General features: G+C 40.0%; 3 protein-coding genes across 3 annotated transcripts; 1 reads left to right on the top strand and 2 right to left on the bottom strand.

Moving 5' to 3' along the window:
* Positions 1–3,748: 3,748 nt before the first annotated feature.
* On the top strand, positions 3,749–8,043 carry LOC121956826 (tetratricopeptide repeat protein 39C-like). Its single transcript, XM_042505223.1, has 5 exons — positions 3,749–4,191; positions 4,874–5,042; positions 6,112–6,205; positions 6,289–6,508; positions 6,694–8,043. Exons 1-5 carry the CDS (start codon positions 3,749–3,751, stop codon positions 6,884–6,886), a joined length of 1,119 nt encoding a protein of 372 aa, XP_042361157.1. The 3' UTR covers positions 6,887–8,043.
* An 11,593-nt stretch (positions 8,044–19,636) lies between these two features.
* Positions 19,637–23,984, bottom strand: LOC121956901. Its single transcript, XM_042505335.1, has 5 exons — positions 23,809–23,984; positions 23,440–23,511; positions 22,259–22,289; positions 20,908–21,152; positions 19,637–20,253 (listed from the first exon to the last, which is right to left on the bottom strand). Exons 1-5 carry the CDS (start codon positions 23,977–23,979, stop codon positions 19,939–19,941), a joined length of 834 nt encoding a protein of 277 aa, XP_042361269.1. The 5' UTR covers positions 23,980–23,984; the 3' UTR covers positions 19,637–19,938.
* Positions 23,985–30,506: 6,522 nt separating this feature from the next.
* Positions 30,507–60,140, bottom strand: col1a1a (collagen, type I, alpha 1a). Its single transcript, XM_042505296.1, is given in 50 exon segments — positions 30,507–31,219; positions 32,170–32,412; positions 32,509–32,699; positions 32,796–33,075; positions 33,212–33,319; positions 33,854–33,907; positions 34,005–34,112; positions 34,208–34,261; positions 34,363–34,470; positions 35,671–35,724; positions 35,819–35,926; positions 36,617–36,724; positions 36,907–37,068; positions 37,164–37,217; positions 37,336–37,389; positions 37,503–37,610; positions 37,705–37,758; positions 37,839–38,000; positions 38,877–38,984; positions 39,077–39,175; positions 40,852–40,896; positions 40,989–41,096; positions 42,029–42,082; positions 42,172–42,225; positions 42,324–42,422; positions 43,248–43,301; positions 43,388–43,486; positions 43,580–43,633; positions 45,125–45,232; positions 45,364–45,417; positions 46,125–46,223; positions 46,359–46,403; positions 46,515–46,613; positions 48,189–48,205; positions 48,208–48,241; positions 48,374–48,418; positions 48,549–48,602; positions 48,694–48,738; positions 49,813–49,866; positions 49,952–50,005; positions 50,092–50,145; positions 50,233–50,286; positions 50,378–50,431; positions 52,080–52,124; positions 52,234–52,302; positions 55,367–55,459; positions 56,775–56,810; positions 57,166–57,188; positions 57,698–57,889; positions 59,889–60,140. Coding segments are annotated over 50 exon segments (4,341 nt in total). The 5' UTR covers positions 59,971–60,140; the 3' UTR covers positions 30,507–31,072.
* Positions 60,141–66,644: the final 6,504 nt, after the last annotated feature.

Below are 66,644 nucleotides of genomic sequence, written 5' to 3' on the forward strand. Positions count from 1 at the left end.
TAATAATTCAGATTTTTCTCCTAAATTGCAATTTTTACTAAAAAACAAACAAATAAATAAATTGACATGAATAAACATGCCTGTGGGTTTGGAAGACATTTTATTTTATTATTTTTGGCAGTTGATATTTATTTTAAAATTTGTGGCAAGTTGTTTTTCCATTAAAATGTTTAAATGTTTAGTGATTTGGATTTAAAAAAAAAAAAAAGAAACAAAGAAACTTTTTTTTTCTTTAAACACACACACACACACACACACACACACACACACACACACATATATATCTTTTTGTATGATTTAAAAAATATCGATTTTTATTTAAATCACAATTCTTGGTGATATTTTTTATTTTAAAATGTTTTGGGTATCTTTCTAAGATAACATGCTCTCCAGACCTGCGGACCCGCCAAAATGTTTTTACTCGCCAAAATTAAACCAGTTATAAAGCCAGAGACTGTAAAAACAAGAAATTATTGTTGAATTTTTACATTTCAGACGGTCCTTGAACATATCATGTGGGACGAACCGTTGTTGCATTTTCTCCGAGTCTCTCCGAGTCTGACTGAACACACCTGACCGCTTATAGTTAAATATCTTACAGTTTGAGTCTTGATTTAACAAAATAAAGAAAAAGTATGTCGGCGCTCTCCGCAGTGAAGGGCGCCTTAACTGTCGAGGGGGTTCCCCCCCTCAGCAGCAGCAGCGGGGCGCTGCAGCCTGTTTGTGCTGTCGTTGATTCCGGCCCATTTAAGGGCGGGGCCTTAAATGGGCCCCGCCCTTTGTGACGTCACGACGCGGGAAACGGAAGTTTTCAAATCTCACAGACAGAGCTGACTCTGTTTGTCCGTTTGCTTCGCTGCTGCTACTCGGTAAAAACGCCAAAAATAACGTCCAAAGTCGATTTAAAATCAAACGGAGGCAGAATTACCGTCCCCGCCGTCAGTCCGGATCGTGCCCGCGGAACTTGGAGCGCGGTCGGATGTGTGTTATGTAGCGGCTAAGCTAGCTAATGTTAGCCGTGTGTTAGCTAACATGATGGAACAAGTTCAAGTCGGAGCTTTAAAGTCCGCTAAAGCAGAGAGGAGAGGACATCCGGGGACAGGTGTGGGGACATTTTCGAGCTTTCGTGTTCAAACATTGGACATTGTGGACATTTCACACGGGCTCCGGTGGACTCCGTGTCCTTTTTGCTGGATTGGACTGAAGCTAACAGCCGCCGGGTGAAAACATCGTTGGTAAGTTATTTGTGTTGATTATTTGTCTCCTAAAGCCTGATATAGATGCTGTGTTACATGTTATAGATGCTGTGCTACATGTTATAGATGCTGTGCTACATGTTATAGATGCTGTGTTACATGTTACAGATGCTGTGCAACATGTTATAGATGCTGTGCTACATGTTATAGATGCTGTGCTACATGTTATAGATGCTGTGTTACATGTTACAGATGCTGTGCTACATGTTATAGATACTGTGCTACATGTTATAGATGCTGTGCTACATGTTATAGATACTGTGCTACATGTTACAGATGCTGTGTTACATGTTACAGATGCTGCGTTACATGTTATAGATGCTGTGCTACATGTTATAGATACTGTGCTACATGTTATAGATGCTGTGCTACATGTTATAGATGCTGGTTATCTCCTGTCAGAAATGCAGTTGTTTGTTGGTGTTTGTGTTTCAGACCGCTGTGTCTGCTTGGTTATTGTGTTAACCCCTTAGGGACTGCTCAGTGCATGTAATGCGCTTTTCATTCTTCATTCTTTGGTAATTTTGGCAGCGTTTATGCATTTTGGGAAGATTATGTACATTTGTATAATCTTGGTATTTCCAGCTCAGCTCCACACAATACATTTAAAATACACGGTGTAAACAAAATGATTAAATGTATACCATTAAGTGCAAAACAAACAAACAATTGAAACCCATTCAAACTGCAAGTTTTGATCCCACAACCATTAAAGCATAAAACATGGTATTGTATTATTTCTGGGTGTCATTCTGGGCTTTTGCCTTGAAATTTGTCTGTTTTACTATTTTCCACCTAATGATGTCTTTTTAATCATATTTTGCGCATGGATAAAATACATGCTGTTTCCACTAGGTGTACTGTCAGAATAAATGTTGCTGCAAATCACTGACATATTCCAGACTGTGATAAAAACAACAACAAAAAACTACTTTGCATGTAGGATATTTAAAAATAATAACAGCAGTTGTAGGTTGGATATTTGACAGACATTTGCTCCGAACACAATAATACAATGCAATGTTTTTATGCTTTAATGGCTGTGGGATCAAAAATTGACCTGACATTTCATGGGTTAAAATTATGAAAAGTAATGAATATTTTATATTTATGATTAGGACTGATGTTGGTAAAAAAAAAAAAAGTCAATGGAAGTAGAAAATAACATTAATGTGTAATACTTTTTAAAGCTTGATTTTGAAAAGCGCCCTTTAGTGCTCAGAGCGATATAAGTGTGTGTGATATTTAAGCGGTCCCTAAGGGTTAATGACGCTTTCACAGCTGGTTGTTGTTGATGTTGTTGTTGTGTGTTTTGATTTTTGAGCTTTATGGCTGTATGGTTAGAATAATATTATAATAATATGAAACTGTATACTTATTTGACTTCTGTCCTTGGTTGCAAGCCCTGCTAGTTGCAGCTCTTATTTTTTTAATCCTTTATCTCACTGAGGTTTTGAGTAATTTGGTAAAACCCAAAACACTTGCCATGATTAAAAAATAGCCTGTCAGCAATTGTGCTGCTTAAATATCAGCAGGTATCTGTTTCTGGACAGAACTAAGCTGATATGAGCTGTTTCCTCCTGTTTCAGTCTCTGACAGGGGTGCCCAAACTTTTTTTAAATGGGGGCCATATTAGATATGAAGAGAATCCCTGAGGGTCAGCTGCCTCTCGCATTAAATGGGTTATATGCGATTCAACTTGATTTTTGCCCCGCTGTTATGTTCTTGTGTGTTGACTGAATATGCAGCTTTTTGTTTTGGGGTTTTTAGTTTTTTTTTGCATTGTTTTTGTTTTTGCTATGTGTTTGCTGAGAAAAAATACTTGATACACACAATATTAAAGCAGGAAATAACAACAGTTAACAACATTAAAACAGAAAAAAAAAAATTAAACCATGTACCCTCAAGAAAAAATGACAAAATCTGCAAGCCCTCAAAATGAGCCAAGCAAAGCACTGAAACATTCCTGTTGTGGTGTGACCTAAGGCAGGGATGCATTTGTGGGATTTTAGGAAATTTCCAGGACTTAAGGACATTTTTAGGATTTTAGGACGTTTCTAGGATTTTAGGACGTTTCTAGGTTTCTGGGATTTTAGGACAGTTTCTAGGATTTGTGGACATATCTAGGATTTTCGATTATTTCTAGGATTTTAGGATGTTTCGGGGACTTTAGGACATTCCTAAAATCCTAGAAACATCCAAAAATCCTTGACATGTTTAAAATCCAAATGAAACGTCCTCAAATCCTAGAAATTTAAAAAAATCCGAAAAATATCCTAAAATCCCAGAAACATCCTAAAGTCTTAGAAATTTCCTAAAATCCTAGAAATATCCTAAAATCCTACAGCTGTATATGGGGCTGTCGAGCTGGCCCCTGGCCTCCTGTCATTCTGCAAAGGGGTCCCTAAGCAAAGCAAGCTGAGTGTCCCTGATCTCTGAAGTTATCACTACATTTCATCCTGAGGGGAACATGAACATCTGTAACAAATTTCATGGAAATCAATCCAACCGTGTGCTTCGAGTTGAGTATCTTCATGGAAATCCTCAGCAAAAGTGTCTTGTTTCCACTAACAGCGTATATCAAAGGCGGCTGGATTCTACGCAAGGCGTGGAAAATGTACAACAAGTGCCACAGTGACATCAGCCAGCTGCAGGAGGCCTGTCAGCGGAGGTCCTCTGTCCACCAGGAGTCCCTCTCGACGGACAACGCCAACCACAATGCTCCGGTGGAGAACTGCGTGACGGCTGAGGCCCTGGACCGCCTCAAGGGCTCCGTCAGCTTCGGCTACGGCCTCTTTCACCTGTGCATCTCCATGGTCCCCCCGCACCTGCTCAAGATCATCAACCTGCTGGGTTTTCCCGGTGACCGTCTCCAGGGCCTGTCCTCCCTCATGTATGCGAGTGAGAGCAAGGACATGAAGGCACCACTAGCTACGTGAGTATCTTATTTTTACAGAGAGAGACGGCATTAGAGAGGGGGGGGGCGTGACAGCCATCTGGATGGACCTGTCACGTCTGCATGATTCGCTGATAGGCTGAAACGCCGCCGGTAATGACAATATATAAGGAGCATGAAGGTCTGTTTAGACAGATCCTCAGGCAGGGTTTTTTGTAGCTTTTCCACTGTCTTGGCTCAAAAGTAGAAGTGTCCAGGCTTGTGCAGTCTATGCCTCTCAGCGGAGGCAGTGACATCTGTGAAAGCACTTCTTAAAACGTATCTGTACTGTACAAAAAAGCCTTTAAATTCTAGTACACTCTTCATCTCAAACGTGTCTTATTTTGTAATCCTTTATTGTTACCTTTATACTTTCATTGGGTATTTGTTTTTATTTTTTATTTATTATAACAGGAATGGATAAAGAAATTTGAAAAAAAATGGTCAAAATCTCTAACTAATGTTACATCTCACCCAGTTCTGTCCATCAGACATGTTCTGGACAAGGAAGACATCTCATTTTGACTTTTTCTTTCCTCTAGGATAAGCTCTTTATATGTTTTGTGTGTAAAATCTTGATTTGTAAAGTATCTAGATTTGGCATACTTACTCGATAAGTGCACTCAGTGGGACGTGCACTTGCAGAATGACTGAAGTGATGCTGCTGTCGTGTGTCGCTCAGGTTGGCCCTCCTGTGGTACCACACGGTGGTGCTGCCTTTCTTTGCTCTGGATGGCTCTGATACGCATGAGGGGCTGCTGGAAGCCAAAGCTATTCTGCAGAGGAAGTCCGTGGTTTACCCCAACTCCTCGCTCTTCATGTTCTTTAAAGGACGAGTTCACAGGTTAGAGGTACGTACAGCAGGCAATCCGTGACACATAAACCAAATTTTTACAGTGTGTAAGAGGTTTATTTGTGTTTTAATGCTGAATAAAGACATTCGGTGTGCAAAATATAAACTAGACAAACCTTTTAGTTTTTACTGTAGAATCTAAGACGCATGCTGTGTCTCAAATTAAATACTTTGGCACGTATGCCTGCTATATTTTGAGTGCTTGAGCACAAGTATGATAAAAATGAAGGGCGCTATGAGTCGCATACATTCAGCACATCCTCTACCAGGTTGCCAGAGGAAGAAATGTTGCAAGATCTTGTGATTGTCATTTCGCAATGGCCGTGCTTGTCTTGAGACAAAACTAGCCTGTCACTCTGCATGTAAATACACAATGTACAACAGTGATACTCAGCATAAGGCCCATGGACAAAATCTGCCCCCCCCCCCAACCATTTTTCTAATTTACAATAACAACAAACACACAAACACTGGGCACTGGGAGTTATTTTTGTCCTTTTAGTCTCCATAAGGTGTCAGAGTGCATAAAACATGTCCCTGGAGGATCCCCCACACCCCCCCACAGAGGTCCTAGTCCTAAAAAAAACACCCTAAAATCCTTGAAACTTCCCCAAATTCTTTAAATGTCCTAAAATCCTACAAATGCCATAAATCTTAGAAATGCTCTAAAATCCTCAAAATGTCTTAGAATCCTAAAGTCCGAGAAAGGTCCTGAAATCTTAGAAATATTTTAAAATCCTACAAACATCCTAAAACCATAGAAATGTCCTGAAATTCTCGTCTTGTCATTTTGCAAAAGTGGCCTCCAAGCAAAGCAAGTTGAGTGTCGCTGATATACACAGTGTAGTAGATGGGAAAGTACTAGCGAAAGTATTCAATTTGAGACACACCACTAAAGTCTCTGTCCAAGCAAATGTAATAAGAAATCATGTCAGACGGTTCATTAACTCACCAACATCTGATCCACCATCTGTTTATCTAACTCTGCCATTCAACACATTGCATGTAGTGTGTCTAACAGAACTACTGTTACCTGTTGGTGTGTGTGCTCTCTCCTCTGTCCTCAGTGCCATATCAACAGTGCTTTGGCCTGTTTCCATGATGCATTAGAGCTTGCATCAGACCAAAGAGAGATCCAGCATGTGTGTCTCTATGAGATCGGTACGTGTTTGCTCATCGGGTTGACATACCAGCACTTTGCGTGCATCACAGAGAAAGATTAATTTAGCTCTTTTTTCTTTCAGGTTGGTGTAGCATGATAGAGATGAATTTTGAAGATGCATACAGGTCGTTTGTCTTTCCTCAGTGGGTGATGGGTTTGCTGTTCTTCCTGTTTCCTGTTGCGTCGTCATGGTTACGAGCCTCGTACCTGCCCGTTCACGTGTTCTGTGGTTTGGTTCTGCTGGTTATGGCCATCGGGAGCAGCCTGCTCGGCATCACGGAGAAACTCCTCTTCAGCATCATGTATGTCTCTATACATGTGTCCTTCATGCTCACTGTTGTGAATAAAAAAAATAATTTGTCTCCTAAAGCGTTCACACAGCGGGGTCATTTAACCGTTTGATTAACTCCTCGTCATTTTATTTATTAAACTACACAGTGGAGGTGAATGGATTTCACTCACTGTCTCTCTGTCTTTCTCGGTCCAGGCCAACCTACTCTCAGTTGGTCCCAGAGGGGGTGCTGGCCAACATTTTGGGGATCCTGCTGATTTGTTTTGGGGTGCTGCTGGGCTTTCTGATCACCAGAGACGAGTACAGACGTCCGCCAAACCCAGAAGAAGAGTCTCTGTCTGTCCATTTCAAGACCCTGACTGAGGGGGGGTCTCCCACCATGCCCTGAGCTCCGTGTTATGTCTGACACCTCCCCCTCACCTGGACACAATCTGTCAGTACGTTTACATGCACAGTTTACATGCGCTGTTAAAGCTGGATTAGATCATTTAATGTGACTCCTGTCCTTTTCAGAGTATACAACAGCGAGGGAGAATCCATTTTTTGATATAATTATGTCCGACTTCTGTGGCCGGTGAAGATACGCCCCCTTTCAGCTAGTTGCTATTGGACCTTTTTCCGTTTGACCTCTTACGTCTCAAACCAAACAAGCTAGCAAACGGCAAATGGTTGCATATCAGCGCTGTATATTTCATACACACTCTAAGCATTACTTGGTACCGTCGTCTTGTTTTGTTTTCTTCTCCTCTTCCTCTTCTTCTTTTGTTTGTCCCAGCTCTCTTCTACAAATTTATGCTTTTCAGCATCTGGGTCAAAGCCTGGCGTAGCAACTATGGTGCATGTACAGGAGAGGTATACATGGAAGACTAAATCGACCCCCAATCTCATTATCTGGGTGTGTTAGTCTGACTTTGAGAATTTTGATTTAGTCCAAATTCATTCACACCAACATGTTAACATGTATTTGAAAAGTCCCGTTTTAATCGGACTATAATTTGACTTTTTGTAACATGTAAACGTACTGAGAGTCCTTAGCTCTACTACAGTTTCTGTTCATACCTGAAGTCTAAACACACATGGACATAAACGTGGTCCGAAAAGACGGATTTCAAAATTTCACTGGCCACATGATGTCACTAGAAGTTGGTGTCTGGCACCATCTTGGCATATTTTAATAGAACTGTATTAACAAAAAAAGAAATAATCAAATTCCACTCCTTTCTTATGACAAAGCAGCATACTCTGGGACTAAAAAATGAAGCAAACTCTGAAGTGCCAAAAACTGCAGTTCCCCTAATGTCCACTAGAGGCTCGCTCCACGAGAGAGTCAATCCCCCATGTTAGCATTACCAAATACTCCGTGATGATGTTCGTAAAACAAGCTTTTGTGAAAGTTTTTTTCCATCACCCAATTTTTTAGGTGACAATAGTATTTATTCCCTTTCCTTCTCATTCTTCACTCCTCTCTTTGGAATCTGAGCAAACTGGCTGGATTTCTTTCAAAAACATGGGCAGAAGGCAATGAGTAATAAAAAGAAATGACCAAAAAATGTGTTAATAGTACAAGAAAATTATCTGAAAATTAGTTTTTAAAAAAGAAAAAGAAATAAAAGAATGTAAAAACAACATAACAATGAAAGAAATGACCTGAAAAAAATTGCCTAAATTAATTATTTAACATGATTTTAAATATGTTATCATAATAATTATTAACATAGCTTTTTCCAACTTTTTTTCCACAAGATGTTTTCCCCTTTCTTTTTAAAAATAATAACTAATAAATAATAGTAATAAATAACTCCAGTGTCTTTAAATTTGTGAAACATTTATTACCAAGTTGCTCATTGTCATATTTTTGAAAGAAATCGCACCAATTAGGTCAGAGTTCAAAGCTTTAAAGTCTTTTTATTTGATGTCCAGCAGTATACCTGTCCACTCAGCACAGTTCATCCACAACATGTCAGACATAAACACGATCTAGTAGCTATTTATATTTCAATGGACTGTCATGTTATAAATATTTGTTCTGAAGTGTGTGTTTGGTTACTTGATGCACTAAAATATATTGAATTCATACCTTTGAATGTGTTTGGCCAAATTCTATGTGTATGTATAACATGTAGCGAGTTTTTTTGTCTTGACTTCAGGACTCAGCTCTAGTGCCTAATACAAAGCTTTTATTGAAAATAACTGGATGTTGTTTGTCTGATGCACTTCTTTATAATTTTATCTTTGAAAGAGGAGTCTTAATCTGTAAATAAAGATATGTGAAACGGCAGAGTGTTCTGGTCCATTTGTGTTTTTTCAGGTATAATTCTACATGTTAACCCTTTGAAAAATAAGCACAGTAAAACTGATGCACATGATGAAATTTTGATTGTGGTTATGTTTAATTTAATTTAATTTTCTGTCTGCGCACACACTCTTCACAAGATGGTAACAGTCTTTATGTAATATTAAAGTCAGTGAAACAGACAGTGGAGCAATGCCAAGACTGTTATTAAGAGGAATTGAGAGAGACGGAGACATGATGAAATCTACATCAGACAAGCTGCCAGAGTTTAGTGGATGAGAGGAAACATTTGGCGATCGGACGGGATTAGAGGATTACTGACACAGCTGACTCCATCAGCATCACCGCTCTGTCTTTGTGTCTCTCTGCGTCCATCAGCTCCCCGCCTGCATTCAGCCGTGATCCAGAGGAGCGAGACGACACACGCGAGTTTATGATCCAGTGTGGAGATGTTTGGGTTCTTCATCAGCACAGGAGGTGAGTTATTTGGGAGAGGGGGGCTCAAAGTCAAAGATGATATCTGTGTCATGTGGATGCTGATTTTTTTATTTTTGTGTTATTTGAATTGTGCTCATTTTTTTTCTTGAAAGTGTAAAAACACGTAATGCCTGTCAATGTTTTGTTTCTCTCTTCTTTCATTAAAAATAATTAATTAAAAAATAATTTAATGTTTCTAGACAATACTGTACGTTATTTAGAAAATGTGTTAATAGTGAACAAGTTATTAGGAAAAAAGATTATTGGTTAGCTTCTGTCCATTGACCATGAAATAAATGCTGAAGCTTTTAAACCACGTTGTTTATTTCAGACAGACTTTAATCCTTTCTTTCTGCTGCTGTGCTCTTAATGACTATGATTATGTAATTACATTTAGATGGGACAGGGAGGATAAATCGGATAAAAAAAACCCCCCTGTGTTAAAAGGAGCGTAACAATTATGAGAAAGATTTAAAATAAGTCAGTTATGCAATAATGAAATTAGTTTTTTTCATGCTGGTATTTGATTGTAGAAAGCATGTGCATAAAGCGGCAAAAAATGTTTTGTTGTTGTTACTGGATTTATTATCATTTGTTTATTTTTTTTAATATTTGTGTTTATTTATTTCATGAAGTTAATTTTTTTTTTTAGATTTTTTTACCATATATTTTAACTTTTACTTTAACTTTAACCCTAACCCTTTTTTTCAATATATTATACTAGGAAACTGTTGACTCATTTTGTTAACATATTCTGTGGTCTGTAATGTGCAATTTTTTAAAGGGTATTTCTTAGCATGACTGTTAAAGGGTTAAATGTGTGTATTTAGGGCAATAAGTTACTTCTGATATGAGGAGATTTTCTGAGGTTCTCTATCATAAAGTAACAGCTGTAAAAGTTGTGACAGGATGAAGAAGTTGTTTGATGTAAATATATTCATAAATTAGATATCTATTGAAACCACAACCCTTAAATGTACAGATTTAATTAAAACTTGCTCTCTTATTTACAGGCTGACTACAAGTTTTGGCAAAAAGGAGCTTCTTTCAACTTTCCAAACAATAACTCCTCGTCTTCACGAGCTGCCCTCCGTCCTCTCGCTGTCTGGGGAAATATGTGTCTCATTTTCCTGCCCCTTCCCTTCTTTCTTCTCGCCTTTTATTCCCCGCCATCCCTTTTTCTGACCGTCGAGGGCTCTCGCTTGTGTCCACACCGCTGCCTTTGTTACGAGCACGCTGACCTGGTGGACTGTCGCAGCCGGGGGTTCGAGCACGTTCCCCGAGGCCTCCCGCACGGCACATGGCTGCTGGAGCTGGGAGGAAACAATCTGAGCGAGATCGGCACCCGAGCCTTCACCGGACTGTGGTCCCTGCGGGTGCTGGTGCTGACCAACAGCCAGATAGAAGAAATACAACCACAGGTGGGAACGACGGGACGAAAGAACTTAAAAAAGAAAAAAATATCTGAGGAAAATTGAAAAAAATGTAGGGCCGTCAAAGTTAATGCAAATTCATTTTAACGCCACTAAAGTTTTTGACATGCGATAAAGGCATTGTGTTACTGTGACCCTCGGCCCAGCAGTGACGTTGTGGATGGCAGCAGAAACAAACCTCCATGCGCAGAAATGGATTAAGAAAGGTTTTTTAAAAATGTTTTATTAATGACAAGTTGTGCTATAAAGCCCGGCCAGATGTTTCTCTCAACATGACCAAAGGTATTTGCATTTACTGTCGATGTGAGGTGGGTACCACCAGAGTACGTCCAGTCCAATTACTGGCCAATCTCATTCCTCAGTACCATTTTCTGAATGTTGCCTTGAAAAAGTTCTTCCGTTGTTCTCATGTAACATTGTGGGAACGTTTTATATAAAAGCATTCTCTGATCTGTCAGCTCTCAACATCACCAAAACATCCTCAGAGTGGTGCAGCTCAAACGTTACGTCTCATTTAGCATTTAACCTTACAGGAAGATTATTTACAACGATAAACATCCGTAAAACGTTCTCTGAACTTTAGATTAAAATGTTTTCTTTAAAACATTGCAACTTGAAGGTAACGTTAACCAGTATTATGGGAACGTTTCCTGCTAGCTGCGGACCATGCTGCTTTATACCACCATGTGCATTTGTTGACATCACGGTAACGGCATCCCGGAGCGTAAACAGCTGACGCGGAAGGATTCCTAAAACATAAGTAGACGCAGAAGGTCACTGACAGAGCGGCACCATGTGACGAGCTGGGATGAAAACGTGTTGGGCCCATAGATCAGGTGTACTAGATACTTCCTGCGGCTGAGTCGACTACTTCCGGTTAAGCGCTCTGCTAACTTGACAAAATTACTTAATCTTGTGGCACTTCTAGACTTTCCAAATGTTGTCAGATTGCATGGATCAAATCCTAAAAGTGAAATGAGTCATTTCATGATTAATCCAAAGAATTACAGATGATTCTGTCACAATCCAAGCTTTGGAAAAAATGCCTTTATGAGCCATATGGTATCGAAAATTGCGATTTCACGGTTTGGCCACTACGAAAACTAGCTTAAAAGCCTAAAGGACTTCCTTGAGGGGCTGCTTTGTCCAGGTTGAAAGGAGTAATAGAGTTTGTTATCTTGATTTAGACTACAGAGTCTCTGTGTTGTTGTTTCATAATGTTCATTAGGTTTGTTGCTGCTTTTATTTAAAGGGCAAAAGCTCAGAAAAATCAACCTTGTTCTGAAGCTTTTTGGCTGCATAATATTGTCATTCTGTGTGAGAGTACAAAAACAGTCCAAAAAGATTTGCAGATGAGGGGTGGATAAAGTATGTTTGTGCCTGTAAAAGAGAAAAAAAGCGGCTAGTAGTAATATATATTCCTCTTTGTCTCTATTTTCTCTCCACAGGCATTTTTCTCTCTGTCGTTTTTGGAGAAACTGGATCTCAGCTGGAACCTTTTAACATCTCTACCTGTCGACTTCTCAGCCAGTCTGTCTGCTCTCCGAGAGCTGCGACTGGAGCACAACAACTTACACCACATATCTGGATACAGGTACCCATCTGGGCATTAAATCTGTCCTCCACCATCACACTCCATATTCCAGTAGAGCGCTCAAGTAATGAGTCCTAAAACCCTCTGTTGGCTGATAACGGCCAACGCTGCCACTAACAAACTCCACAAACCCATCGATAGATCCACCATCCACAGACACACACACGGCTGCTATTTTCGACTACAGACACAACTCATACCGACTCATACCTAATACCTACTCCATCATTTTGCAGACTCACGAAACATCCCCGTGCCAACTATTTCCTGGAGTTTACAGCCAGTCGGCGCTCCAAATATACTGCTGCTGGAATTAAACGGAATTAACGTTGCTGAGGGGTCTCCCATGACGATACAAAACTTTAACTTTCAGATCTGTTGTGATCTTAACCTCTGTGTCTCACCGTCTGTCCCCCTCCTGTCAGCTTGGAGTATTTGGACAACATGGAGAAGCTGGACCTGAGTTACAACCAGCTGGTGCTGGTGGGCCCCGGTGTGTTCAAGGGCCTCTCCAGGCTCAGACAGCTCTATCTGCATAACAACAGCCTGACCGCGGTGCAGCAGGGGAGTCTGGATATGCTGCCCGGACTGGAGGTGCATGCATGACTGCTGAAATAAATCTGTGTGGACACAACCCAGCTGAAAATGTTGGCATTGTACATTTATGCAAACTACAAATACGTTACAATGGCACATTTAATATTAATCATATCAAACCTAAGTGTTTTGAATCAAGCTGTCACTGAGTTTCCTGCAGCTATTTAGGCATCACGTCTCTGTCCTCAACTTTTTTTTTAGTCATAAAACGTGGATATTTTCTAGGAAACTATCAGGGTGTTTCCAGAAAATTTTAGGCATCAAATGTCTGCATTTTTCATCAACCTGTCAGTGTGTTTCCAGACACTTTTTAGACATCTAATGATGGTATTTTGTAGCAACCTGTCTCTTGATTTCCAGCTTGTTCTGAGGCATCAAATGTGGCTATTTTGTAGCGAACTGCCATTGTCTACAGCAAATTTTTAGGTATCAAATGGGGGTGTTTTGTAGCAATCTGAACACGTGTTTTCAGCATCTTTTTAGGTATCAAATGCTGGTGTTTTGTAGCAACCTGTCAGTGTGTTTCTAGTGGGAACTGTGCAACCAAAAATAAGTATTTAAACCAAAACATGATCTTTTCCTAATCATAACCAAGTGTTTTTTTTGCCCAAACATAACCACACATTAACCACGGCGTGTTTCAATGCTAATGCTTCAACATATCTGCTACATAATAACATACAAATGTATCTGTGGTTTGCAGAAATGCACAATACCCACAGGTTTCTGTTGACTGGTGTATACCACGTTGTTCGTATGTCTGTCTGATCACCTGTCTGTCTGCGCAGGTGCTCCAGCTGAGTAACAACAACATCTCTCAGATAGACAACGATGCTCTGGCGCCTCTCTACAGCCTGGCCGTCCTCGCTCTGGAGGGAAACAACCTGCATCACCTCAAGTTTAAGACCTTCATCAGTCTTCATACAACAGCGACACACATCCAGCTGTCAGGTTTACAATATCTACATACTGTTACCTCTCTGCTGCTCATCACCGCTGCTCACAACATGCATGAACGAATTCACTCCATGCACAGGAAGTCAACATAGTGGTAAAAGCTAATAAAATAATTATGTTAAAATGATGGCAGTGTATTGCTGCAACGAGAAAGAAATATTATTAGTTTCTCATTTAATGGGAAAAGTTTCTAGATAGTTTTTATGATATTATGACATATTCTGGCCATTCATAGATATAAGATTGTTCCACTGTTCCAGATTTTACCATTATCTTATAAACAGTAAAAAACCCTGTGTCAGAATAACCAGCCCATTCTCAGTGTGAACTTGTCAAATGCTGCCACTTGGTCAGTGATTTTGGCATCAGCTGCAAAAGCCACATTTTTGCCGTCTACAGTCACAACATTTAGCAGAGATTTTTACATGCTGCTGCTGCAGCGTGCAGGCGTGCAGGCGTGCAGGCAGGATGTTTAGGAAGCGACTGATTTGAAAAGCAGCAGACTTTTCTTTACGCGGGGTTCGCATTATAAACCTCAGCATCGCAGAGGATCGTTTAACGTTTAACTGTGGGATTACAGTTTGGATAATTCTGCAGCCCAACTTTAAATAAACATGCTTTAAAACAAAATGTACAGAAAACTTGTGTGTCAGGCCGAAATCTCGCACTCTGAGTGTGATCGTTAACCTTTCTTGTCGCTCCTCCAGGAAACCCGTGGAACTGCGACTGCGACCTGCACCGCGTCTTCAGCAAGATCCTGCGCGTTCGCCACCTCCACATCGACGACTACCGCAACGTGACGTGCCAGGACCCGCCGCAGTTGGCGGGGGCCTCGCTGGCTTGGGTGGACAGCCAGCTGTGCATCGCAGAGACCGCCACCGTGCTCGTCATCACCATCACCGTGCTGGTCACCGTGGTGGCGGCTTTGGTGATGGCGGAGAGGAACAGGAAGAGGAACCGAGGGAAGAACTGGGACACGGAGTCACAGAATCAGACTTAGAGCCACCTGAGGCTGGAAAAGAGCAATCAGGAAGGAGATCCTGAGAGGCTGAAGGAGGACTCTCCGGTGGCGAGGAGGCGCGCAGCGAACAAGATGGCTGCCACACGTGGACGACTGCTTGAACGCACATTTTTCTGCTGATATTCAGGCTGCGGAGCGTCCTGTCTGTCTTACCTAAAAGGACTAATACTGTGGTTTCACTTTACAGTATAATTTTGTCCCTTTGTGTAGAATTTCCTTTTAGGTTTCTTGCTTTTGGAGAAAAAAATGTTTAACCCTTTAGGGCCCGCTTTAATATCACACACACTCGTATCGCTCAACACACACACTTTTCAAAATCAAGCTTTAAAAAATATTTTACATTAATACGATTTTCTACTTTCATTTACTTTAATGTTTTTGACCCACATCAGTTCTAATCATTAATATCAAATATTCACTAATTTTCAGAATTTTTTCCTTAAAATGGCAGTTTTTTTGTCATGATGTGTTTTTAGTTGAATATATATATTAAAATTAAAAATAATATATATTATTTATATATTATATACATATAATATATTATATATATATATATATATATATATATATATATATATATTTATTATATATATTATTATTTTTTAATATACTACATGCAAAGTAGATTTGTGTATGTAAAGTACAACTAGAAAGCAGCAGAATATGGAAATACTCAAGTAAGGTACAAATACCTCAAAATTGTACGAGGGCCTACTTTAATATCACAACACTCGTATCACTCGGTGCACAAGATGCACTTTTCAAAATCAGGCTTTAAAAAATATTAAACATAAATACGATTTTCTACTTTCAGTGAGTTGTTTTTTTTGACCAACATCAGTCCTAATCATAAGTAATAAATATTCATTTATTTTTTCTGAATTTTAACCCTTTAAATGCCAGGTTTTTGTCATGTTTTACTGACTTTTAATTGACTGCTTTTCATTCTGTTAAGCATCTTTGAGTATTGTAAAAAGTGCTCTATAAATAAAATGTATTATTTTTAAATTTTATTATGATGCCACTATGTTTTAAAAAGAAAAACAAACACAAAAATGAATTATTTTCAATATACTACACGCAAAGTAAATTTTTTAAAATCATGACAGATAAACAGCTACATTGATTGTTATATATTATTATTTTTTCTGTAGTGTCAAATACTCACACTTTAACCACTCTGCACACAAAACACACTTTTCAAAATCAGGCTGGGCTGGGCAATATAGAATAGTCTTATCATGATATATTTTTTTTCAGTCGATATCGATATATATCATGATATACATCAAATCACTATTTCTGTCGAGCTTAAAGGTTCCCTTTGACTCCTAATGGAGATATGAAGATATCATAAGTTTAATTTTGGTTTAAATATTTATTTTCTGTCAGACATTGAACATGACAAATATACTGTAGAACAGCATCACCAGCTGGAGGACCTATTCTACTAAAACTCACAGAGAGCCAGTTACTAAAATTTCCTCCCAGCAAAGGTCACAGCCTCATACCTGAAATCAATCTATCTATTTTACTTTGATTATGATTGAAGAACGATTATTTTGCTTTTTTTTGTTTTGCTTTTTTGCCAACCTCTCCTGACTGCAGGACTCTGACTTCAACTTCTGTCAAACTTCTGTGCTGTTAATCATTTTACTCAGGAATTAAAAACTTTTGAGTCGGCCTACTTCTCCTATAGCTGCCAACAGCCTGCCGACATTCACAGTTAGAGAAAGGCTGAAAATAAGCTCATCTGCTTGTGGCCCCGGGCCCCCAAAACATTACATCTGCCCCTGGTAATAATAATGAGAGCTCAGCGCGAGCGGCCGGATGAGACACGGAGCGATGCGTCCTGGTGTTTCTAAATAATTCATCCAAAGTCTGATTAAAGCTGAAGCTAACACAAAGTCGTCTGTAGAGTCTAAAGAAGTCACTTTCACCTCTGCAGATGTGTCTGTTTCAGCGCTGTGGCTGTCAAACACTCAGCTGTTCGACAGTCAAAGTCCTTCACTGCCTTTGGTTCTCCGTGGCGCTATTCTTATTATCATTGGCTGTTCGTGTCTGTCAAAACATGTCTGAAATGAGTTCTATCGACTACGTGTCACATTTCAATCAAGGAAAAGTTATATTGCGATTGATGTTGTTGCTGTTTTATCGCCCAGCCCTAAATCAGGCTATAAAAAATATTGTACATTAATGTGATTTTCTACTTTCTTTGTTTTTTTAACCAACATCAGTTCAAATCATAAATATCAAATATTCTTTAATTTTCAGACAATTTTCAGTCCTTTATGAGGAGCGTATGTGTGAGGACACCACACAGAGGATTACTGCTGACTGATGGACAGACAGAGACAAACTGTCCTATTGAGGTCAGAGGCCAGATGTCAAGATGATTACTGCTGGAAGGGAATATATTTATTAATATGTGTGTGTGTGTGTGTGTGTGTGTGTGTGTCGGGGGGAATTAGAGAGAAACCAGACAGACAGCAGACTGATAGTCTTACGTCCTTGCTGGCTTTTTTTTACTTAAACTGAAAGTAGAAACAGAAATAAAGTGTTGTTGTTCTCTTCTTTTAATTTGTAGGAACTCAAACAGAGATGGGGTTTAACACGACGGTAGTCTGACGGTTTGGAGGGACTTACCGATCATTCAGCAGCTTGTTCAGTGTCCGCCGGGGGGACAACACACAGCTCTCAGTGGGCCTGTGGGTTTGGAAAACATGTTTTCATCAAATTTGATGGTGATTTTTCTTTTCTTTTTAAAAAATAATTCTGTTTTTGCATTTTTTCTGTAATTTGATAATTTTTTTTGCTTTTAAAATGTCTTTTCAATGTTTTTAAACAAGACCAAATGGTATTGTTTCTTTTAAAAACATTTTGGTGATTTTTAAGAGACAAGCTGGTTGGGAAGGCACGTTTTCTTTTAAATTTTTTGCGATTATTCTTTTTAAATTTAAAAAAAAAATATTTTTTTTTAATTTTTAAAAAACCTTTGGCATTTTTTTTTACCTCTAAAACTATTTTTTCTTTACTTTTGGTGATTGTTTTCTTTGAAAATCTTAATTTAATTAAAAAGATATTGTTGATTTAAAAAAAATCAATATCTTTACTTTAAAAAAGTTTTTCTTTTACAGTTTTTCAAAATTCATGTAAGCATCATTCAGTATTTTGTAGTCTTTGATTTGTAATTGTTTTCTATTTGTATTTCATGTAAAGCATCATTGAGTACTTTGAAAAGTGCTTGTAAGTCCAAAACAAGGTTTGATGATTTTTTAAAAACGTTTGGCATTTTTTTCTTGAATATTTTTTAAAGATATGTTTCTTTTTTTAAAATCTTAAATGAATATTAAAAAAACGAAAAATATTTTTTTGTTTTTAAAAACTTTTAGCTATTTGATTTTTTTGGGTAATTTATGACAGGCAGAAACTGTAAAAACACAATAATCATCGTTTTTGTTTTGTTTTTTAATTTCCAACAGTTCTCGAACATGATTCATGCATTTTCCCTCAATTTCCCTCAGTCACTCAATACAGCCTCTGATAAATAAAGAACAGTCCCTTAGGCCTGCTCCTACGTCTGAGAGTATACACACCTGTTTGCACCTGAGGCTGTTTTTTAAACATTCAGGTTGCTTTCTTCTGTTTAATTAGTGAAAAAATACAGAAAACAAAAGCCAGAAACACAAAGAAGACTCACGTGAACGTGGATGAAGTCTGCAGTCCAGGCATACCTGGAAATACCAAACAGATTTAAAAACTTCCTGGACAAACTACCTCACTAACAGCGGGGAGAAATTTAACCCACAGCTGAATCTGTAAGACGGTCGGCGCCATCACTGTTTCCATTAAGGTGTTAAGATGGACAACAACTCTGACAAACACTTTTCAGGCTCCACTTTTTATACTAAATCGTAAAAAAAAATAATACTAAAATAAAACTGACTTCCTTCTCCCCCATTACAAGGTCCCACTTGGTACAGTCCACACTGGGAACACCTGGGCTGCGTTCAGACCCGACAAATCGTTGCAGAATGTTTATTTGAAACCCGAGAAAATTTTGTTTAATTTCTTTTAAAAGCAAAGGAAAAGGCAACAGGCAACTTAGCAGGAATTTACAAAAAAACTTTAAAACTAACCGTGAAAAAGGGAGAAAGGTAAAATAATAAAAACAGGAAAAGACCAAAAATGATTGCAGAATAATATTTTACTGTAACCTAATTGTAAAAATATAATTTTAATAAAAATAGTTTTCTTTAATATTTTCCATATTTATTTACCTGTTTTCTAATGGTGCTCCACTCTGTTTCAGTGAAAGCTAAATTTCAGGTTACTTTCTTGTTACCTTTTACTTTTTAAAAAAAATGCATTTATTTATTTTATTTTTTGCAGTTTAGAGGACGTTTCATGCTCAGTTGATGGTTTCCTTTTTCCCCATTCTATTGAAACAAATTTAACCAAATTTGCTTATGTTTTAAAAGGGTTAAATGTTTGTGAAAGGCGTATAACAAAGCACACGAAAACTGACGTTGATCCAGGGTTGTTTTATTGTTATTTGTTTTTTCTTTTAAAATTTTTGCTGATTTTCAAAACAAAAAAAATCTGGATTTGTTTTTAAGTTTGATTATTTAAAAAAAATACTTTTAGTAATTGTTGGGGTTTTTTTCTTTTTAAATTTTTGGTGATTTTTTTTCTTTCAACTTTTTTGTTCTTTTTGTGATTTCTTTTAAAAAGGTTTGATGATTAAAATAAATGTTTCGGGGTATTTTTCTAAAATACTTTTTTTTATTGTTTTAAAAAAAATGACTTTTTTTTTCTTTAATTTTTTTTTTGGTGATTTATCAGAGCCAGAAACAGTATAATCAAACATTTTCGTTGAATTTGTTGGAGTCACGCCCCCTACTACATACAAGGGTTAAATGACAAAAAAAATCTGCGAAACTGTAACTTTTAATTTCAAACTTTTTAAAGGGAAGAAAAACATCGAGTCAAAACAAGTTACATCCAGAGCCACGAATAAATCAAACGGAACAAAATAAAAGCTTGTACAAAAAATAAAAGTTGGTATCTATGTTGAAGCGGCGAGGAGGCAGCGGAGCAGCAGAGCGGCGGCCACGCTGCACACGGACGCCCTCCGGCCTGCAGAGCTGGACATCACGTCCCTGCTGCGTCCCGGGCCGAGCAGAGGACAGCCCGAGCCGTACTTCGCTCCCAGCGTGGACACCCCCTCGCTGGCCAGCAGGACGCCGGAGAAGGTGATGGTCCTGGAGGTGGTGCTGGCCCAGGCGCAGCTCCCCACCTCCTGCTTCACCCACACCTGGTCGGCCCTCCTCAGCTCCTCCATGTAGAAGCAGGTGTTCAGGGTGGTGTCGGTGCCGGACACCTGCAGGACAGACAGCAGAGGGGGACACCGTTATTGGACACAATACCAGAGGAGATCCTCGTCATCTTCACCACAGACAAAAAAAATAAATATTTTTAGGTGTAAGTGTGTGTGCATAGGTACACAGGCACATGGTGTACTGAGGAAACACTATTATAAATACAATTAAACCTATAGATAAAATGATAAAAGTAAATAAATATAATATTATACATAAATAAATAATTTACTCTATATAGTAGATAAAAGTTAAATGAAAGGATTCACAAACAATAATAGATATAAATATTAAAAAAATAAATAAATAAAAATAAAAATAGCAAATAAAATAATAAAAAAAATCTAGTGGAACAGACTAAAATGTATAAATAAACTGTAGATAAATAAACAGGTAAAGTTCAATTTAAAGCCAAACTTAAAGGTTTGGTCTCGAGTTTACGTCTAAAACGCTCTCGTCTCCTTGTAGCTTCCACGTTGTTCCCACTTTTGGGCCTCAAAGCTCACGAACACATGAAGTCGGAAGAACGACTTCCAGACTCGGAAGCTTTGACCTTCTGACGTCACATGAACGCAGCGAATCTCCTCGACTGTCCTCAGGTTTCTGTTGACTTTTGATCACCTTTTTTTTTTTGAGTCTGGTTGAGGCTGGCGTACCTGAGCGTGGCACGCCATCCTCTTGTTCCCGTTGACCATGAAGTGCCACACGTTGTTGTGGTCTCCGCGGCAGAGCTGCGCCGCGAACACAAACTGGTAGACACCGGCCGCCGGCGCGATGAACACGCCCGTGTTGTTGTCGTAGCCCGCGCCCTGGTTCACCACCACCTGGTTGAAGACGATGGGGTTGTACAGGATGTCTCTCAGAGAGCCCTGGAAGGACACGTAGAAAAGGACGGCGCCCCCTGGGACACAGAGTCACGTCTCAACCATGTGTTTGTCCACATCACGTCCAACGACAAATTCAATATTCATTTCAGGGCTGTCGCCATTAATCATGATTGTTTAAAGTCCGTACATAACACATTTTTAAAAAAAAAAACGACATTAATCGCTGCCTGACATTTTCATCTTTAAGACGTCGACTGTACCGGCCTGCATTTTAACCCTTTGAAACCCGGATCGACATCAGTTTTATGTGTTGAACTCTTTTCAAAAGCATTTAAACCTTTGAAACTTGAACAAATTGGTTTGATTTCTTATTAAAAAAAAAAAGTAATCAGCATTTTGCCAAGAGATGCCAGAAAACTGCATAAAATTATGAAAAAGTGACAAGAAAATAAGCTAAATATTGGTTTAAAATTAGTTTAGATAAACAGGGAGAGAATGATTAGAAAATTATTTTCAAAAAAAGAAGAAACATCTCCAGAAAACTTTATTTATAATTATTAATATGACATATTTTAAATTATTTAATTATGATCATATATTATACTATACATTATTTCATTATTATTATATAATTTATTATTATATATTATTGTAATATGTCTGCACATGCTTGTTTTTTTTCCTTATTACTCATGTTAGTTATCATTGCCATTTGTAATATGTTAATTTTTTAAAATTATTATTATTTATTTTTTTGTTTAAGGGGGTGAAATAGCGCTCCGAAGTTTAATTTTGGCGATGGAAAAACAGCATGGTCATTTCAGGGGCCCCTTGACCTCTGACCTCCAGATATCTGAATGAAAGCGGGTTCAGTGGGGACCCATGAGTCTCAGCTGTACAGACGTGGACACTTTATGACCGTCCTTTGTGGTTTTTTGTTGTTTTCTTTTCATTCCCAATCAAGACAATCTGGTGAAAATCACTTTAAATTGACAAACTGGAATTAAATTGAATTGAAGAAGTCATTATAAAATGTGATTAATGGTGAAAACATTATAGAAAATACCGGAGATTTAAAACAATGAATTGTTTGACAGCCCTGGTTAACGTTAATGTCTGCACAGAAACACATGTAACTAAATAACAAATAAATAAAGACGACAGTCAGTTTTTAACTCACCCTGCTGCCTGGCTGCTCTCTGACGGCGGATCTGTGGAGAATCAGCACACAGGCCGTTATTTTAAATCTGAAAAATATAAACTCACAGAAACACGTGAGACGACCACGACCTCTTAACACGCTGAGCTGAAATTATGTGGCGACACCACGGAAACAACGCCCGCTGAGAGTCAACCAGGATCCTTTGTTGTGGTGGAAAAAGTCTCTGGTTCAACGTCACGCAGTGGGTGCTGGTCCAAAAAAAAAATCAACGTAAGAAAATGTTAGAAGAAAAAAAAAATGCCAAAAATGCCAAAAGTTTTGCCGATCATTTTTAAAAGAGAGAAATATTGCCAATTTTTTTTTTTTTTAAAGAAAAACAAAGCTGCAGGCCTGCTTGTCTTAAAAAAACTTTATATTACCAAAAATGTCAAGAGAAAAGAAATCAAACATTTTTTAAAAAAACACCCCCAAAAAAAGGAAATATCTTGGGCCCACTTGTCTTTTAAAATCACCAAAAATTTGAAAGAAAAAAATTTGTGATTTAGTTAAAAAAATACCATCTTAAAGAACATTTTGGGACAAAAATGGAAATACGTTGGTTTATTCTGCATTTGTTCTCATCTTTATTTTTAAATAAAGATTAAATTAAAGGGTTTTTTTTTGGCTCATACTGACTGCAAGTTTGAACAACTTAAGTCCAACGAAACTCAAAATTTGAGAGTTCATAAATACTTTGTTTGTTTGTTCCTGATAACTGGCTCTGTTTACTCACCTTATATTTTTGCAGCATAAAAATTTGATTTGTGATTGTATGAAACTATAAAAAAGGATTCGGTGTATGTGAAGAGTTTAGATTGAGAATGTCTTTTTTTGTGCAATGTTGCAAACTTTGACATTTTTTTAAAAGTGAAAGTGGACTTCTTTTGTCTTAACATCTTTTCTGTAGTTTTGTCACGCTGCATGACATAATTTTGTAACTTTATAACGTACTTCCGTCTGTCCGTCCGTAACCAAAAACACATCTTTTTCTAAACATGAAGTTGTTTTGGTGTCTAAACCCGACGTGATGCCACCACCTAACTTAAAAACAGCATGTGCCGCCACCGCGTAATGCGGTCTCAAGGGGTCATGGACATTTCACATATGTGTGAGAGATCATGTTGGGATGTCGGTCAAAGGTCAAAAGTCAATTTACTTACTGGTTCCACTGGGCCGTCTACAACCAAACTGGTTACACACAACGCTGTCAGAAGAACAAAAACACAACATATCTGCAAGAGAAAGAAACCGAAAAAACTGAGACCAAAAAACAATTGACACACTGAGAACCAGACAGGACAGAGGGACAGACAGAGGGACAGACAGAGGGACAGACAGAGAGACAGACAGAGGGACAGACAGAGAGACAGACAGAGGGACAGACAGGACAGAGGGACAGACAGAGGGACAGACAGAGATACAGACAGAGGGACAGACAGAGGGACAGACAGAGAGACAGACAGAGGGACAGACAGAGGGACAGACAGGACAGAGGGACAGACAGACAGGACAGAGGGACAGACAGACACCTTGGCGGAGCTCATCTTCCTGCTGAGATCGCTGCAGCGCTGACTCGCTCTGTCAGGATCCTGCCGAAATATTTTTGTGCCCAACAGCCAAAGTTCAACTGCTGCTGCTTCATTACAAAATCTGTTTGAATAACTCTGCACACAAACACACACATTAACCCACACACACATACACATTTAATTTCACACACATAAATGCACACGCACCTGCCAACACACTGACAACACACACACACACACACACACACACACACACACACTGACACCACACACACACACAGACGAACTTAATTTACAATTTTCATGCTTCAGGAAAAACGGACAAATAATAAAAGAAAGAAGCCCTGCGATAGTCTGGCGACCTGTCCAGGGTAAACCCCGCCTCTCGCCAATGACAGCTGGGACAGGCTCCAGCCCCCCGCGACCCTTACGAGGACAATGAATAAATAAGTGCAAGAAAGACCCCCCCAACAAAGTTTTTATGCTCCCATGAGGTGATATTTCAGGTGCTTTAAAAAAGCCATATTTGTCCAAACTGCAGTGGAAACCCTGTTTAGTCTTTTCTAGGTCACATGACGCCGTGAGGTCACATGACGCTGTGAGGTCACATGACGCTGTGAGGTCACATGACGCTGTGAGGTCACATGACGCCGTGAGGTCACATGACGCCATGAGGTCACATGACGCCTTGAGGTCACATGATGCTGTGAGGTCACATGACGCTGTGAGGTCACATGACGCCTTGAGGTCACATGATGCTGTGAGGTCACATGACGCTGTGAGGTCACATGACGCCTTGAGGTCACATGACGCTGTGAGGTCACATGACGCCTTGAGGTCACATGACGCTGTGAGGTCACAGGAACTGGCTCCCTCATGATGCAGCAGCAGCTACAAGAGCTGTTATTGCATCACATAAGTCTGAGAAAGTTTTTAACCCACAATTCCTCTGTGAAATCGTGGACTACATCTCCCAGAAATCCCTCATACGTGGTCGCTCCCACGTATAAGGGGCTCGCCTTTCCATCACAGCTCCATAACACGCCTACGTGGCCTCGGATTGAAATAATGACGGCTAGTGCGGCGGCTGCAATAGAAATAAAGCTGACAGAGAGCGTCGACTCTGCGAGGCTCAGCGGCTGCAGGGGACCGGACTTTGACCTCACGTTGGAACCACAAAAACAGTCCTGTATTGCTGTCTGCCAGGGTCAGACCAGTACACGTCAATTTCAGGTCAAGTCAGTTTTATGAATAAAGTCCGTTATCACAAAGTTTGACTCAGAGGGCTTTACAGCATATGATATTCCTCTGTGCTTAGACACTCACATTGACTCAGGAAAAACTAAAAAAAAAATATTAGAAATCTCAGTAAGAGCGACTTAGGAGGGACCCCTCTTCAGGATGGACAGAGGTGCCTGAGACATCATTAAAAACAATTAAATTACAGAATATAATTTATGATAGCATGTGATTTTACATGCAGATATTACAATTTATGTAAGTGGTGATAACAGTCACAGGTGCATATTAATAGTGGAGGCATGACTGATAGTAATGACGGTAGAAGTTGGCATCAAGCAGGACTACAACATCAGTGCAACCTCGACACAGGCACAGCCACAGACAGGACCACAGCAACAGCACAACAATGACCACGATCCAAGCTGAGCTGCAGGCAGAAATACAACATCAGCACAACCATGACTGTGATCCAGGCCAAACCAAAAGCAGGATCACAGCATCAGCACAACCATGACTGTGATCCAGGCGCAGCCAAAGGCAGGATCACAGCATCAGCACAACAATGACCACGATCCAAGAAGCCGAGTTAGTGTTTTGCAGTAACAGGACCATGAGTGTAAGCAGATAAAGAACATCCACTCACTCCCTCAAGTGTCAGCTAAAAAGCTGCTTTATCCATATGTGCCCATATATTTTACAAAGTTTATGGATATATGTATATATATATATGGATACACAAGGAGGAAAGTTAAGCTACCTCAACTGACCTGTTGTATCATAAAAATAAAAAAAAAGCCTCCAAAATAAGAAAGAGGGATCGATTAATGGTAGATGGTAGATTTATCTATTTACAAAGAAAAAAAGGGAAAAGATTGCACGCACATTTTTATTCATTTTTGAATCAGATGGGAAAGTTATTAGCAAGTGAGTTTTTAAAATCATTGTTCTGTTGTTGTAATACTCATTTTGACCACAAGAGGTTGACGTACGCTGCACGTTATTATCTGGTTTCAGTCGCTGTATTCTCGTTGCATCTGTGCATTTGTTGTTCAGATCTTGATGAAATAAAGTTAAATGTGATTTTGATGTCTGACATGTTTGTTTTGGGGTTTGTGTTCATTTAATGTGCAGAAAAGCTCAGTGCAGGAATTTAACTGCTGAGTTTTAGATTAAAGGTCAGTGCTGTAAAAGAAGTCTCTGTCCAGCAGATGGAGACACTGGACTGATAATGTCCATTTATCCCGAGACAGGACGTGGGACTTCATTCATGTGCTGCATGCTCTGAGGACAAATATTAACATAATTTTATGAAAAATAAGTAAAATGTACCTGTTAAGGTGGGAATATTATTTATGTAATGTTGTCAATAAGCCTGTTTTTTTTACTTTGTAAAAGGAGATACACACATTTCTGTATTTAAATAAGTTCAGACACATAACTTTATAAATGTGAAGGCCTGATATGCATGTCTTTTTATGTGTGTATAAATATGTTTGTTTATATGTGTATATGCTGTATATGTCTTTACCAGCTGAGCTACATAGACTCTATCACTTAAGTTTTCAGCTAAGTTTCAAATACTGCTGTTTTGTCCACATTTGTCTCTGCGGGATAAAAAGGAAACACTGACTCACCTGATGGGGACAGACTGAGGAACTCAGCTGCTGATTCGATGTCGTTGATCACATCTCATCACAGCTGCGTTGCCCCTAAATAAAAAAAACACTCAGAAACTGTTGTGTTGTGGCTTTTAGCTGTTCCTCTCTTTCCTATTAAGGGTTTTATTGGATTATCTGCAGATTAAAGGGAAAAATTAAAGACATTTGTCTGAGGACAGAGGCATGTGGTACGCTGTAACGCTGTGATTTGTGATAACGGGCTTTAGAAATAACATTGACTTGACTTGTACTTGTGGGTGATTTTTGCTTTCAGAATTCATGACCATCCGAACAGACGGAAAAAAACCCCACAAAGTATCCTAATCAAACATTTAGATTTGTGCTAATTATTTTTATGTTCATTTAGAGTAGAAATAAATCAGTGCATTGTGTTTTGTGTGTGTGGGTGTGTGTGTTTGGAATATATTTGATCTAATTATTACTAACGAAAAAAAATAGTTGCATTTGAGAGAAATGCAAAAGAGAAGCATCTCGGCTTGTGTTGGAAGATTTTTTAACCCCACTGAATATGAACCACCGCAGGCTGAATTTAAAGGATGTCGACCTGCCTGCTGCCCCGCCGCTCGGTCCGCTTGCTCTCTGCGGTCCGACACCGCTCAGCGTCGGCGCTCCACTGACGGCTCGAAGTGAAAACTTCATTGTGAAAAGGGAGAACCTCCACAGTCAGTCTGCTGCAGAAACATCTCTCATCTCCTGCAGGCCCACACCTGCGCCACATCACCTCCCTGCTCACTTCAACACGCCTCCTTTCAAGCAGGTTAATCCCGCCCCCTCCTTATCCTAAAAATTAAAGAGGACATCAGTCCATGCACCCTAAAAAACGCAACAATCTGCACTTTAGGCATGCACATTAGCCACAATAGTTAAAAATAAAGAATATTTTACACGAAGGCTGAGCTGTTTGTGACAGTTTTTAGGTTATTTGCCAAGTTTGAACATTTGTGACGCTTCAGTTTCATTTGGCGTCTCTGTTTTTGAGGTCATCTTTGCAAATTTGTAAACTGCTCCAGACTGTATGCAAGTGTATTTTTAAAAGCTGCAAAATGCATGTAAGGATCTGAAACCTGAAACTGGCTTGATGATGAACATGGAGAAAAGGCAATGAGAAATTATTTCAGCGTTACAAGAAAATGCCCCAAAATTAGCCAAACAAAAATAAAAATAAAAGTAAAAGAACCAAAGCAGGAAATGACCTGAAAAGTGCTTAAATAAAAGAATAATTTCTGATAGTTATATTTAATATAAATATAGTTTTTTTGTTATTTTTCCTCGGTAATTTGAAAATTTAATAATGATTCTCTCTCTCGTTTTTAGCTCATCTTTAAGGTAATTTTCTTGTCACCTTTTACATATTTTTTTGTAAAAAAACATTGTGTTTTGAAAGAAATCACACAAATTTACTGAATGTGTCAAAGGCTAAAAGGCTTTTAAAGCTCTTTATGTCTGTGTGCTGTTACCTGGCCTCACCTCTGATATTAACCATCTGTGTGCCGCTCTCTCCTGCAGAGCTTCCTCTCAGCACACAGAGCCTCCTCTGTGTGTGTGTGTGTGTGTGTGTGTGTGTGTGTGTGTGTGTGTTTGTGTGTGTGTGAAACTGGAGAGGTCAGCATTCCTCGGCCCAGGCCTCAAATAAAGACCCAGATTCTTGCAGAAATAATCCAGATTCCCGCTGGGACTGCAAACCTATCCGGGCTCCTGGGCAGCTGCCTCTCTCAAGGTGGACAATCGGTGTCTTTGTGATGCCAGCAGGCTGAGGACGCAGCCGGTCCACGTACCCAGCAGCCCTCAGTCCTGCTGCCGGACCTCTGTCTGCACACACTCTCTGCACACCTCGCCGTGGAAACACTGGATTATTTGGGACAAATATCCTCGACATCAGCCCTGGATTATCAGAGCTGCACACGTTTTATTGATGGATTACGGGTGTAAAAACTCTTCTCAGATTGGATGTATGATCAGCAGCTCTTTGGGATTACCTGACCATGACAACACGTCTCCGCCAGCTGAGAGGTAGGCCGCAGTTTTCCCTCTTTTGCACCCTGGGCTTCATTTTTACAGCACAAACCTACAGGCCCAGAGGGGACGACTATTTTCAGTGGTCAGTCTGGAAAACAAAGCAAACAAAATATTCAGTCTGCGTTTTTAAGCAAACAAGGACACACAAAGTGAGGAAATGTGCTGCTGGTTTCTCTGGGTTTTGTCTCAGTTGCATCTTTGTCTCTTCACACACACTCTGCTCTGTGTCTCCGCGAGGAGCACAAGCTTCAACCCAACGAGAGACAGGTTATCTTACTTTTTTCCTCATTCAGTCTCTGCACAACTTTTGAGTTGGTAAAAAGCTGCTTTAACCCTTTGAAACCTGGAGCACCATCACTTTACTTCACAAGTATTTAAACCTTTGAAAACAAATTGGTGAAATTTCTTTCAAAAATGTGAGAAAAAAAGGCAGCACTGAGCAACTTGGCAAGAAATGTCCTGCAAATTTATTCAAAATTTTACAGAATTATTACTTTTTCTTAAGCACCCTTTTTTCAAGTACTTTTCTTTGCTATTTTTACTTTCCTTGTATTTTTTAAAACATTTTTTAAGGTATTTTTCTTGGCATATTTTAAACTTTCCTTATTTACTTATTTTTTATTTATTCAGGTGGTTTTAGTTGTAGTAATTTTCATGTACTTTTTTTAGACTTTCCCCTTTGTTGTAAATATTCAGGTATTTTTCTGGGCTTTTGTTTTTACTTTTCCCTTTTCCTTTTTTTTAAAGGTAATTTTCTTCCATTTTGAGAATTTCCTTTTTTTCTGATTTTTTTCCCCTTGAGGTTTGTTTTTGCTAATTTTCAGGTATTTGTTTTTGTATTTTTTCAAACCAATTTGTGCTATTTTCTGGGGTCATTTCCTCCTTCTCATTGCCTTCTCTCCACTCTTTTTTTTTTGGGACAGAAATCATGCCAATTTGCTCAGGTTTCAAAGGGTTAATTCTGGGCCAGTCAGTGAGTCAGTCAGGCAGGATTCAATGTTAGACCACTTAACATGCTTTATTTCAGCATTCAAAATAATTAAAAACATCTCAATTTATTATACATATACAAAATAGGTACAGATCCTTGTGGTGTTTTCCCCCATGTCTGCCTTCTCTCACAAACTCTTGGCTCTTTCTTTCTGTGCACTTTTAAAAAAATGTCAAATTATTATGATTTTTGGTTGTTGTTGGTGAGAAAATTCACCCTTCGCACAAGACAACAAGAAACAAACTACAACAGGAGGGAAATTTGGAGGACAATGAGATTCGGGGAGATTTGAAACATTAAAAAAAACAAACAAAAAAGGTGAAGAGAGATCACTTGAACTCAGAGATCGAGATAGAAGAAGTCTGTCTCAGTCTGGACACCAAGAACAAAAACTGCGGTTTCATTTTAGCACCAAGAGGAGCCTGAACACAACAGCCAGGAGACCTCAAAGAAAGAATAGCACCTTATTAGTATTTTTTTAGCTGTTTCTGCTTCTGGTAAAGTGTCGGGAAACCTCGACGCCCCGCCGACCGCCACAGGCCTCACAAACACTGGGCCTTTTTTTTTAACAGTTGGTACTCCTTGTTTTTCTGAGGTAGGATTTTCAAAAAAGAGGTTTAAACCCATGTTTCTCTGCTGGTGGTTTTAATGTGACTTTTCTTTCAAATTAAAAAAAAAGAAAAAAGGGAGAAATAGAAACAAGAACAACAAACGAATCACAACAGCTGCATCACAACAGGACGGGCAGAACAACAAAGACAAAGTGGCTGTCAGTTTCACCGTTTATTCATCAACACCTGAAACGTGGTACAAAGCAATTGGGTTCTGTCTGTTGGGACTGTCCTTTCATTCCTCTCACCACAGTGGTGTATAAAAATACAAAAGTCACCTGTGTGTGTTTCTGTAAACTCCAGAGAGGCCTGGTTTGGCTGGATGAAGAGGGGAAGTCAATTTTTTTTACACTTTACAGAAGCATATATTATTTTCTTGTTGCCAGTGAAACAAAATGTCTTCTCTACAGGATCCTTGGTGTTGGTGATGGTAAAAAAAAAACAAAAAAAAAATCAAGAGTCAGGAAAAAAAAAAAAAAGTAGTGGTCCCAAACGCGACGATGCAGACTCCGCAACATCGCCGCCGTCTTGTTCGAAGTGCAGGTTTTTAGGCAAAGTGGACCATCAGAACAATGGCCGAATGGAAATCAGGAGGTCAGATTTTTTTCAGAAAAATGGCTTTAGAGAAATGTTTTGTTGGGCTTTTTTTAGAGAGAGATGACTGCTAGAAAAAAATAAAACACACACACACACACAACAACAATTTCAAGTCCAGATTTCTCTTTTTACAAGAAACAGACGGGTCCAACTTCAAGGCCAAACTCTTGGTCTGGAGCACCAACGTCCATAGGAGCGATATCAATGATGGGCAGGCGAGATGTTTTCGTTGTTTTGTAGTCGATGACTGTCTTGCCCCACGCACCGGTGTGTGACTGCAGCGAGAGGACAAGAAACGGAAGTTAGCGTCCAAACTTTCACCTGATTTGAATTTTAGCAAAATATTATAAACATAAAATATTCAGCTGAGGAGACGACCCTCCTTTTTCAGAGGTACCCACTTTAAAACGAACGGTTGACAATGTAAAACTCAAAAAACATCAATTGGCCAAAACTATTCCTTTTTAAATAGGTTTCATGTTTTTGTTATGTTTCTTTCTTTTCCCTACACTTTATTTATTTGTTGTGCGATTACGTTCATTTATCCTGAAATATTTTTTTTGCAATTTTATTATGAAAATCTAGAACATACATACTCCATGCAACAAATGCATCCAATTACGTTTGGAAAAAAAGCTCAAAATTTTCCACTTGGTTATTGCAGACATAAAATTACTGCTGTTGACAATTAAAAGTTAAAAAAAAATAATTTTATATTGGAAAAATTGTTTGACTATTTAGACATCTCATTTTCACTGTGTCTAAAAAATGATTTGTTTTGGAATTTAATTTATTTTTACTCAATTTTTATATTGTGCAATATATTTACAATATTTTTTGTTAAAATCCGTAACATGCATTCTCCATTTAATAATTGCATTCAATAAAATTTGGAAAAAAGGGGGCATCAAAATTCATACTGCACAGTCGATGCTGAAAATTTTGCCTGAACTTGCTCAAAGCAGATGAACTGTAAGACGAGCAAACATGTCTGATGAACTCCCTCAGGTCTCTGCTTTGACTCAAGGTGCTGAACCTCCGACCCTCAAACTCATGCTACTGGTTGTTGCAGGTAAATCTGCATAAGAGTATCGACTAACGACTTGGACTTTCTGTGTTTTCGTTGTGCCCAAAGTACGACGACTGCACGGACCGAGCTACAGATTTCGAACTAAGCAGAAATCTGTCTTTAAAGGAGAAATAGAAAATATGTTGCTTTTCTCACCGTGCATCCGTCTTCCAGGACACTGTAGGTGAAGCGGCTGTTGCCCTCGGCTCTGATCTCGATCTCGTTGGAGCCCTGGAGGAGCACGGCCTTCTTGAGGTTGCCGGCGGAGGCGTCCATGTAGGCGACGCTGTTCTTGCAGTGGTAGGTGACGTTCTGGGAGGCCTCAGTGGACATGAGACGCAGGAAGGTCAGCTGGATGTTGACGTCCTCTGGCTTGGAGCCCTGGCTGCCGTACTCGAACTGTGGAGGACAGGAGGGACGGGGGAGACGTTAGTGAGTGAGCGCTCAGAGGTGGAGCGGTTAGTCGAGGATGGAAGAAGAGCTCCGTTTGTTCACCTGGAAGCCGTCGGTCATGGCCTCTCCGAACCAGACGTGCTTCTTCTCCTTGATGTTCTTGCTTGTGTACCAGTTCTTCTTGGCGACCTGGCTCTGAGTGGGGGATACGCAGGTCTCTCCGGTGTCCATGTTGCAGTAGACCTTGATGGCGTCCTCAGTGCTGCCCTGGTCGGGGTCGATCCAGTACTCGCCTGGAGGAGTTCGGAAAAGGGCAGAAAAAAAAATCAGAGCTCCAGCACTTTTCTCGTCCTTCGTGCAGATTCGACCGCTCTGGCGTCAAAACTCACCGCTCTTCCAGTCAGGGTGGCACATCTTGAGGTCGCGGCAGGTTCTGACGGGGTTCTTGCGGGTACCATCGGGGCTGCGGATCTGCTCGATCTGCTGGCTCAGGCTCTTCAGGGTGCTGTCCACCTCCAGGTCGCGGTCGCGGAGAACGTTAGCGTCATCAGCGCGGTACATGCGGAAGGGATCGGGGGCCTTCTCCTGAGGCTGGGAGATGAAGCCAATGTCGAATCCGCCACCAGGGGCACCGGGTGCTCCAGGAGGTCCGGGAGGTCCAGGAGGACCCTGAGAGACAGGAAAGGGGAGAGAAGGCAGAGAGGAAGCTGCTTACTTGCGGATTGAAGCTTTGAGTTGCTCCAAAAAATCGCAACCTCTATATTCTGTCAGGTAAGAGACAGAGTGAAAGGACAGATGGACTCACAGCAGGTCCCATCTCTCCAGAGCGTCCACGAGGTCCAGGAGGTCCACTGGGTCCAGGCAGGCCAGTCATACCATCCTTACCAGCGGCTCCAGCAGATCCAGACGGGCCCTGCAAACAGCATGAAGGGGATTCTTAGAGTGCTGATATGAAACTTACGGCCTAAAATTTTATAAACGTCCTAAAATCCAAGAAAGTCCAAAAATCCTAAAAGTGTCCTAAAATCTGAGAAAAATCCAAAATGCATCCTAGGATCCTAAATATGTCCTAAAAATGTACTAAAATCCAAAGAAAACCTCAAATCTGAGAAACATACAAACATCCTGGAAATGTCCTAAAATGTCTTGAAAATGTTTAGAAATGTCCTAAAATCCAAGAAAGTCCTAAAATTTTATAAACATCTTAAAATCCTAAAATTGTCCTACAATCCAGGAAACATCCGAAGATCCAAGAAATGTCCTTAAATCCTGAAAACATGTATGGGGCTGCTGTAACTGGCCCCTGTGATTTTGCAGAAGTGGCCCCTGAGCGGAGCACATTGAGGCTCCCTGCATGAAAGTGTCTCCGAACACTTGGAGACACGAAAACCTCCAAACCTGTAAAAGTGCTCAGAGCTCTGGAGGACTGTGTGGTGTGTTGACTCACTCTGGGTCCAGCGGGTCCAGCAGCACCAGCGGGTCCCATCTCTCCAGAAGATCCCTGTGGGTCCACAGCAAAAACACATCAGAGACTAAGTTTGTATATTTTGTGTGTGTTTTGTCGGTGTGTGTGTGTGTGTGTGAGAGAGGGGACGTACAGCGGGTCCAGGAGGTCCCTGCATGCCGGTGAATCCTCTGTGTCCCTTCATGCCTCTCTCTCCAGCCTCTCCGGTCTCTCCCTTGTCTCCACGAAGACCAGGAGCTCCCTGTTTTGGGGGAAAAAGGAGACGAGTGTTGTTTTGCTTCACTCCACGAGCTGTTTTTTCTGTTTGTGTGATCCGGTGCTGATGTTGGTACTCACAGAAGGACCACGAGGTCCAGCAGGGCCAGCGGGGCCAGCAGGTCCAGCAGGTCCCTGAAAAACACAAAAATCACTTAAATGCAGGCAAACACAATCTGAATCCTTCAGATACTTTCATTAAAAGACAAATACGAATCTGAAAAATCGTCACTCACAGTCTCTCCACGGTCACCGTTCTTTCCAGCGGGTCCGACGGGTCCAGGGGCTCCAGAGGGTCCGGGGGCACCGGGGGCTCCAGCAGGACCGCTCTCTCCACGGTCTCCCTAAAACATAAAAATAAAAGATTTAGATTAAACCAAATATCTCACAGGACTGTCAGCGGTTTTGATTTTTTTGAACTCAACATAAACTCATTTACACGGAAACGTTTCATAAATTTGGTGAATAAACTAAATCTGGCTGTGCAAACACAAAATTGCAAAAAAAAATGCAAGATATCTAAAGAAAAAAATTTCAAACTGCAAAGGTCATCAAGCAAAAATAAAAAAACCTCAAATTTAATCACGTTTTGCACCTTTTTCACTTTTGTGTCAAGATCAGCTGTAGAGTCTGCAGAGACGGCCGCCAGCTTGTTTTAACACAGATTAGTGTGCTGTGCTTTTGCTGCCACTAGATGGCACAAAAAAACGTCCACAGGTGAGGACGAAAGGATCCAGTTCAGCAGAGCGAAGTATAAAGCGCAGCAATCCCAAAATATGAGAGCCTGAAAAGACTTATGGAGGTCATTTTGTTGAACTCTTCTGGTCAGTTTTACTTAAAAACTTTAGTTTAGGTAACTCAATAAAAGCAGTTTGGACACTAACTTTTTATAAGTTAAAACAAAAGAAAGACTTTTTAAGGTGCATACAAAACATTACAGGTGTCTCTGGTCTGGCATCATATTGGCGTCATGTCAGTTTTTTTTACAGACATGGCTCTGATTTTGTGTGCCGCTTTCTTTTTTCTCCTTTTTTGTGTTCGCTCAGTTAAACATGAGAAAAAGTCCAGTTACAAGAAAACTACATGAAATTTAACAGAAAAAAGGGAAGACAAAGGGTAAAAAACAAACAGAAAACAAAATTCTAATAGCTGATTATAATATTAATAATAATAATAATAATAATAATATAATTGACAATGATAATGTGAAATATTTAAGGAATTATTAAAACAAAAAACAAAAAAAAACCTAATTAATGTAGTTTTCTTGTTTTTTTTCCCCATTTAAAAAATTACTTCTTATAGTTTCTCCCTCTCTTTCTCTTTTATAAAAACTAATTTGTAGGTCTTTTTTATTTCATTTTTTCCTAATGTTTTGCAATTTGAGGGACGTCTTTCAGCGGCTTCTTAGACGTTTTCTGCAGGCAGCGATGCTTTTGTTCAGCTCAGCCTCGCTGACTCTTCTCACTGTGCCGTTTGGAAACAAATCTAACTCGTTAAGCTTTTCACCGTGGTGACTCAGCGATGAGGTGGTTTGGACTCACCTTGGGTCCAGCAGATCCGTCGCGACCAGCTGCTCCCTCGCCACCGGGGCTTCCCTGAAACACGGCGAACACAGAGCAGGTTTATGGATTTGGATACTCCAGTGTGAAAAAGTCAGACAGATATGAGCGTATGGGTTCTTCTTCATACCTCACGTCCGGGCTCACCAGGGGCACCAGCCAGTCCAGGGGGTCCCATGGGTCCGGGAGGTCCGCGCTCACCACCAGGGCCAGAAGGTCCATGCTTTCCAGCCTCTCCCTGTGGGTGAAACCGCCACAGTCAGGCCGGTCCTAACAGCCTCAGGTCCTTCTCAAAGCAATTATCTGGACTCGATCAGTGTTGCAGGTTTTAAAGCCGGAATAATTACTACCTTAAGGTTAAAGTTTGCTGGAGGTCACATAATGTCACTGTTTTTTTCTTTGAAACCTTTGAATGGCTTGATTTCTCACAAAAAACATGTCAAGAAGGCCTTAAGTAACTTAAAATTACTCAAAAATTAGCAAGAAATTTGTAAACATTTACCAAAACAAATCACCTGAAATAAGTAATAAACTGAACCTGAAAAAAGTATTTAATTAAAAAGAATCATAAATATAAATAATATTAATATTTTTCAGTAACCTAATTTTTAAATATATAAAAAATAATAATTAGTAATTATTATTTTCTTGATATTTTCCCCAGTTATATTATAATTTTCTAATAATACTCTTTTTTAACAGATAACAGATCATTTTCAGGTTATTTTCTCGTCCTTCACAGTTGTTTTTTTTTAGTAATTTGTGAGACATGTCATGCCAAGTTGCTGATTGCTTTTGCTCTCCATGTTTTTGAGAGAAATCAAACCAAGTTGATCAGGTTTCAAAGGTTGAATATTTCTGGATCTGGATTTGATTTGTGGCTGGTTCAAGACGTTTGGGCGCTCTGCTTCCAACCGTTTTTACTTACAGAAGGTCCGGGCAGGCCAGGGAAACCTCTCTCTCCTCTCTGTCCGGGCAGACCGACAATACCACGCTGTCCAGCGATACCCTGAGGTCCAGGCAGACCAGCACTTCCCTGCAGGGGGCGACAGAGGAAGACAAAGAGTGGGTGGTTAGACACCGAGGTTCAGGGTGGCAGGAAGTGAACACCTGAACTATGTCTGCATGTTGTCAGTGAAAATTTGGAGACTTCAGTCTTTCATTTTTGGGCACTGCTTGGTTCTGTGAAAAGGTTTGTTTTTGTGGTTGGTTACTTACGCTTGCACCCTCAGCACCAGGGCTACCCTTCTCTCCAGGAGCGCCTGGGGGTCCAGAAGCACCAATCTCACCAGTGCGACCAGCAGGTCCAGTCTCACCACGGTTTCCTTTGGGTCCCTCTTTGCCAGTGGCTCCAGCGGGTCCAGGAGGTCCAGGGTTGCCCTGTGGTAGGGAGCACAACATTGCTGAGAACCATCCTGGATGGTGAGCCTCGCAGCAGCAACAACATGTGCTAATAACATTAGAGAAGGACTTACAGAGGGGCCGGGAGGTCCAACTCTGCCAGCAGCACCAGGGAAGCCAGTAGCACCCTAAGGAGACAGACAGACCATGAAAAAACAAGAAAACTCCAGACCAGTGTCTCCGCTCAGTATGAATAAATGTAGTAAAGGGAGAGACGGACAGCTTAGAGGAAACTTAGTGACTTACAGGAGGTCCAGCAGCTCCGCGGGCTCCCTTGGGGCCAGTGTTTCCAACGGGACCCTGAAAGAACATACCATTAATCAACATGCGAGAACCAGGACCAGGCAACGTAGCCCCGACTTTGAATATTCTCTTGGAACTATGGGATTTTCTCAATGCATGAGTTTACAAACCTGAGGTCCAGGGGCACCAGTGGGTCCAGCAGCGCCGGGGGGACCAGCATCTCCCTTAGCACCATTATCTCCAGCCTCTCCCTTGGCACCAGGCTGTCCATCACCACCCTGATGGCGGACAGAAAGAGAGAGACTCAGTAAAGTCTGAGTTGAAGCTTCAAGCTAATGAAAAGCAGTCGGTGAGATGATGACTATGACTTACAGGAGGTCCGGCAAATCCAGCAGGTCCAGGGGGTCCAGACTCTCCGCGCTCACCCTGCGGAAGAACAAGAATCAGTCAAGGATTTCAAGATCCGAACAGCTTGAGAAATTTGAGCTTCTTTAGGTTGTACTTACAGGGGCTCCACGAGCTCCGGCAGGTCCAACAGCTCCAGCGGGGCCAGGCTCTCCCTTGTCTCCGGTGGCTCCAGCAGGTCCGGGAAGTCCAATGGGTCCAGTCAGACCACGGGGTCCATCCTTACCAGGAGCGCCATCAGCACCCTTGGCTCCTTGGTCTCCCTGGGTAATGGGATGAAGAGAGGAAGTGAGGCACGGACCTTTTCATTGCTATTCTGTTGCAAGTACAGCAGCTTTGGTTTGTTGTGAGTTGTCCAGGTCAGGGTCACTCTAGGTCCTAAATCGTAAGCAACTGGACTTGAGTTTCTTGAAGATGTACCCGAAGAGCTTCTTCAGTTCTGGCCAGACAAGTGGAGTAACATCTCGGGATAATCAGAACTGAAGAAGCCGCTCGGATGAGAGGTTTATTTGTTTGTTTATCCCCATTACTTGCTACCAGGGTAGTAACTACTCTTCCCGAGGTCCGCACATAAAAAAACATACACGACATACAAACATATAAACATTACCCTAAACTTAGCCCACCCAGCACACCCTAGACCACCCCTTCACTACCCAGAACACTATAAAATCCAAAGAATTATAGTCCGGTTGATATCGAAAATCATTAAGTACGACCCACCAGTAACAACTACAGTAAACTTGCAACTCATTTTTTAAAGTTGTGTTTTAAAGGGGACATGGAAGCATATTCCATGGTGTTGTAGCTCTGTACAGTTGGCACTAAGTTACCCGTCCAGTGATTCGACTGTGCCTGTCATTGATATGTGCAATCTTTTAGAATAAGCTTTCAGGCTCGGCCATCGCACAAATATAACGAAAGAAAACTAGGAGATTGCACAATAGTCTGGACTTGACTTTTATCCAGGAGACAGCATTGTGAATGCCATCGACACTTCTGGTTCTGGATGAACGCTGAAGAGCCAAACATCCTCAAGAAACTCAAGAAAGTCCAGCTGCCTACGATAGAGCATCAAAAAGGAAATGGCTTTGGTCTACTTCCTGTCAGATACTCGGAGTACTGTTGTGGCGACTCACTCTGTCTCCCCTCAGTCCTGGAAGTCCAGCAGCACCGCGCTCACCGGGCATTCCCTGCAGTCCAGGAGGACCCTGAGCTCCGGGAGCACCGGGGGCTCCAGCATCTCCCTAAAAAAGACAACAAAAATCAAGAGGGTTACATGACAAATCTATGAGAACCTCTCAGAAGTTGTTTTCCTTTCACACTTTTAAGGTTTTACCTTAGCACCTTCGTTTCCAGCGGAACCAGGGGATCCACGGGCACCAGTGGGTCCAACGGCACCAGGGGCACCACGCTCACCGGGGAATCCTCTGTCGCCCTGAGAAGGGGTGGACATAGAGTTAGGTACGGTGAAGTCCGACAACAGTCGAAATCCCGAGGATCTATCGGAGGGCGGATTGCTTATCAATAAGGTTGATGATGAGAAGCTTTCATCCCAGAATACAAACTATTTGTCTGTTATACTTTCAATCAAAGGTCAAAGGTTCGATCTCCTGCAGTCTACATATCTATATCTATACATATCTTGGGCAAAATTAGTCCCGTTTTAAATGTGCATGAATGATTATTAGACCTCGGTCATCAGATCTCGGTCTGTGTGTGTCAGTGGGGTAAATGGTGGTTGCTAAGACCTGAAAGGTGGCATCTAAATACAGGCCACAAATTTTCAAAACATACTTTCTCATCAAAAGGACAAATTCCAAGAAAATGTTGTTGATATTTACCAAAGGGAGGTACTAATGTGAGGTGGAAAGCTTTCATCCCAAAACTATTTGTCTGTTATACTCTGAACAGTTGTAGCTCAGGTGAAGCGAATGTCTACCAATCGGAAGGTCGATGGTTTGATTTTCTGCAGTCTACGTATCAACATGCCTTTGGGCAAAATACTGAACCCCAAACTGCTCCCTAAATGAGCGTATGTGAACAAGATATTCACCTCATTGTCGGTGCAGTCGGTCCCACAAAATCAATAAAGAAAAATGACCCCAAAAAAGTGCAGAAAATTTTAAAAAGTATATATATATTTTTTTCCTCTAATTTATTCTTTAGACAGATAATTTGTAATAATCATAAATATTGTTTTCTTTCTCTTTAAAGTTTTCTTTTTCAAATTATCTGACTTTGGCCACCGGTGTATGAACGTGTGTGCGGATGAGGCGAATTGTCCCTGTCGCTAAGACTAGAAGGACAGAAGATCGTCGTATGTTTTAAAGCCCTCTGAAGCTAATTGTAATTTGCAATATTGTACTTTATAATTGAAATAGAATTGAAATAACTATTTGCACATCCCTTTGGCGCACCCTTTGTGACTGAGTTAAAAAACTTTGACTTTGCAAATGTATTTCGCCAACACCCCCTTAGCATTAGCCTGCTATTAGCCTATTAGCATCACCATCAATGTCCGATCAAGCATCAACAGGTGGCCTTTTTTTAGGACCTGTGCATCAGAAATATTGATTTATCAATACATGTTGAGTCTGAATAGTTGAAACAGTTTCAATAGTCATTTTCTGCAGTATTGATAGACCGGCCTATTATTAATGTTTCCTACAGTCATTCTGTTTTTCTCTGCGAGTAACCAAGAAAAAAAAATCACCACATTAGAAAATGTAAGGTTCAGTATGTATCCTGAGATGTTTATCTTTAAAGTTTTTCATTCAAAATAGCAAAAAATTAGTTTTTTGGTTTCTAAATTTAAAAAAAAATGCACAAAACTTCAAAACATCCACCTGACATAAAACATAAGAAAATATAAATAACTCAATTTTGACAAAAATGTAAGAAAGAACCTAACCTATATAGCTATTTTATTTATTTTTTAAATAAAAAAACAACCTGTATTATTTGCCCTCAATGTCGATTTTCTTTACAATACCGTTTTTCAAATGTGCTGTAATAAATGTAGATATTGGTAAAACTTAACTTTTTATAAACTAGTTGACATGAGCGCGTGCTGCTGAGTAATTGTGAATACGATGATGATGAGGGACTTACTCTGGCTCCAGCAGGTCCTGTGGCTCCAGCCTCTCCGGGCACACCCTAAAAACACGGAGAAATTATGAATCTGTGAATTTATCTGACACTATGAACTGGACACAAAATCAAAGTCAGTCTTGTCAGTCAGTCAGTACCTGCTCTCCGGGCTTGCCAGTCTCACCAATGGCACCCTGGGGTCCTGGAAGACCCTGGAATCCAGGAGGTCCGGCGGGTCCCTGCTCTCCCCTCTCACCAGCGGGACCCTGAGGGGGGGCGAGAGAAGGACCGTTAGAGCCGATGACGTGATCAGACGTGAGGCGATCACAGCAGACAGCGTCGGAAACAAAGCGACGCTGTTCGCTCAGGTGCGCTTCGGGAGCCTTTGGTACAAAACTTTTTGCACGAATGGATGACGGACGAACATTTTCATACAGAAAGCATTTTGTTTATGGTCTTTAATTAAAGGGACGCTCCGCCGATTTTCAGCCAGCTTTATACTGATTGAAATCTTTATTTCAAACATTTTTTTATCCCAAGACAGTAAACATGCAAACCAACAAAAGAATAGTGCATAAAAAAACCTAACGTTTGAAAAGGAAGAAGTGTAAACTTATCTGATCCCGCCCCCTCTCCGTTATTCAGTTCAATTCACGGAGGCTTTATTGGCATGACCATTTTGAAACAATACTGCCAAAGCACATTTTAACAGCTGTTTTTCACAGGGAACCGTGTGGAACAAGAACTATGTCCAAAACATAACAATGTAGGAAAAAAATATTACTGTTAAAATGATTTACTATTTTTTGTTTAAATTACATTATTATATTCATTTTATTTTTTATTATATTACTTTTATTTTTATTTACTAAAATTATTATTCATTAACTAATAAATCTGCATATGCTTCTTTTCTTAGACATAACTCCTTGAAAATAGAATTGAATTTGTAAACAATTTATCATAAACACTATAAATTACATATTGAGTTTTCGTCTTTACCTCCGCATTTTCGTATTGCCCGCCACCGCGGACACAAAGAGTATAGAAGTGGATCAAGAGACAGACCCGCCTCTCTCTCTCAAACTCAGACCGAAATCTGATCAAACGATACATTTTGGCAGCGCTAGTTATCGGATATAAACCATATAAAACGCGCGCGTGTGTGTGTGAGTGAGAGTGTGTGTTTTTTACTTACGGCAGGTCCAACGGGGCCCTGAGCGCCAACATCGCCGTCCTTTCCGGGGGCACCCTGGGTAGAAAGAAGGCAGACTTTCAGACACGCGGGTCCAAACTTTTAAACAGCAGAGCACAAAGAGAAGCAGAGAGTAAGAAACTCACGGTGGGGCCGGTGGGTCCCATCACTCCTCTCTCGCCAGACTTTCCAGCCTCACCCTAAAAAACAGGAGCAGAAAAACACATTTAGCAGCCGACTTGTCAGTAATTCCAGATAAATCCATGATTCTGAGCTGCAGTCGGGACGCGTTACTCACAGCGGCTCCCTTGGGTCCGGGGAATCCCATGACTCCGGGCTGGCCTCTGGCTCCAACAGAGCCAGGAGGTCCGGGGCGACCATCTTGTCCAGCGGCACCCTGGTGATGAGAATTCATTTTTTAGGGCCCGCTTTAATATCACACCCATTCGCATCGCTCTGTGCACACAACGCATTTTTCACAATCAAGGTTTATATCAAATTTATTTTAATTTTCTGAAATTTAACTCTTTAAATGTCAGGTTTTTGTCATGACGCCACTATGTTTTAGATGAAAAAAAAAAATATGTTCAATATTTTATATGCTATGTACATTTTTTTAAAATGAGGGGAAAAAAAGAAAAAATGAATTAATTTCAGTATACTATATGCAAACTACATTTTTTTTTTGCTGCTGACAGACAGGATATGTCTGGGAGTGTAGCTGCTGACAGTCTGGGATATGTCAGTGATCAGCAGCTACATTGACTGTGACAGGTCACCTAGTGGAAATAGCATGTATTTCCTCCATATGCCAAATATGGTCAAAATGACCTCATCAGGTGGAAAATAGTCAAAATGACAAATTCAGAGTCAAAAGCCCAGAATGACACCCAGAAATAATACAAGTCCTGTTTTTCTGCTCTGATGGCTGTGGGATCAAAAATGTCAGTTTGAATGGGTTTCAATGGAGCATTTTTGGACCTGAACAGTCTGAATGTAACTATTTAGTTTCCACAGTGTATTTTAGACTTATTGTAGGAGCTGAGCTGCAAATTCACTGATTACACTCAGATACACAATCTGGACTACATTTAGGACACATGCATCAACACACACACAGTTATCAAAAAAATGAAGAATGAAAAGTGCACCAAACAGTCTCGAAGGTTTAAATACACAAAATAATAAAGCTGAAATGTTTTTAGTCTGAATGTGAACTTACAGTAGGTCCAGTCTTGCCATCAGGTCCAGGGCTGCCGGGGCTGCCAGTCATACCCTGCAGGGAGGGGTCAGAGGTCAGAGGTCAGAGGAGGGTCTGTGGCAGTGAGACTTGATAACGGACAGTTTTTTGGGGAGTCTCACCTTAGCTCCGGGCAGACCGGGCTCTCCAGTGCGGCCAGACTCACCAGTGGAACCTTTAGGTCCAACAGCACCGGGGGCACCGCGCTCACCAGTGGCGCCCTATGACGGGACAAAAATGGTCGAAAGACAAATATTAGTTCAGTCCAAAGTAAAAAAGAAGAATTTAATCTTGTTTTAGTTCTTTTTACTCACTTTGGGTCCAGCAGGGCCGTCAGCACCAGGGAAACCACGACCGCCAGGAGCGCCCTGCACACAAAAAACAAGCACGTCTCGCTTTAGCTCCAACACGCTTACATGCAGACCAGGACGGACTGCAACATGATCCTAACGTGTCAAACCACGTCCACACTGGGACGTCCACACTGAGACGTCCGCTCAGGAGGTCCACTCTGCCTCACTGAAATGGGACTGGATTGGACCCAATCTTAAGAAGTGGGACCAAAAAAAGCCTAAAAATTACAACTTATCAACACGCTTATTCTGTTTCTGGATTTAAAAAGTATTTTTAAGGATTTACATATGTGAAATTTTATGATCTACTTTCATTTTTTTAAAACTACTAAACTCGCCCTGTGTGAAAAAAACACCAGAGTTACTTACAACAATTAAGAAAAGTGTTAAAATGTTCAAAATCAAAAACTGTCAAAAAACTCCTGATTCTCTTAATTCCAAAAAGGTGTGAATGCTGCTCAGTTACTGGAGAGCTTTTTATTTTACGATAAATTCATTAAATATTATTTCTGTGTGAACAGGTCAGCTCTGTCACTAAATCAAAACAAATTAAAAATGATGGGTTAAAAATGAGTATTTTTAAGCATTACTCTCATTAGCTACTACTGCACTGAAATTAATAAAAACATAACCTTATATATGTAAAATAGATAATTATCTTAATAATAAATATATATAACTTTTGTCAGATATAACCTCTGACCTCCATCATGTGTGCTATTCGATAAAAAAATTAAATCGCTGAGAAATCGGCCCATTAGAGGGTAAATAGTCAATACTTTGATCTTTTAAAGTATATTTTTTCAACCATATTGAAAAATAAAAAAACAAAAAATACCAAAATTTACCAAAGTTACTGTCTTACTGTAACTTCAGGTTTTCTTCCTATAGTCACAGAATAATCCAAATTTAGTAAAACTGTCAAAAATACTTTTTTCTCTGTGCATTTTGCACAAAACACCAGATAATTTATCAAAAATAATGTTTCCAAATATGTGGAATATTTTAAAGATTTATTTTCCTGCATTTACAGTCGTAATTTCTGACCAGCAGGAGGCAGCAGAGAGTTTGTTTACATGGTCTGACAGGTCAAAGGGCATCTGCATTATTTATGTCCCGCTTATGTCCTGTTGGTAACATTTCGACTTTTTTCCTCCTTATAGTTTTGATTCTTGGCGGTAAAATGTTTCTTTAAATTCTTGTCATTTGTATTTTATGGGAATATTTCGACCTTTTTCCTCATCAGTGTTTTAATTCTTGCTGGTAATGTTTTTGTTTCTTTTTATATAAAATCTGACCACGTTACAATTTTGCGGAGATTAAAATAAATTAAATTCTATATAAAGACATCGATCTGTTTCTCTTTGAGGTAAGAAAGCACCACCAGAGGGCGACTCGGTCACTTCCATCACGATCACATTTAGAAATAAAGACTCGAGTCTTCACCATGACAAAGTGAAAATAAGATATAATATAATAATATCATAAATAATATGAGATGCATACTCGCTCTCCAGGAGCTCCACGAACTCCTGCAGCACCAGGCTCTCCTCTGGCTCCTCTCTTGCCCTCCTCACCAGAAGGTCCAGGGGGTCCCTGAACTCCTGGAGCACCCTGAAAAACACACACACACACACACACACACACACACACACACACACACGGTGTAAGTGATGGGACATGTCTTCAGAAATGTGCGTCCACAGCGCTGCGCTCCATGTGGATAGATTTTAACTTCAACTTACAGCCTCTCCCTTGGCACCGGCCTCTCCCTTGGATCCTGGGGCACCAACCTCACCCTGGGAAACAAATAAGCAAACGTAAACAAACTACAAACATCGAAAGCCAAAAAACAAAACAAACAAACAAACATTTTTTTATCGATCCCTGCGGGGAAACTGCGATTCATTACCATCGATCTGATGTAAGCATAGAGAATTCTAGATGTAGAAATAACAAGTATGGAAAAAGAAATGAGTAAAAAAAATAAAACTAAAAATATGTTTAAAAAAACTGAGAGAAACTGTGCATTAATGAAAATATAAAATTAAATTAAATGGGGAAAAATATGTTCATATGTTAAAATATAAAATAAAAATTAGAAACAATTGTGCTTTTCCAAAAAAAAAGTGCATTTGTTAAAAAAAAAGAAAAGAAAAAACTAAAAATATGTGCATTAGTAAAAATATTTTAGGAAATATAGAGAAAAAAAAGTGCATTAGTAAATAAAAATAAAATTTTAAAAAAATATGTGCATTAGTAAATAAAAAATAACAAATTGAAAAATATCTGTGTTAGTAAAAAAATATATATATATATATAAAAAGAAAATATGCATACTTTAGCAAAAATATCACCCAAAAATGTGCAGTACAATGTTTTGTGCTGATTCAGTAGTTTCACTTTACAATATGTAGACTCATTTTTAATGATGTCCATCACAGAATACAGATGTCAGAATATAGATATTTATATTTAGACAGTTCTGACAGAGCTTCATACTCACAGTGTTACCCTTGGGTCCGGGGGCACCAGCAGCACCCTGGGGTCCGGGGGGTCCACGGGGTCCGGGGAAACCGGGAGCTCCGGCAGCTCCAGCAGCGCCCTGCAGGGGGCAGCACACACCGACAACATGATGGGTCACTGAGACACAGGCTGCTTTTTCACTGCAAACTTTTGAGCCAGAGCAGGATTCAAACCCTCAACTCTGACGTGCACGTGGAGTGAAAGTGTTACTCACAGGGACTCCCTTGGGTCCAGCGGCTCCATCAGCTCCGGGGTTTCCCTGAGAGGAGAGGAGGAGATTTTCGTATGAAGGAGGATGTTGCTGCTGCTGTGACGTCATCGTGAAGCTGATTTCACTGAAGAGTCACTGAAGGTTATCGTTTGTACTCACAGAAGGTCCAGCGGGGCCAGCAGGTCCGGGGTTACCGGGCTCACCACGGGCTCCAGAGGGGCCCTCGGATCCACGACCACCCTGAGGTCCAGCGTCTCCCTGTGGAGAGCAAACAAAGAGTCAAATAATCGTGGATCCTAACATGAAAACAAAAATAAACCAAAACAGAGCAAAACATGAAGCGAAATCTGCAGAAAGGACTGATTAACCCCTTGAAACCTGGAGCGACTTCACTTTAACTTTACTCGTGCTGCTTTCTGATGCTTCCACAAGTATTTAAACCTTTGGACTCTGAGAAAAGTGCTGCCAGGTTTCTCAAAAACATGCACACAAATTGCAAGAAATAAGTGGATTTAGATTAAATTATTTTTAAAAAGCTAGGGACAAATGTTTTGTATATATTTTCTTTTTCATCTTTTTCTCAAACATCTCAGGTGATTTCTTACACTTTTTGTTATTTTCTTGGAATTGTTTTGGTCATTTCTTCTTTCATAGTTTCTTTCCATATTTACGAAAGAAATCAAGCCAATTTTCTCAGATTTTAAAGGGTTAAAAAGCAAGTTTGGTGTCATTTAAAACAATCAGCTGTTTTTCAGCAGCCAACCATGAACCAAAACTGTGTGCCAGTTCCACCCCAGATAATAATAATGATAATAATAATAATAAAATACACTATTTCTTCATATAATCTTCATATAAAGCTTTTGCATTTGATATGCAAGAAATTAAACCTAATGAACACAATAAATGTTTTATTTTGAAGGAGCACTTGTGCAGTGTGCATCAGCAACAAGAAATAACCAAATTTGATTAAATTATTCTGGTAATTCTGCCGCTTTTTTTAAACACATTACAAACTCTATATCTTGGCATAATGTATCACATTTCAAGTGTCAAAATTTTAGTTTATTATACCTGTCAAATAAAAACAGAAATTCCTGAGCAGCAACAACTCAAGATGTAGGATGCAGAGTGGAGTTTAAAAACATAACTCAGAAGTCATTTTTACTGTCATTTTTTTTTTACCTGTCCAGGGACTAAAATCAGCTCGACTTCCCTCTATCATGCATCACATTTCAAGCATCAAAATTTCTGTTTATTCCAGAGAATAAACTAGAAATAAAAACCCCTGTGCAGCTTTGGTGACCTTATGACCCCGACCCACATGACCTCAGTTTACACAACAAGTTACTGTCATTTTTTTGTATTTATGAAGGAAATGGAACAATAATCGTCAATGATTTCCTCCTCAACAAAAACAAAAATGTAATCAAAACGATAAATGTGCAACACTATCTTCAACACATTTCGGAAAGAAAGATGGTTGGATTTCTTTCAAAAGAAAAAAGAAATAACCCAATAACTGTGAGAATTTAGTGAAAAAAGTACAAAACAAGGAAAAAAACTACTTGCAAATAATAATAATTTTAAAAATAATTATTTTAAATATATTATGTAATTTTAAACATAGTTCTCTGGTATTTTAGTAGCTTTTGTATAAATAATTTTCTAAATTTCTCACCAAGTTACTCTTCGCTTTTTTTCTCAGAGTTGAAAGTACTGAACACCAGTGAAAGGCGTCTGAATGTAGCTCAAGAAAAGTGATGCTGATCCAGGTTTTAAGGATTAAAAACGTTTCTGGTAGATCATTGTTGCGGATGGTGTTGGACGTACCTTGGCTCCAGGGCCACGGGGAATCCAGGAGGTCCAGCGGGGCCAGTGGGGCCCTGAGAGGAAACAAAGAGAGATTCAGACAAACAATCAGGGGCCACCACACATGAGGCATCCTTTGATTTGACTGATTTTATACCAGAAAAAAAGTGTTGTGGAGAATTATTATTAAAACTTTAGAAACTTACGGGAGGTCCAGCAGCACCAGCAGCACCATCGTTACCACGAGCTCCCTGCAGCACAGACACAAACACGATTGGTTGATCGGTTCATTGATTAACTGATTGATTAATTGCAGTATTTCATTTTGTGTGTGTGTGTGTGTGTGTGTGTGTGTGTGTGTGTGTGTGTGTGTGGACTCACAGCAGCTCCAGCAGCACCAGCGCGGCCTCTCTCACCGGGCAGACCACGAGGTCCCTGACACAAAGAGAATCACCGAGTCAGTCGGCGTTAAATTGGCGGGAAGATGGCGGCTGTGTGGCAGAGACGGGGTGCTTGTTTTACTCACCATGGCGCCGGGGGTTCCGTTCTCACCGGGGGCTCCAGCCTCTCCCTAAAAAATCACAGGCAGGTGAGCTGATGACGCATAAACTGCAGCGTCATTTGTTCATAATATTGAGCCGAGAAAGCTGCTGCTGTCTGATTCACCACTGACGCTAAAACTGACACAGAAAGTCAGTTTACTCGTCATTTTGGGCTTGAAAACTACAGTTATTGTATAAGAGAAAGTCTGCATTATGACTTAAGTTACGTATCAGCAGTTATTATTCCATTTTCTATTTATTATATTATTCAACTATGCAGCACGGACCTAAAGGTACAATCATTCTTGTTACACTAGCTGTGCAGAAATTGGTGCAATATTATTATTGTGACTTATTCTCACCAACGCTGCTCTTGAATGTATCTAACGTATGATGCACATATTTTATATGTACATTTCTTATTATCATTTTTTCTAATGTTTATGTTGTGTTGTATATTCTAACATAATGCATAATTCTTTGTTTCTAAACCTTTGTTTTGTAATGTGAAGGCACATATTTATGATAGTTTTTATATTTCTCAATGCTCGTTTTCCTTTTTTTTCTTCTTTTGCATGGTTACTAATACACGTATTTGTTCTTGTTTTATATTCTATTTTTTCCTGTTTTTTTCCATATCGTTAGTAATGTACATATGTTTTGCTGTTATACGTGAAATTTCTTGTTGTTCTTGTTGTTACTTCATACTTGTTTTTTGGACTTCCATAATTCACTGTTTATGAATGACTGTTATGAGTCCCATCTTCCCACTAGGGATCAATAAATTGTCCATGATTCTGATTAACTGGGTTTATGGGTTAAGGGTTAAGTAGTTTGACAAACATGGACATGGACACTACAGTTGCATTATGGGAAATGTAGGACCCCGTTTAAGACTAAAGTCTCTGCTCAAATTTATAAAAAATGTCTTTGTGAGTGCCAAAAATAAAATGACGAGTACTTTTAGTTCTGCTTTTAGCAGATACTACACAGATACACAGATACTACTACTATACATTTTAGTACTTTTACAACGAATGTGGACATTTTTCTGCTCGGAGACAGACTGCAGCAGAGTGAGACAACAGAGAGGGGACAGTCACCTTGGGACCAGCGGGGCCAGCGTCTCCCTTAGCTCCATCCAGACCGCTGAATCCCTGCAGAGAGAGAGACATGACGTCAGTCACAGTCAGAGGACAATGCTGCAAAGGGGGACTGTCAAACCGGGGGGACGTCACTCACTCTGTGTCCCTTGATGCCGGGCAGACCGGGGGTTCCTGGGAAACCACGAGCTCCCTGAGAAAAAGAAAAATCACATTTTATCATCACGGTTTCATCTTTTTTAAAACATCACGAAGAATCACAGCGCCGAGGAGACTCACCTGAGGGCCAGAAGGTCCGCGCTCACCGCCGCGACCGGGTTTGCCAGACTCACCCTGACAGAGACAAAGAGAGACAACGGGATGAAGATTACGCTAATCTGAGATGTCGATGGTGAATGTGAGCAGATCCAGTCCACTTACATCCTCTCCGTTCTTTCCAGGGGGGCCGGCGGGGCCACGGGGACCCATGGCACCCTGCGGAGGAGGAGACACGCTCAAGGTGAGAACGACCAAAGACTAACAGGGTGCAAACTGAGGTGTGTTTCTGTTTCTGCGTCATACTCACAGCAGGTCCGGCCTCTCCAGGCTCACCAGGGGGGCCAGTGAATCCCTGAGGTCCCTGCAGGTGGAAACACACAGAAAAAACATCACGCACACCACCGAAAAATACAGTTTCACCCTCACACGTGCACACTTCGACAAGTATCAGTCGTTTGAAATGCAGAGTATCTCTCTCATGTCTGTATATATTTTCTGTGTATTTGGATTCCTGTCGTGCTTCAGCTGCATCCACAGATCTCCTCAATCACTCTGGATCAGGAACCTAAACCTAACGCACTATTTACAGTGCAAAGCAAACACAGCAACCACTGTGCAACCAAACCGGGAAAACCTTTTGTGTCTTTCTTCTACACTTATCCCCAAAGTTTTTCTGTGAAAATATTTAAAAAAAACCCTATTAAAATAGTTTCAGGCTGCCTTAAATTTAGACAAGTTGAATCAATAAAAAAAAAAAAAAAAAGCCTCCTCAAATTCAGTTTTTTAAGGCAGTGAAACTAATATTTTTCTATATATATTTTTATTTTATTTTATTTTTTTCAGTGTACTTGTGTTTCATGTAAGCATCTTTCAGCATTTTGTATTCTTTTTACATTTTTTTTTCTTTTTGCATTTCATGTGAAATTTGCGCTAAGTCCTACCTATTATTATTATTTTTAATTATGTATTTATTTTTTTGCAGTTACTATCTCCAAAATAGTGTTTTGTGGAGCTATTAAATTGTGGAAAATCTATCAGGCAAAGAGAAAAGAAAAAAAAAATCCTGCTGTCTTCTGCTTTCATTTTTTAAAGGTTTCAGTGAACTCTGCTGAGAGGAAGCACTGAGGATAACGACAGAAAGGTTCAGTCAAACCAACGAAACGCTTAACTAGACTCAACGTCCCGTCAGCGTGTTCAGACACAGCTGACCGCTGTGTTTATTCACCACAAACCGCCACTGAACCAACTACAGCAGCCCACAGGCTGCACCCGCACCGAAAAAAAAGATTTTCACTGGTATTTATCTAATATTTTTGTATGGAAATTTTGCCTGTAAATAACGTCCCAAAAAGTATCAACGTTGAGCTACAAATGTCCTCAAATCCTCGAGACGCACCTGCAACCACCTGAGCTGCAGGATGGATTTGCCTCTTAGAAAAAGATGAGCGATGGCAACAAACATCGAAAGGTTGAGACATGCAGTTCTTTTTTTAAGTTTATATCTATTTTTTATTCTGTTGTAGAGAATGACACAAGAGTGGATTTGCTCTCCTGTTTCATCCCATTTTCACAAAATAATTCCCGTCTGATCCCGCTATTCCCGAAAAAATAGCGTCACTGCACTTTTATATCTGAAACAGACTTTTTGTTATTATTATGATATTATTTTCCAGTCCCGAGGGAATACCGTGACCCACAGGATTCCCAACAAAAATCCCACGTCTACCAACGTCTTTCCGTTGACGTCTTGTGGAGCGGATCGCGTCTGTCTGAACACACAGTTTGTGCACGTGTGCAGCCTTTTCTAAATCCCTTTAAACAAACTTTTTTTTTGCTAAAATAATAATCAGATTATGACACATCATGATTTTCATTTGGAAATAAAGTGAAGGAGCAGTGAAGGAGAGGACGGCTTCACGCCAGCTGGGCACCAAGGGGAGGACAGTGATGTCATGATGATGTCACTGTCCTCCTAAACATGTAGAAGAAGAAGTCAGCGGAGTACTCACACTAGCACCAGGAGATCCAGGAGGTCCGCGGGGTCCCATTGGGCCCTGTGATCACACAGAGGCGAGGTCAGGGGTCAGAGGTCAGATGAAATGACAGTGAAATGACTCTGTGTGTGTGTGTGTGTGTGTGTGTGTGTGTGTGTGTGTGACCTACCATAGGTCCAGGCACTGGCATGGCAGGTGATTTTTCATCATAGCCACCAGACATCTGAGGGGAGAAGTTCTGGAAAAAAGCAAACAGAGATATAAATATTGATTCATAATAATAATAATAATAATAATAATAATAATAATAATAATAATACATTACAAAGTGCTTTACAGATAGAATCACAATAAAACACACACAGGAAAAAATTTAAAAAGCAAAATACAACACAAGAAAAATATAAAAATCAATGGTTGAATTTAAAATCCTTTTTTGTATTTTTAGATTTATAATCTGAAAATACAAAAAAGGAAAGACTGATGAGTTTAAAACTCTCCATGACATGACTGAAATGCCCTTTTCACATTATTTATATACCATTTATATGTGAAACAGTTATATTTATTTTCACACAGAAAATAAAATTAAGATTTATGCAGAAGCGACCTCATTAAAAACATAACAGATATATAATGAATATAGGAAAATTTGATAAATTTGGGGGTCAAAACGTGCTCAAATATTAAATGTCTTCATCAAATCCTTTAAATTTAGATAAATACAAATTACATGCAAAACATATGTAGATATAAAATCTAGCCCAAAACATCTTTGTGTATATTCTGATTAAACCTGAAAATTCAGATTAATGTAAAACATGATAACATGGACACAAACAGCCCGTTTATGAGGTTTATCCCGGTTATGATCGTATTCAGGATGTGACGTTCACACGCAAAGAGAGAGAGAGAGAGATCAAATTATTGATATTCCCAGAATATTTCCAGGTTTCTTTCAGAGCTCCAGAGAGAATATTCCGGTTTTCCATAAAGAGAATTTGTTGTTTTCATGCTCAAAATCATAAACGGGATACCCGTAAAAAATCACAAATGAGTTGTTAATGTCGATGTAAACGCACTCTGAGTCAGAGCAGATATGTTTCCTAATTTCTCTACCATAGCACTTCATTTCTGTGCAAACAAGCAGAATGTTTCCCTGTAAACCAGAGTCATCTCACAACCATTGACTTCATCCATCGTATTATTGCTTATGTTGGATTTGAGCTCAAGGAAAATTATGTGGATGCGGCTGCCGGAGAATATGCAAATCGAAGTGAAGTAAATCTGGGCAAACTTGGCTTTAGACTCAGCATGCTAATTTAGGATGGAAATCAATGGCAGACTGAATCATTGCATGCTCAATAAGATTCCAAAAGTGACCAGTGTGTAGAGGCAGTGGTAAATGCTGTACAAGGATGCAAACTTGATTGAGATAGTATGACATATTAGTTTAGCCTGGTGAATTAATTAGCATGTGAGTCAATGATAAATTCTACAAAAAAAATGCAAAATTAGGAGAGAGGTCTATGGCAAAATGAATCATAGCATGCTGAAATAGTGACTACATTAGCTGTGTGTGAAAGAAGCATGTTAGTAAATGAGAAGTTCTAACATAAGAATGCAAAAATGGCAAAATGCAAAATTTGAATAGAAGTCAATGGCAAACTGAATCACAGATGCTAAATTTGGTTGTGATTCCATTAGCTATATGTGGTAAAGAAGCATGCTATCTTCGCCTAGTGACTAATTATGCAAGCCAATGATAAAGCTTTGTGAGCTAGCATGTTGGTCAATAATAAATGATATTGAATGTAAAATAAGGAAAGAAGTCAATGGAAAAACTGAATCAGCATACTAAATTAGAATGTGATTAGCTAAGAGAGTGTTAGCTAAATGTCCTTAACAACATTCAGAGTCAGCAGGAATGTTTTACTGAAATAGGATGGAAGTCAATGGTTAACTGAATCATAGCATGCTAAAATAGATTGTGTTAAAAGTAACCGTTGAAAATTAGCAAAACATCTGTGCAATACATTAGCCTCATACTTTGTGCTGAACTATGTGAAACTGCATTGTCCCTACTGAATATAATAACAATAAAATAAAATAGAAATTAGTAAAAATAAAATGAATAAAATAAGGAAAAATAAAATGAAATAAAATAAGGTAAAAATAAAATGAAATAAAATAAGGTAAAATTAAAAAAGATAAAATAAAAATATGATAAAATAAAATATGGTTAAAATTAAATAAAATAAAACAAGATGAAATAAAATAAAAAAATAAAATAAAAATGAGGCAAAATAAAATGAAATAAGATTAAATGAGATAAGATAAAATAAAAATAAGAAAAAGAAAATGGGATTAAAAAATACAAAACAAAATAAGACAAAATAAGATACGATAAAATAATATAAGATAAAAGAAAACAAAATAAAATAAAATAAAAATAATAATAATAAATTAGTATATAGGCATCAGTGATGAACTTGACACAGTACAACAAACTAATCAACTGATGGACCAGAAAAACATCCAGAACATCTCTACATCTCTGCATCTATTCTGTGACCTTTTGACCTTTTAACCCCAGACTGAGAGCCAAACTCAGAGCCAAAGTCAGAGCCAATCACGTTACATCACATCAATGAAAAGCTCGATTTTAGCTTAGAAAACGTCACCAAAAAGGACATTTGGGAACTTTTCTGCCAGGTGGTGTGACGATGCTATCCAACATTTGGGGCCCCTGTGGGGGATAAATGGTCTGAAAATGGGCCCTACAGGGGATTTTCAATGGGTATAAAAATGGCCCCATTCCAATAGCCAGTATGGGTGGTTAACCCAATGTGGCCCATTTTGAGCCCAATCCCACCAGACTGCCCGAACATAAACCCATGTGGGAACTGGTTTGGGGCCATTATGGAGTAGATAATGGATAATCCCACATGGGGCCCATTTTTCAGCCTGTTAACTGCCCACAGGGGCCCCAAAGGACTTATGGTTACTGGGATTTGAGCGCTGAGGAACTAAGAGGAGCAAAACCAAAAGTGGGACTTGTTTTTGGTTGATTTTTTTGTTCTTTGATTTTGATTATCCTTTAACTTTAATTCTGAGCTGCTTTAAATAGTCTGAAAAAGTCTGGAATCTGCTTCGCTTTTAGCTGTAGGGACCCTGAATCGCAGCACCTTTGTCCAATATCTGAGCCACATGCCTGAGACTTTTGTCCCGGCTCCTCGAGTCTCAGACCTGCTCAGGTTGGACGCATCAAATGCAGAAATAAAAAAAAATCTTAAACTTACTCCACCGAGGCCGGGGGGTCCAGGGGGGCCGGGAGGTCCAGGCAGTCCAGGCTGACCGGGGATACCATCGTTACCGGGGGGACCAGCGGGGCCCTGAACATTGGGGACAAGACAGAGAGACAAAGGGTCAGACTTGAGCGTTAAAATCAGAGTTTCACCTGGTCGTGACACAGCAGTCACATGACTGACTGTGACATCATCAGGTCTGTGACATCATCAGATCTGTGACATCATCAGGTCAGATCCTAGTGTGTGACCTTTAATGTCCTTTGTGTGTGTGTGTGTGTGTGTGTGTGTGTGTGTGTGTGTGTGTGTGTGTGTGTGTGTGTGTGTGTGTGTCCTCACAGGCTCACACACTCCCTACAGATGAACCTGCATGAAGAGCAGCTGACTCCTCTGTGATCATGTGACCAACCAGGGAGCAACCAGAAGTGGTCATGTGACATCAGGATACAGGAAGTGAGTAAAATACTTACAAAAACTGCTTCTGCAGTGAAATATGTCATCATAACAGACTCAAAATAAATTATAAATGATATCATAAAATGTAATCATCATTACTGAAAACTCATAATTAGATTATATATTTTTAAGAAATTGTCATAATGGACACAAAACTCAGCTGTGGGAGAGCTGACCTTTCAAAATAAAGTTTTTTTTTTAGTTTTAGATCCAAACCCTGTAGCTGAATTTATTTTAAAAAATACTAAATAATCAAGTCAAAATTAAGATCAGTAAAAGTATCATGATAATAAAATAATAATAATAATAATAAAACCCTCTTTGATTTTCTGAGAATAAATCAGTTTGTTGACAAATAATTTTGTGTGAAAATCTCTCCCTCACAGTTTCTAACTTTCCTTCAACAAAGCAAACTTTGCACCTCCTCAGTCTGCATGTCTCAGCCTGACCTCTGCATGCTTTCATTCATGCATATTTCTTGCCTTAAAATTCACTTGTGGCTTCATAATGATTTCTAGAAACAGGAGACACTGACCTCATTCAGAGGACGAAGTACACATACGGGCTTTTACTTTTGCACGACTATTTTCTGGACCTTTTACCTCATTCTGTGCATTTAATGAAGTTACTTTGCAAGAAAAACATTTAAATGCAAAGTAAAATATTATGTTTATATATAAAAATATTTGGAGCAGCTGTCACACAGTCGTCCATCAGTAATTTAAATGCTCACTTAGCTGTTAAACTTTCATGTCTGTGACGTTTCAGACCGAGCTGAAGCATCCGAATGTAAACACGTGTAAACACATCAGCATAAAGCTGCTTCAGCTCCATCACAAACACTCAGAAATCTGCTCAGAGAGCCAGACAGTAAACGCACCACGTGATGACCACAAATCAGGACATTTAATGTGTGAATCAGAGGAGGAAGAGAGTGAGGACATACCCTGTCTCCCTTGGGTCCACGGTCTCCCTTGGGTCCCTATAAGGGAAGAAAACAGAAAAAAACAGCGTCTCAGTGTGTGATTCATATCACTCATATATGAGATTATTAATTATTATTATCATCATTAAAGATGCTTCTGATCTAATTAACTCTCTGATATCACAGAGCAATAAACGAGATCTATAGCAGATTTACACAAAGAATAATCATCCATCTACCATTTGATTATCGTATGTCCTCACCATCAAAAATCAATATTACAATCAAGAGCTACATCAAACCAATTCAGTGTTTTTGTAACTCAGTTTTATTGTTTGTGTGATGATGATGATGATGCATGTTATTAAATGAGCATAAAATGAATAATGATCAATAAATAATCAATATTTACCTCAACCTGAGGCTCCGTGAAGCCTGCGGAGAGACAACACACAATGTTAGATTATTTAAAAAAGGGAAACACACACATGCACAAAGTATCTCAATGTAAAAATAAAAAGCCTTAAATCTGCAAAATGAGTCCTAAAATCCAGAGTTAATCAAAAGAGAGAGGTTTTCTTGAAGCAGCAGGGGAAAGTAAAGCTGATCCTGCAGGGAAAAGTGTGTGTTTGTGAGGATGTTTGGGGGGAAAACGTGTTCAGTCATGTTGGAGCCACATGTGAAAGAGGCCAGTGAAGGTGTGTGAGAGCGGATCAAGTGTTTAAATGTTCTGGATTACAATTTTTTTGTAAGAATACAAAGGAAAAATATATATATATATATATATATATATATATATATATATATATATATATAAACGGGAATAAAATTTTAAAAATGAACGCATGTGACATCAACAATAAAGAATATTGAAAAAAAAAACATATAAAGTCCAGTAAATAGAGACAGAAAAGGCGAGCAGGGGCAGCGGAGGGGGGTGTTACCGTCGTCGGGGCAGATGGGGCAGCACTCGTCGTGGGGGATGACGGGGTTGGGGCAGTCAGTCGTGTCCTCGCAGATGACCTCATCGCACATCACCGTGCCGCTGTCGCACACACAGATCTGGCATGGCTCTGGTTTCCAAACATCCCGGTCCGCAAACACCTGGCCGTCCAAGGTGCAACTTCCGTCCGTGTCTGAGGGGGGCGACACACGCACAGGTGAGACACCTCAACACACAACAGAAATACAAGTGCAAAAAGTCTGGATGGAGATGAAAAAAAGAAAAAGAAAAAAAAACCCCTGACATATAAACAAAAACTACACATAAACTACATAAAAACACTCCACGATAGGCTATTAAACAATAAATCCCTTTTATCATTGTGGTCTTTTTCCATATTTCATTATTTTCTATAGATGAAAAAAGTGTAATTTTAATAAAAATATTAATAATGTGTATTTTTTTTATATAATCTATTGCATTAGTGATTTAAACAGGCCTAAATGTTTGTTCTGTGTAGCACCAATAGCATGTTTTTATAAAAGTTTTAAAGTGTTTTATGATTAGAAAATGCGCAAAAATAATCAATATTTCGTCACAAACTGAGCCCGAGCAGAGAAAATAGTCCTGGCTGTAAAATACAAGCAGCAGAGTGTTGTGAAAGGTTTGGACAGGAAGTGAGAGGCCTCAGAGTGGGACCAGAAAGAGGACAGGCTGAGGTGACAGCGAGGACACAGACATGGATGCAGCTCACATCAGCTTTTACGCCCAAAAGATGCGCATTTTACGCACAGAAGAGACGCTTTTTACGCATGGAGCAAAACGCGTCTCCGACTCATTTCATTTCCCTCTAACGACACTGACACGTAATGGCCCCTCTGCTCTAACTCAAAGTCACATTTTCCGACCTGAGTTGCATCACTGCTGCTGCTGTGGACTTTTCGTCCAAACTCAACCCGGACTGGGGCTCCTTTTAGGGGTTCGAAGTGTCCCTGCGTGCCAAAGTGCTGAGCTCAGAGGGAAAAGCGGCGCAGACTGTCGGCTTGGCAGCAGCTGCTGGAAACACGCTCCGCATGTGTTTGTAATTAGAGGAAACAAAAAAAAAAAGAGTGGAAAAAAGAAGGAGGAGGAGGGAGGAGGCGCTGTGGGGGACGTGGCGGCCAGATGTGCCTGCAGGTGCGCAGAGGAGCCTCTGGGTGGCGCTGTGAGACCGCTCACAGGGTCTAACCACATCTGCTTCACATAGACAGCTGAGTCCTTTCCAGAGCAACATCTGGAAAAATGGAATTTCAGCTCCTTTGGTTCTTGTTTCCAGAGCTGGTTTTCTTTGTCTCCTTTGCGAGAGGAAAAAGTTTGAGCTCAGAGGCCTCGCTGACCGCTTTTAAAACCCATCTGAGCTCCTGGAAAGTGTCGCACAGCACAAAGTGGAAGATTGCTCAGGTTGGAGAGGTCAAATGTTTCCGGCAGACAAGACTATGCCTGCTCCCTCCCTGTGTGACTCTCTCTCTGGCTCACCTGGCCAACTCGACACTTGGCTCCAGGCGCTGAATTACTGCCACATCAATCAGGCCTGTGGAAAGCTCCCTATCTGCCCTGCATCAAAGTTTGCTCCTGATGGCATAAAAACAGCACTTTTCCCTCCAGTCTTAACATCCAGAGCTTTGGAGTTTACCACCTTTTTGGCTGAGATCAAACTTTAGGCCAAGTTAAGGGTGTCGAATTGATAAAATCACATGGGAGGACAAATTGGATGTTTTCTAAGAATTAAGGTTTCTGGGAGGTTCAGTTTGGATAAAACATGCATTTTGTGCTCCGTTAGAAAGCCTCGGCCTGGAGGAGAGCCTGGAAAACCTGCAGCAACTTGCTCTGCATGCATGGGAGGGGGAGGTGGAGGAGAGACAAACACAAGGACAGAGAGAGAGAGAGAGAGAGGGGGGCCTTCTATGCATTATGTACACCCTGTACTGTCCAAACCACTGCACAAGCTCATCCATCCATCTATCTATCTCTCCATCTATTTCTTTATCTATGGACAAATGAGCAGGAAGCATCAAAGTTCTTATTTCAAACTTTTTCCTTTCTTCTGTTTTTTTTCTGTCTAAGTTCTCAGCAGTCGTCCACCCATGAAGAGCAAATCCATTTTCAAAAAGCAGTAAAAAAAAAAAAAAAGGCTTGAGAAGCTCCAGACTTACTGTCTTCCTCGCCCTGCGCTCTAACCAGGAGCACCGCCGCGCTGAGCAGCAGCGCCAGCCGCAAATCCACAAAGCTGAACATGTCTAGATGCCACTAGACATGTAGACTCTTTGAGGCAAGAGAGGAAAAAAGTTGGGGATGTTTTCTCTTCCTGCTACACTCCACTCATACACGGGTGGTTGGGGCAGGGTCCGCTCGTCTGTTCACAGTCCTCCTGACCCCAGCAGAAAACTCCCTACTGCCTACACTCACTTTCCACCAGGGTTTTTATATGGGAGCCTGAAGAACTGGGAGGTGCTGGGGACCGGACCGAGTGGGGACGCACCCTCATTACCCCGCCGCTGCCGCTCACGTTTAGGGAAGACAAGAATGGACCCCTCCTTCAAAGAAGAAAAAACAGAAGGAGGAAAAAACAGCAGGGCCCTCCTTCCATGATTGTGCAGCAGAAGTTTGGATCAGAGGAGGAAGGGGGGCTGAGGAAACCTGATCCTGAGGAGCATCGGAGGGTCGGAGGAGGATCTGCTCCTCCAGCAGCCACGGCGTTCATCCACATTTTTAATTCTACTTCCTGATTCACTCTGATTTCAGTAGATTTTTAGCTTCAGATTCAGCTTCAGTTCACGAGCTTCTGTTGCAGAAGATGACAGTTTCAGTCCAGTTTTGGTTTTAAGGTTCTTGAACTTTTTTCAGTGAGGTGTTTTTTGTAGATTTGTTTTTGTAGTTTTAGTTTTCCAAAGTGTTTGATGGTTTTAGCTGTCAGACTGCGAACGTGTGCTGAACGTGGCTGAACGTGGCTGAACGTGGCTGCAGGCTCAGTCAGTGTTTGGTTTGGAGTTTTTGTTTCTGTTGTTAATTCAGTTCTTGTCAGAGAGGAGGTTTGACTTCAGGTTCAGAGAGCCTCATTGTTTGCACTGTTATCAGAGCTTTAAATGAATTTTGCATCAGATTTCATCACCTTGTTAAACCTCAGCACCAGAACCAAAATGACATATCTGAGAAGTTGTTTGCAAAGTTCCTGTTTGTCAAATGGACAGTGTTTATGTGAGGAGCATTTGGTCGCTGTTTGTATAGTTTAACAGATGTTTTTATGTATTTATTTCTGGTCTTTTATGGTATTCTGTTGATTGTTGAGAGCTTGTGGATGCAAAACAAAGTTCTGTGAAAAGGGATAATAAAGTATCATCTTTTCGCACTAAATGTTCATGTCACTTTCTTAAACTGCATCAAAAACACGGTGTTTGGTTTTAGAAAAAAATGGGCATCACCAGAGAGGGAGGGTGTGATGAAAAGATGCTGTCCAGTTGCATTATGGGAAATGCAGGGTCCAACTGGATACAACATTTGAGGCAATGTTGTTTCTCAGCATGAAGCCAAAAACGTAACTTTTCGGGTATAAAGTTACGCAGATCTTTGGCATCGTTGAGCCGGCACACGAGAGACTGTCACGGCCGAGCGGCTAACTTCCAGTTTATGGTGAATGGTTCTGCACTCGTAAAGCGCCTTTCAAGTCATTTTTGATCACTCAAAGTGTTTTTACATGAAAAGTCACATTCACACACTGACGGCCGAGGCTGCCGCACACGGGCCACCTGCTGCTCAGTTTTTAAACATTCACACGCTCTCTCAGGCTGATGACACGGCTTCAGTATGTTGACTGAAGGAACTGGGGGTTGAACCACTAAACTTTAGATTAAGGAACGACTTGCTCACAAATTGCCATTTTAGCGCAAAGTCAAAAGATTTAATCATCACCTCTTCCAGAGTTTCCAAACGTTATCGGACAAGATGGATGAAAACCCAACATCTTATAGTGTTTTTCTTGTTTTTAATTGTGAAGGCATTAACTGTGCAGCACTGAGTCCAAGACAAATTTACCCTCCAGAGACAATTAAGTATATGGTATGGTATCGTATCGTATCGTATCGTATCGTATAAGATGGTGGAGGTTCTTCATTAAAAAGCTCTCCACCAGTTAGCCATGGCACTCGTCAGATTCACTTATCAAAATCGATGCAGCAGAGCCATAAACTTCCTCTTTTTATTCCACATTCTCGGTCAGAAACGTTTGGTTGGAGGGTGCTTTGCCAGCGGCGGCTCAGTGTGGCCTCAAACAGAGCTTCGCCTGGAGACACAAAAAGCTTCATACGACTTTTCACACACCAGTAAACTTCCCTCCGACCTTTGACCTATAAAAACTGCAGCGTTACCTTCAAGAAGCATCAGACGTATGAATTTGCATTTTTACATGGATGACATGACGCCGAGCTGCAGATCACTGCTCAACACCAACTAACAAAACCAGTCATGTTTTTTCTGTCTTCTTCTCTTCTTTCTATTACATGTGACTTTTTAGGCACCAAATGTGGGTGTTTTCTTTCGCAAATTTTCAAGCGGGGAGAGTGTCACCAAAAGCATGATCTTTTCCCTTTTTGTGCCTAACTCTCACCACACTTAAAGCATTGTTGAAAGTTACTATGAATCCTCTACATCAAAGCATGCTAATATAACGTATCTGTGGTTTGCTGAAACATACAATGCCATTTTTTATTTTTTCTGGCGATTTAGTTGGAAATTTCTGAAACAATGAAAAAACAAAATAAAACTCATGTTCTTCTCATGTTCTTCATAAACCTCACAAGATGAATCAGAGGATCATATCGACGATTTTACGATCTTCACCAGAACTAAACTGTCACAGCCGCCCCCCCCCCCCAAAAAAAAACACCAATAATTATCATAACTAAAAATATCCACAATTACTAACAGGTAGGCAAAAAAAGTGCATTTATAGAGCATCATTCAGACACGTTAGAAAAAATACATCAGGAAAACATGAATCCTTTGAAACCTGAGCTAATAAGTGAAATTAAACAATTAAAAATAGAATCAATATAATTTTTTTGGATAGTTTTTTTCTCTCGATTTTTGATATTATCAAAGAATCTCTCCCAACGAATCTTTTTCTGGTTTCTGTCGCAGTGATTAATATTAGCTGTAAACGTGGAGAGTATTTTGATTTCTTTTTAAATAATTCATTTGCAGCTACTAACAAACAAAGAAAGACACCAGTTAAACTTGTTTTTACTGAACTTACCTGTGTGAAAACGAACACTCGAACACGTGTTTCTGATGTTTGTTGCGTTAGCGATCTGTTTCCTGGGACACTTTTGAGAACACAGTAAACTTTCACCGTCACACTGTGTTTTCAGACTGGATAAACTGAATATCTGGATAAACTTAACCTTCTTCTCTGAGGTTTATTGGCAGTTTGCAAACAACATTTTGGTGCATTACCGCCACCTGCTGGTCTGGTGCTCTGTCTCTACAATAGCGTCTGTTTCTCAAAGTCCTACAATGCTTTGCACTGCTCACTAACGCTGACGTCATGATCATATTCTCTATATGAAACAAAGTGTCGGAGCTCCAATTTGTGACTTTTGGAAAGACGGTGCAGAAACCTGCTGCAGATTATTTGGCCTTCAGATGGACCACATGCTGACTCTGGAAGGATTTCACTCGGTGCCGAAGCTAAAGTTTGGAAACTGGTGAGAACCTGCAGACTGAAGCTGAAGAAAAGTCATGCAGATAGAAAAGTGATGGAAACGTTCGAAGTGAGTCCACTGAGATCAACACCTGAATGAACACTTCAGTCTGAGGGCTGTCGGAAGTAAAAGGAATGAAAAATGTAAAAGAAATTCCTAAACAATACAAGAAAATTACCTGAAAATGATCATAAATAAAGACAAGTAAATTACCTGCAAGAGCATTTAAAATTATAATTATTCTGTTTTACCTAGCTTTTTCTTTATCCCTAGACATTTCCCCCAACTTTTTAGAAATACTTTTTAAAATGTGCCAATTTCTTGCATTTTGTGGAATATTTCTTACCAAGACTGTAACTTGAAAACAGTAACAGAAAGTAGTAAACAGTAAAGTAACATGACAAAAACAAGAAATCACCTGAAAAAATGCTAAAATAAAATAAATGCATGTAATAAAAATGTTTTTGTAACTTTTTTACTTTCTTTCTCTCTTTTTTTTTTTTGCAATTTGTAGGACATTTCATGCCGAGTTGCAAAGAAAACGCACTAATTTGCTTGGAGTTCAAAGGTCAGTGTACTTGTGAAAGGTGTCTGAAAGCAGCAAGAGAAAAGTGATGTTGCTGCAGGTTTCAAAGGTTCAAAAAGATTTGACAGAAATGCGTAAAAATAAGAAATTTAAGGTGCACGGTGACAGCAAGATGCACTAAACTCCACGGAATCAGATAGATAGATAGATAGATAGATAGATGGATAGATAGATAGATAGATAGATGGATAGATAGATGGATAGATAGATAGATAGATAGATGGATAGGTAGATGGATAGGTAGATTGACAGATAGGTAGATGGATAAAAGGAATGGCTGCCTGATTGTAAAACAGTTTTTTTCGGAGTAAACCAGATGTTTTTGGAGTCGCTCAAACTGCCCGTGTTTTGAAATACCTGCACAATTGTGGGGTTTGCACACGTTATGATTGTTATTGGCTCTCAATAATAAAAGCCCTTTTTTAGCAGCTGCGTGCCCCCCCTGGCCCAAATAAAGGTTTATATGGGCGAGCCTCTCTGTGTGCTGCGTGCAGCAGCGCCGGCCGGGCGTCAGGTGAGCTGTAATTAAGCAGAAAGCAGACATTATGGAGCACAAGCTCTGCAGCAGCTTTCTGCCATCTGATCCAGCAGCAGCAGACACGTTGCACAGTCTGAAGCCGGCCAAGCAAGCCTCTAATTCACTCCTCCTCCTCCTCTCTCTCTCTCTCACACACACACACACACACACTGTGCAGATACCTTCACATTATCCATGTGTCTGCCTGTTCCTTTTTTACAGGGAAGAGGCTGGAATGCAATTCGTCTTTCAGGAAGAGAGCAAGGCAAGAAGAGAAGAAGAAAGGGAGGAAAGCGCCACCTCATCATTCCCCGGATCGACCTCCAGCTCTGATCAGATCCTCGCAGCGTCACAAACCAACACACACACACACACACACACACACACACACACACACACACACACACACACACACACACACATTTAGCTTTGTTCCAGTGTAGGCCTGATGAAAAAAACATCAGTTTCATTTCAGCAGCACATGGATTTAACTCTGTATCTTTCCTGAGTGACGTTTCTCTCAGTTATACATCATAATGACTAAAATGTTGAGTCGAGTTTAGGCACGTAAACTGAGTTTAGGCGTTTAAGAGAGCAAAGTCTTCAACAGAAACCCTCAAAGCATGAAGCAAAAGACTGCTGTTCACAGATTTTTACTTGTATCTTGTACACAAAAGTAGCGGACACTTATCTTTGCGTCTGCAGGACCTCTTTGTGCTCTCTGTCCCAAATGCAAAGACAGAAATTGGGAAAAGGGGCTTTTTTAGGGTATCCTGCACCCTCAGCCTGGATTTTTTGCTGAATGATTCGAAACTCATTGATGAAGTGTCATGAAATGTTTTTAAATCTAAACTGAAAGACTTCGAGGCAGATTCTGGTTATACAACTGACTCCTGACTGTCTTTCTTTTAATGCTAATTTTAATGCTTGTGAATTGTATTGTGTCTCAGTCTCTGTCTGTTTGTTTTTAGAGTTTAGGACTGAGGGACCTCCAATTATTGGATTTCAACTTGTCCTCATTCCAAAGTCGTCAGATCTCACAGATTTTGCACTCCTTTCAGCGTCAGATCACAAAAAAACACACCAAAAACGTGATTGAGCCTTTTCTGTTTTTTCAACCTTAAAAATAATGGGACTTAAATTAGAGAGCAGAGAATCATGCACATTTTCTCCTCGGCTCTATAGACACACACAAAAGCTTTGAGTCCTGAAAAGTCGGTCCGAACAGACGTCACGTCCACAGAGCTGTGGATAATTAGCCGAGAGCTGATTGGTTGCTTTAAGTTTAGCGTGTTGGTCGAGTTAGTGTGATGAGTTTGTCCATGCAGAACGGCGTCTTTGACCTCAGAGATCTGCATACATATCATAAGATCTAATTAAAGCATTTTGAGACGCTGTAAAGTCGGAGAGATCATCAGAGCAAAATGTCCGACTCTGTAATTTCCCTGCAGAGCAGAGCGGGACAGACAGCAGGGACAGACAGCAGGGACAGACAGCAGGGACAGACAGCAGGGACAGAAAGCAGGGACATGTTTTGGATTCCTGCACAGGAGAAGAGATGAGGCTGAAATGACAGATTCAAATTTTAGTTGACTGATTTGAGGTTCACATGCAAACATTATTAAGTGAAAACTCATTACTTCATTTATTATTTACATTAAATAAAGGTAATTTCTCTGTGGCTCGACTGCAGCCGCCATTATTCTTAACCCATAAATGTTGATTTAGTACACACACTTACACATAAATGCTAACTGCACGTGAAATACAGACCACGTTTTCATGAATGTGCAGAGAATAATATGAAGCCTTTTTTTTTTTTATATGACAGGCAAAGTGGTCTGAGGTTCAGCACTGTGCGAGGATAAGTGGTTAGGACCCGAGTATGCACAGTGCCAATACCCTAATGAAAAAGAGGGAATTATTTATTATTTTCTTTATTCATTTTAATTTTAATTTTTTTATTATTAATTTTATTTTTTAAATTAAGACCAATAATTCATATTTTTAAAGGTGCATGACATTTCACCAAATTTTGCACATGCTTTCAGCTCGTTCTCACTCTGAAGTCACTAAAAATCGCCGTTTAGTCAGCGATTTCTGCGTCACA

Source organism: Plectropomus leopardus, chromosome 17, assembly GCF_008729295.1.
Source record: "Plectropomus leopardus isolate mb chromosome 17, YSFRI_Pleo_2.0, whole genome shotgun sequence".
Lineage (NCBI taxonomy): Eukaryota > Metazoa > Chordata > Actinopteri > Perciformes > Serranidae > Plectropomus > Plectropomus leopardus.

Coding starts and splice junctions, on each gene's coding strand:
- LOC121956826 (XM_042505223.1), top strand. CDS start 3,749: ATGGAAATCAATCCAACCGTGTGCTTCGAGTTGAGTATCTTCATGGAA. Junction 5,043..6,111: donor GACGAGTTCACAGGTTAGAG/GTACGTACAGCA, acceptor CTCTGTCCTCAG/TGCCATATCAACAGTGCTTT. Junction 6,206..6,288: donor TGTGTGTCTCTATGAGATCG/GTACGTGTTTGC, acceptor TTTTTCTTTCAG/GTTGGTGTAGCATGATAGAG.
- LOC121956901 (XM_042505335.1), bottom strand. CDS start 23,979: ATGTGTGTGTGGGTTAATGTGTGTGTTTGTGTGCAGAGTTATTCAAAC. Junction 23,512..23,808: donor GGAAGATGAGCTCCGCCAAG/GTGTCTGTCTGT, acceptor TTTCTCTTGCAG/ATATGTTGTGTTTTTGTTCT. Junction 20,254..20,907: donor GGATGGCGTGCCACGCTCAG/GTACGCCAGCCT, acceptor TCTGTCCTGCAG/GTGTCCGGCACCGACACCAC.